We start from the raw sequence: 59,535 nt of genomic DNA, 5'->3' as shown, positions 1-59,535 counted from the left end.
TAAGGTCATTCTTCGAAGAATTCAATAATAGGAGACTGAAGAACATGGCACCAAAATAATAGGGAATCACCCTAGCTCTCTAACCAGAGTTGAAGTCCTAACACAGAATCCCCCACCCCCAAGAAACTGACAATGGCAAATGAATTAGCAGAGAATCGCAAGAACTAAAAGAAAAACTCATAATTTGCACACAAAAATGGAAAATCCCAAAGACCCCTCCCTCATCCCCTGCCTGCAGCGTGGTTAAGCCATGAAAGCACCCGTGGACATTAATGGAATGCAGAACCCAGATACAGAAATCTCCCACAGCACCGCACCCAGACAGCACAGCCAGAGACAGAGACCAGAGGCCAGACACCATGACACCCAGACCCGGAGAGCTCCCACGAGACACTGCTCAGGCCACAACGAATGCTGCAGAGTGAGGCCGGGACACCAGATCCAACCCACAAATGGTAACACACAGATACAGAGACCACCATGCCAGCCCACAACCAGTTCCAGGATCAGAGAGTACCCTGCTGGGGACACACACCCATGACAGACCAGCACTGGCAGTGACCCACAGAACTGGACCCAGACCTCTCCTCCTTCCCAAGAAGCAGCACCACGAAGACAAAGAGGCCAGAGCCCCTCCCCACGCTGCCGCCCCTCCCCACGCTGCCACCCACCTGCTGGCTTCCAGCGGGAGGCCACAGGATATCGGACTTGGCAGGTGACAGTGCTGTGACCCCACAGCACTGGTAATGGGTAGAGTAAAAAGTCCATGCACCTGCAGAGTCTGCATTCCCCCGCACCTTCCATGACAGACAGGTGCAAGCACACAGCTGCTGGCAGAGCATTCCCCTGTGGGGAGCCATGAAATACATGCACCCCTATCGGGAACCTCCTTCTTTGAAAACCTCCCACCTAATGCTACTCTCCCAGCATTGTGCAGCAGATATTTCCAATCATGCAGCTGCTGGTGGATCACATCCCTGGAAATTTGAAACATGCCAAGACCACGCTGCAGCAGGTTAAACGCTGGACACTTGTGGGAATAGTACCAACCAGGGCCTAAGGCACAAACTCCTGTGCCAGAGGTCTGAATCTAACCTTCCCAGCCTCTCCCCCTGCAGAGTGGACTCGGCTCCTTTCAGCTAGCCCTGGCTGAATAATGCACAGGCACTAGCCGGCCTTGGGACCCAGTCAGTGTGAGCTATCCCAGCCCAGGCCAAATAAGGACCACCTGTCGAGGGCAAATAAACCAACAAGCCATGGCCCTGACAATCCCTGACACAAATGCATAAATCACAAAGATTACAAGATCCATAGACAAGACAACAAACCACATCCAAAAGCAAACAGCCCAGGAAAGAACCCCAGTGAAAGTGAAGATAAAATGGAAAACAAAATCTTTTTTTTTTTTTAATGACAGAATTGGCCAAAGAAATAAAAGGGAGATGCAAAAACAATTTCAGTGGTATAAAGAAGAAATGACAAAGGCAATCCAAGAGTTCAAAAGGTGATGCAGATAAAAATAGACAAGGGAGGGGCCTGGAGTTTGGCCTAGTGGTAAGAGTGCTTGCCTAGCATGCACAAAGACCCAGGTTCAATCCCTTGGTACCACATATATAGAAAACAGCTGGAAATGGTTCTGTGGCTCCGGTGGTAGAGCTCTAGCCTTGCAAAAGCTCAAGGACAGTGCTCAGGCCCTGAATTCAAGGCCCACAACTGGAAAAAAAAATAGACATGGGGGGTGGTGGGTGGCTCACACTTGTAATCCTAGCTACTCAGGAGGCTGAGATCTGAGGATTTCGGTTAAAAGCCAGCCATGGCACTAAAGTCCAGGAGACTCTTTATCTCCAATTAACCACTAGAAAACGGGAAGTGGGGCTGTGGCTCCAGGGGTAGGGTGGTAACCTTGAGCTGAAGATCTCAGGGACAGAGCCCAGGCCCAGAGTTGAAGCCCCACAACCAATAAAACAAAGTAACCCTAGCTACTTAGGAGGAGGCTGAGAGCTGAGGATCCTGGTTTGAAGCCATCCTAGTCAGAAAAATCCATGAGACTTATCTCCAATTAGCCAGCAAAAAAGCCAAAAGTAGAGCTGTGGTTCAAGTGGTAGAGCACTAGCCTTGAGCATAAAAGTTCAGGGACAGGGTTGGAAATATGGCTTAGTGGTAGAGTGCTTGCCTAGCATGTATGAAGACTTGGGTTCGATTCCTCAGTACCACAGAAAAAGCCAGAAGTGGCGCTGTGGCTCAATTTGTACAGTACTAGCCTTGAATATGGAGAGGCTTAGGGACAATATCAAGATTCTGAGTCTAAGCGTTATTCTTGAACACATCAACAAACAAAAAGATGACATACACCAGTGGCACAATGACAGGAGTGGTAGGTAATATGTGATGGATTTAATTCTTGAACTTAGGGATTGTTGCTTAGTTTTTCCTACTCAATGCTAGGGCTCTACCGCTTGAGCCACAGCTCTACTTCTGGCTTTTTAGGGTCTAATTGTAAAGAAGAGGCTCAGACTTTTCTGCCTAGGCCGTCTTTAACTTCTGTCCTCAAATCTCAGCATCTTGAGAAGCTAGGATTATAGGCATGAGCCACCAGTGCCTGGCTTCATGAGTGTTTTAGTTTTTTTTTTCTTTTAATGTTAAGTGTAGACTGGATTTTTATATTTGCCTAGCTTTCCATTTATTCATAATTGTTCCTAAAACTCTCAGTGTCTAAATTTTCCCTTCATATATTCAAACCTAGTAAGTTATTACATATAGAGCACAAACCATAAGAAATTTTTAAATTATGTTTACTGAAAGACCTTTTAAAAAATGCAAACAATCCACATGGTAGAAATTACCTGTTACACAGCAACAAAGGGTAAGGACCTCCCAAAATTTTTAAGCCACAAAACAAGGAGAAAAGATAAAATGTACACAATATATGAACAGGAAAAAGCTGATAAACACCAGTTACCACTCTGGGGAACATTGTTTGGATACAACGGAAAATAATATTTTACCCAACACCTATTTTTCCAAGTTTGGTACTGACATTCCCAAAAATACAACAGAACAAGTAAGTCTTGCTTTATCTCTAGACATATATATATATCAAAGTACCCCCTATTCCTATAAGAGCATACATTTCCTAAGATGAAGAAACAACAGAGAATGGACTTTTCCTAGCATATGCTATGGTCTAGAACAGGCTTCAATGCTGCATCTCACAACTTCTCACATACTCTTGTGTTTCTGTTTTGCTTTTGCGCTGGTAATGAGGCTTGAACTCAAAGCCTCGAGCAATAACTTGGCTTTTTTGCTCAAGGCTGGTGCTCTACTACTTGAGACATAGTTTCACTTGTGGCTTTTTGCTGGTTCGTTAAAGGAAGAGTCTCACAGACTTTCCTGCCCAGAGTGACTTTAAATTGTGATCCTCAAATCTCAGCCTCCTGAGTAGCCACTGTGCCTCAAAACACTTACTTGTGCTCAGTTAGAACTAGTGGCCAATAAACACCTGTTGAAATTAATTAGCAATGATATATACTTTATCTTTTCCCCCTTTTAGCCTAGTTGAGTTCTTATTTTTCAGTTTCTCTTTTTTTGTTTATTTTTGTCAGTTGTGAGGCTTGAACTCTGGGCCTGAGCATTATCCCTGAGCTCTTCAGCTCAAGGCTACCGCCCTACCCCTTGAACCTCAGCCCCACTTCCAGTTTTCTAGTGGTTAATCAGAAATAAGAGTCTCACAAACTTTAGTGCCCAGGCTGGCTTTGAACCATGATCTCAGATCGCAGCCTCCTAAGTAGCTAGGAATACAAGCATGAGCCGCCGCACCCGGCTTCTTTTTGTTTTAATTAGTATCAACTAGTTGTAAAATGGGGTTTCATTTAGTATACCCATTTATAGACATTTGTATCACAATCCTCTCTCCATAAGTCTCCCTAGTCTCCCTCCTCTATCCAAACCAGTCTCATCAAACTTGTTTCATTTCCTCCAATGTACAGAAAGTCTTTGGACTACATTCTCTCTTCCCCCTCTGTTCATCTGCACCCTTCCTAAGAGGACCCACACCCAAACAAGATATGTTTGAATTTCTTGAATTTTTTGTTAAATGTGCTTCCGGGTGCAGGTGGCTCACAACTGTAATCCTAGCTACTCGGGAAGCTGAGATCTGAAGAGGACTGAAGTGGAGCTGTGGTTTGAGCAGTAGAGTGCGAGTCTTGAGCAAAGAAGCTCAGGAACAGCACCCAAGCCTAGTTCAAGCCCCACACCTGACCTGATAGTTTTTACATTTTCAAGTACAGCTCTTGCTGGGTGCTAGTGGTTCATGCCTGTAATCCTAGCTACTCAGGAAGCTAAGATCTGAAGATCAAGGTTCAAAACCAGCTCAGGCACGAAAGTCCATGAGACTCATATCTCCCAGAATACCAGAAGTGGGGCTATGGCTTCAGTGGTAGAGTTCTAGCCTTGAGCTGAAGAGCTCAGACAGTGCCCAGGCCCAGAGTTCAACCCCTACCACAGACAAAAAAAAAAAAAAAAGAAAAAAATAGTGCTCTTTTGTTTTGTAGTTCTTTAGTCTTATTGTAGTCATTAATCCTTTGTTGATCTATAATTTTTTTGTTGTTTATAATCTTCTGGTGCCAGTCCTATGTCTTGAACTCTGGACAGCCTGGGTGCTGTTCCTGAGATCCTTTTCCTCAAGGACTACCACTTGAGTCACAGCACCCTTCCAGCTTTTTCTATGATTAATTGAATAGTCTCATGGACTTTCCTGCCTGGACTGGCTTTGAACCTTGATCCTCAGATCTCAGCCCCCAGAGTAGCTAGGATTACAGGTGTACGCCACCAGCACCTGGCCTATAATCTTTTTCTATTAAAGTTGATTAAAATAAACTGAGAGGTCGTGGTGGCACACTCCTATAATCCTAGCTACTCAGGAGGCTGAGATCTGAGGATCAAGGTTCAAAGCCAGCCCAGGCACAAAAGGACCTGAGACTCTTATCTCCAATTAACCTCTAGAAAATGGGAAGTGACACTTGGCTCAAGGGTAGGGCAGTAGCCTTGAGCTAAAGAGCTCAGGAACAGTGCTTAAGCCGAGTTCAAGCCCCATGACCCACAAAAATAAATAAATAAAAATAAAAAATAAAGTGAGAACCAAATATTATATACATTCATTTTAGACATTCATTGCTATGTCAATTATTCCCAATTAGTCACAATAATCTAAATTATTATTAACAAGCCCAATAGTTATCGTAGTTCTTGATCCTTTTTGTAAAGCCAAATTTCAAAATTCACCAAAAACTGGAAATCCATTATTTCTTTCATATTCAATTTGTTCCAACAAAAATTCTTTACTTACTTTATCAATATTGTCTCGAGAGAATAGATTGACCACAGGAATAAAATAATGCTCCAGTTTTTCTGTCCTGAGACACTCGAGAAGAAATATGACACAGTTATCAAAACAGAGTTTCAGGTCCTTAGGGTCCCATTGGCTGTCCAGGGGGTTTCGGGAACATAAGTGAAAGAAAGCAGTTTTCATGTGATAAGAACAGAATTTATTCAGCTCTTTGCGATTCTCAAACTTCTTTTTCAGCTGTTCCAGAAGGTATTTCATTAGTTTTAGGCATTCTTTCCTGTTCAAATAGAAAAACATCTATTTATACATATTTACAATCTACCTCATTTCCTAACAGACTTCAGGCTTCTTATAGGAAAACACATTTAGAAAGAAAACATATATTACTAAATTAAAAGCTGGCCACTGGTGGCTCACACCTGTAATCCCAGCTATTTAGGATGATAAGACCTAAAGGATTGAGGTTTATAGACAACCTAGGCAAAAAAAAAGAAAGAAAAGAAAGCCAGGCAGAGTGGATCACGCCTGTAACCCTAGCTACTCAGGAGACTGAGATCTGAGGATTGCGGTTCAAAGCCATCCCAGACACTAAAGAACGTGCGATTCTTATCTCCAATTAATCACTAGAAAACGGGAAATGGGGTTGAGGATCAAGGGGTAGGGTGGTAGCCTTGAGCTGAAGAGCTCTGAGACAGTGCACAGGCCCATGACCCCCCCCCTCAAAAAAAAAAAAGAAAGAAAAAAGTCTGCAAAACTCCATCTTCAAATAACCAGCAAAATGCTGAATAGGATACACGGGTTATGTGGTAGAATACCAGCTCTGAGCAAACAAGCCAAGTGAGAGCTCCAGTTCAAACCATAGTACCAGCACCAAAAAAGAAATAAAAATATTGTCCCAATATATTCTTTGAAGGTTTTTTTTTTCTCTTTCCCAATCCCAGCTTAAAAGTTTTGCTCTACTACCATTTAATTCAATTATCAATTCGGTCTTTACAAAAATTTTGTTGAAGCCTGGAGCCAGTGGCTCAAGCCCATAATCTAATCTAACTAGAAGGCTGAGATCTGAGGATCTAGGTTTGAAACCAGCCTGAGCAGAAAAGTCTCAGGCTTTTATTAATCACCAAAAAGCCAGAAGGAGAGCTGTAACTCAAGTGGTACAGCGCCAGCCTTCCTTCTGCAAGAAAGCTCAGGGACAAGCCCTAGAACCAGCATTAAAATTAAAAAAAAAAAATCTTTGAGAGGCCAGGAGGATAGCCTAGTGGTAGAGTGCTGACCTAGCATGCATGAAGCCCTGGGTTTGATTCCTTGGTACCACATACACAGAAAACGCCAGATATGGCACAGTAGCTCAAGTGGCAGAGCTCAAGTACTTTGAGCAAAAAGTATCCAAGGACAGTGCCCAGGCCCTGAGTTCAAGCCCTATGACTGGCAGAAAAAAAGAAAAAGAAATCATTGAGGGAGCTGGTATAGTGGCTCAAATGATAAAGCATCCGTTTAGCAACCATAAGATCCTGATTCCAATCCCCAGAAACACCAAAAGTATTTCTTCTAATTTTTATAAACTTCTTTTATTGGACTGCAAAATTTTACATATTCATCTGTTGTTTAGTTGCCCATAAAAGTTAATATTGATAAAATTATTTTGCTCTTTTATAAGTAAATTATTTTACAATTTTTCTTTTAAAAACACCTATGCTGGAAGTGGCACTATGGCTCAAGTGATAGAGCGCAAAACACATGCTTGCCTAGCATGCATAAAGTCCTGGGTTCAATTCCTTGGTACCACATACACAGAAAAAGTCGTAAGTATGGCTCAAATGGTAAAGAGATAGCCTTGAGAAATCTCAAGCACAGGGCCCAAGCCCCAAGACTGGTAAAAAAAAAAAAAATACAAAACACCTATGTTATCTAATTTTATTAGCATTATGTTTTCCTTATTGCTAGGTCAAAACCTATACATAATTTAGAGACTGCACATTGGGCATTCTTGTTTTACGGTGTGTATGTGTATGTGTGCACTTGGGCTTGAATTCAGGACATGAGCACTGCCCCAGCTGTTGAAGGCTAGCAGTCCACAGATCTTCCGCTAGCTAATTGGAGAAAAGAATCTCTTGGACTTTTATACTCAGGCTAGTTTCAACTTGGGATCTAGAAATCTCAGCCTCCTGAGCAGTTATAAGTTCAGATCAGATCAGCTTTATTTTTCCCATGGTATTTGGCTTTGAACTCAGGCCTTGCACTTGGAACTACTCTTACTTGAGTCATAGCATAGCCCTTTGCATTTCTATTTGGTTTGGGGATATTAAGGTCTTGTGCTTTTTCTCAAGCTGGGCTTGACCCTGGATCTCACTACTTTGGCCTCGCAAGTAGCTAGGAACCACTGGCTTGTGCAGCCACATCAGATTTGTTTTAGGGTTAAGGTCTTGCTAACTTTTGTCCAGGCTGGCCTCAAACCAGGATCCTTTTTTCTCCAACCCCCAAGGAATTGAGATTATAGACCTTTATCACCACACGCAACTTGGCGTGGTCAGCCTTGGAAACTCAAACCATAGAGCTCTGAGTTCAAAATTTAGTACCACCAAAAAGAAACTGAAATGAACAATTTATTTTGTGTTATACCAGGCTACCAAGAAAAATTACTGCCACTTAGTGTGGCTTCATGTTTACACAGTCCCTAGACTGCAACCACCCTTTTATGTTTTTGTTGGTGGTGAGGCTTGAAATCAGGGTCTGGGCACTGTCCCTGAGCTTTTCTACTCAAGGCTAGTGCATTAACTATTTGAACCACAGCACCACTGCTGGTTTTCTGGTAGTTAATGGAGATAAGACCCTCATAGTTTCCTGCCTAGGCTGGCTTTGAACCAGGATCCTCAGAGCTCAGCCTCCTGAGTAGCTATGACTATAGGTGTGAACTACCAGTACCCGGCTGAGCACTCTTATCTACTAAGAGTCGCTCATGCCTTGAGCTGAAGAGCTCAGGGATAACATGGAGGCCCAGAGTTCAAGCCCCACGACTGCCAAAAAAAAAAAAAAACAGTGAACCTCAGGATAGGAAGGTAGCTTAGTTGTAGAATACTTGCCTAGCATAAGTGAAGCCCTGGGTTCCATTCCTCAGTACCACATAAATAGAAAAAGCTGGAAGTGGCTCAAGTTGCAGAGTATAGCTGTGAGCAAAAGAAGTTCAGAGACAGTGGCCAGACCCTGAGTTCAAACCCCAGGACTGGCCAAAAAAAAATTAAAATTAAAAAAGTATGGGAGGAGGGAAATGGGGACAAAAACACAAGAAGGAATATCAATATGTGAGAAGTAATGCACTTACTACCCGGCAAAGATAACTGGAACCCCTTTATACATTCTCCAACAATAAAATTTTAAAAAAAAATCCTCGGGCGGGCCTTCAGTGGCTCATATCCATAATTCTAGCTACTGGACAGACTAAAGTCTAAGAACTGAGGTTTGAGGCCAGCCCATGCATGGACATCTGTAAGCGTCTTTACCTTCAATGAAACACCAAAAAGCCAGATGTGGAGCTATAGTTTAAGTGGTGGAGCACCTATCTTGAGTAACAAAGCTAAGAGAGGGGGCCAGGAGTTTAGCCTAGTGGTAGAGTGCCTAGCATCACGACGACCAGGGTTTGATTCCTTGGTACCACATAGAAAAAAAGCTGAAAGTGCTACTGAGGCTCAAGTGGTAGGGTTTTAGCCTTGAGAAAGTCCAAGGACAGTGCTCAGGCCTTGAGCTCAAGCCCAGGACTGGCAAAAAAAAAAAAAAAAAAGAAAGAAAATGAGCTAAGAGAGGACCAGGAGCGTGACCTAGTGGTAGAGTGCCCACCTAGCATGCATAAAGCTCTAGGTTCAATTTCTCAGTATCACATACACAGAAAAAGCCAGAAGTGCTGCTGAGAAATCTCATGGATAGCACCAGGCCCTAGTCCAAGTCCCAGTATGAGCACACACACACAAAAAGTGATCCTCTGGCCTCCACATGACTCTCATTCTCCTCAGGTCATCCCAGCATGTCCCTTAGTGAACACATCCATCAATAATCACCTTTCACACTTGAGCTACAGACTCAACAAAGAATTTCAAAAATCATAGATAATCAGCCACGTAAAAAAAATAATATTCACCTGCAACATTTCACTCCATCAGATTCACAACATGTTTTCGATGTTCCATGGTTGTTTAAAATTTTCTTTTCAATATGAGAGAAAGATATCCTCCATGTCTCTCCTTAATTTCAAAAAGAAAAATAGACAAGCACTTTATCAAAGCAACCATATCTAAACAACACAATACAAAAGGAAATTCTATAGGGAGATCAACCCAAAAAAGGAAACTGGTATGTAATGTAATGAAAAGAAGTGTTTGAGCCAGGGACTTGTGGCTCACGCCTGTAATCCTGCAGAAAAAAATTAAAAGAGTAGCTAGGATTAAAGGAGTGAATCACCAGCACCTAGTTTAAATTAAATTTCAAACTTCAAGCTAAGTACCTGACAGTACTTCTATGACTATATCCTTTTCAATCCCATCTCTCACAAAACTCTCCATCGGTAGCCAAGTTAGCATGATGGCTCTTGAAATGCCAACAGATTGGCTGACTGCTGATCATCTATTACTGTGGAATAAACATTACCAACTCTGCTATGTCTTTTCATCAACCTTTAACTGAACTCACCTTGAAAACCCTGTCTTTTTTTTGCATGCTTGGGTACCAAATAAAATGGCTGTCGTCTTAATTCATTCCTGACTTTTTTTCCAAGCCAATTATGGATAGGCAGGCCTTCCTTGGTGTTAGCAGGCCAACTATTTTTTGCTTCCAAAGCCAGGATTATATCCACAGATATCTCTTCAGGTATTCTAATAAGTAATGTGACAGCAGGGCTCCCAGGCTTTTTCTTCTCCATAATGACATCTTCATCTGTTTAAATATACATAGAAGAGGAGAAAAAGACTTGTTTCAATGTTCTCTCAAACTATAGGCAAAGCAATATAACTATAATCCAAGATCTATATCTGAAGATTGTAGTTCGAAGCCAGCACCAAAAAAGTCCATGTGATTCTTATCTCACCAATTAACCACTAAAGAAACAGAAGTAGAGCTGTGGATTAAGGGGTATAGTGCCAGCATTGAGCAAAAGAGTTAAAGGATGGAGCAAGGCCCTAAGTGTAAGCCCCACTACTAGCATGAGCGCACATGCACACACACACACACACACACACACACACACACACACACATCAAAGATCTACAAAATGCTAAGTCTAAGTTCAACATTAGTTCTAAAATAGAAGGCAAATGTTCTACTCATTTGACCAATGTTAACATACCTATCACTGAGCATGGTCAAGATTCAGTCTAGTAGATATGACAAAGAGCTTCTGAAGGCCCTAGGGATTGACACTGCTCTAATGAAGCTCTAATGCATTCTGAAGGAAAGCCTGCACAAGAGGGCAGTCTGCAGCTGGGAAGGGAGAGACCCACAGGCAGACAACAGCCACTGCCCAGCATATAAGCAGTGGACATCAAAATACAGCTGGACAGGGCAGTGTCTGCCCTGCCAGTGTTCAGGAGGCCAAGGCAGGATGATCCTCAGCTTAAGATCAGACAGGGCTCAGAGAGACAAAGGGTGCATGTTTTCTCTCATACGTGAATGTCACTTGTAAAAAACAAACAAGAACACATGAAACGCCTACAGGAGCCAGGTGCTAATGACTCCTACCTGCAATCCTAGCTACTCAGGAGGCTCAGATCTGAAGGTTCTGATGCAAAGCCATCCTAGAAAGCCACGTCCAAGAAACCCTTATCTCTCAATTAATCAGCAAAAAGACAAAAGGGAAGATGTGGCTTGGGTGGCAAAGTGCCTGCTTTGAGCTAGAAAGCTAAACAAGAGTGTGAGGTTCTGACTTCAATCCCCAGTACCAGCACCAAAACAAATCAAATCAAAACAAAACAAAAAATATATACAAGGCACATATGCACATATAGATATAGATGTGTGTATATATATATATATACATACATATATATGTGTGGGGTATATATATGGGCTTGAAATCAGAAATTTCTGGCTTTTTGGTGGTTAACTGGATGTGAGTCTCATGGGCCAGATGTCAGTGGCTCATGCCTGTAATCCTAGCTACTCAGTAGGCTGAGATCTGAGGATCACAGTTCAAAGCCAGCCCAAACACAAAAGTCCATGAGACTCTTATCTCCAAATAACCACCAGAAAATCAGAAGTGGTGCTGTGGCTCAACATGGTAGCCTTGAGCTGAAGAGCTCAGGAACAGTGCCCAGGCCCAGAGTTCAAGCCCCACTATCAACAACAACAACCAAAAAAAAAAGTCTCATGGATGTTCTTGTCCAAGCTAGATTTGAATCGTGATCCTTAGATCTCAGCCTCTCGAGTAGCCAAGATACATATATGCATATATATATACATATTATATACACACATATTATGAGCCTTGAGCTGAAGAGCTCAGGGACAATGCCTAGGCCAAGGGGTAGGGCAGTAGCCTTGCGCTAAAGTGCTCAGGACAGTGCCTAGATCCAGAGTTCTAGCCCCATGACTGACGAAAAAAAGAAGCAGCTCAGGAACAGTGTCTAGGCCCTGAGTTCAAGCCACAGGACTGGCAAAAAGAAAAAAAAAGTCTATGCCAAATGGACCATCACTTTATACTTCATGAGCTCTAGGTGCCCAAATGGAGACAGCTACTGGTCAGATGGCCGTAGTGGTCAGACATTCAGGTGTCTTTGGGAATTGGGAGTGTGTGAACCGGAAATACTATTCCAAGATCAGGTTTCTGGGAGGGACCACAGTAAGTATAGCACCAAGAAGAAAATGCCGCCAAGATGTTCACAACCCATTGTGTCCTTCCCTTCCTTTCCCAACGTCTTCCACCTGCCAGAGACCATCCCTCTGCACAGACCACGGGTCCCTTCCTATCCTCTTCCCAGGCACCTTGCTCTAGTTACTCCCGGTCCTACAAAAAAAACAAGATCAGATACCGATTAAAGCATCTCTACTTCGAAATATATCTCTCCATGAACATCCTCATATCTAACCATCTTTCCACTTCCTTCTCACCCCAAACTGCCTACACATAAAGCTTCCATTGCAACCCTGACTTTTCATTTTCTTTTACTTCTGTGTGTGTGTGGACATACATATACCATTACTGGGACTTGAACTCAGACACTTGAGTTCTCACTTGGCTTTTTCACTCAAGGCTGAAGTTCTACCACTTGAGCCTGCTCTTTGCTTCCAGCTATTTGCTTGTTACATCTCACAGACTTTTCTGCCCTGGCTAGCTTCAAACTAGCATCTTCAGATTTCAGCCTCCTGAGTAGCTAGGATTACAAGTGCGAACTGCCATCACCCAGAGACTTCATTTTTGATGTCCACGGCTCCACTGACCCAGGTTTGATTCCTCGGTACCACATATATAGGAAAAAGCTGGAAGTGGTGCTGTGGCTCAAGTGGTAGAACACTAGCCTTGAGGAAAAAGCCCAAGGACAGTGCTCAGGCCCTCAGTTCAAGGCCCAGGTCTGGAGAAAAAGGAACCCTACTGCACAGCTGGTGGGATTGTAAACAAGTTCAGCCACTCTGGAAAGCAGTGTGGAGGTTTCTTAAAGAACTGAAAATAGACCTTCCCTACGATCCCGCCATACCATTTCTGGGCATCTATCCTGAACATCATAACCCAAGATTTGATAAGGACACCTGCTCAGCCATGTTCATCTTTGCACTATTCACAATAGCCAGGCAATGGCAACAATCCAGGTGCCCTACTGCAGATGAATGGATACAGAAAATGTGGTATATATACACAATGGAATTCTACATAGCCAACAGACAAGATAAAATAATGGCATTCGCAGGGAAGTGGATGAATCTAGAGCCAATCATGTTGAGTGAAACAAGTCAAGACGAAAGGAACAAAAGGCGCATGGTATCCTTAATATGTGGCTATTAAATCCAAAGAGTACAAGAGCAAGGACTCAATATCTGCATACCCAATGCTATGGACATGGTATTGGAAATATAAACATAATTACATAAACATAAAAACCTGTGACTCTATAGACATAATGTTTTATTTCATAAATTAATATGTATCTATGATATACAAACCCTTAGCCTAATTTTGATTAAGTTCTAAATACTAAGTCCCAGTGACTGTAAATAGAGATTCCCTTCTTGAACACTTGTTTGTTAAGCTTGTCATTTAAAATATGATGTAAAAATCAACGTTAATAAATTCTTTAATAAAAAAATGAAAAAAAAACTCACATGTAGAATTGAAACCCCTTTGTGATACTGAAGAATAATTTTAGAAATAAGCAGGGCACCTGTGGCTCATGCCCATAATCCTAGCTACTCAGGAGGCTAAGATCTAAGGATCACAGTTCAAAGCCAGACCGAGCACAAAAATCTATAAAACTCTTATCTCCAATTAACCAGTAGAAAAAACAGAAGTGACACTGTTACTCAAAGTGGTAGAGCACTAACCTTGAACTGGAGAGCTCAGGGACAGAGCCCAGGCCCAGAGTTCAAGTCCCACAACCAACAAAAATAAATAAAATAAGAATCTTACCTTCTATGTTTTTTATTTCTTCCTTAACGATTTTCCTAAACTTCGCCAGCATCTTAGAAGCAGATAATATTTCCCCTTCTAAAAACTGACACAAAGGATTTCCTTGAGGGTTTCTTTTGAACTTCACCAGATAGTGAGCTCCAGTGTTAAGGTATTCTTCTAGCTGAATTCTGGGGACTTCCAATTTAAACATGACATCAAATTCGTTAGCTGAAGAAATCTAGGGAACAGTTTAAAAAATATAGCATTCAAATATTTGTCTCTATGTTCCAAATTATTGCAATTGTTTTCTTGAAATTTCCACTTGAAATCCACTTTGTTGTGTTTTTTTCCAGTCCTGGGGCATGAACTCAGGGCCTGAGCACTCTCCTTGGGCTTTCTTCAAGGCTCTACCCTTTGGGCCACAGCACCACTTCCGGCTTTTTCTGTGTATGTGGTACTGAGGAATCATCAAACCCAGTATTCATGCATTCTAGGCAGGCACTCGGCCACCCCTAGGCCAAACTCCCAGCCCATCCACCTTCTGTAAAAAGCAAATTTTTGATAATTTGTACCTTTAGGAGTGGGAGCACTGAAGCTGGGGATGAGGGAAAAGGAGGAGTCTTACAACGTTAAACCTTCTATATTTTTCTTATATTATCACAAGCAAGTTTTTTGTGTGCCTGCCAGTCTTGAGGCTTGAATTCAGGGCCTGGGTGCTATCCCTGGGCTTTTTTTGCTCAAGACTAGCTCTCTACCACTTGAGCCACAGCTCCACTGTGGCTTTCTTTTTTCTTTTTTTTCATTCATTGCAATTCTCAGATCACAGCCTCCAGAATAGCTATGACCCACTGGCACCCAGCTGAGCATCATTTCTATAACTAGAATAATTTTGAATGATACATGGAAGCTATTTAAGTTCTTTACCAGTTGCTTTTTCTGTGTATAGTTTCATAAAATTAAAAACCTAGCCAGACCAGGTGCTGGTGCCTATAATCCCAGCTACTCAAGAGGATCAAGAGGATCAAAGCCAGCCCAGGCAGAAAGTCCTGTCTCCAGTAAACTACCAGAGCTCAGAATGGTAGAGCACTCACTAGCCTTGAGCAGGGGAGCTCAGAGACAGCACCCAGGCACAGAATTCAAGCCCAACGACCACCAAAAAGAAAAAACAAAACAAAACAGGGACGGGGGTTTGGCCTAGAAGCAGAGTGCTTGACTAGTATGCACAAAGACCTGGGTTCGATTCCTCAGTACTACATACACAGAAAAGGCCAGAAGTGGTGCTGTGGCCCCAGTGGTAGAGCTCTAGCCTGGAGTTCAAGCCCAGGACTGGCAAAAAGAAAACAAAGACCTAGCCAGAAGCTCGAGGCTTATACCTGTAGTCTTTGCAACTCAGGATGCAGAGATAAGGATTGGTTCCAAGCAAACCTGGGCAGAAAAGTCCACTAAAAAGCCAGAAGCAGAGCTGTGGTTCAAGTGATAGAACACCAGCTTTGAATGAAAAAGCCAAGCCAGGGCTCAAGGCCCTGAGTACCAGGCTCACAGAAAAGGGTGTGTGTGCATGCACACACACACACACACACACACACACACACATTAACCCATAGAATACTATCCTTTATGTCAGGATATATGCATTGCAGCCATGGTCTCAAAACTGTGTATAGTTATGCCCTGGACAACTGAGCAAAGGCATGTACGATCCTTGGTGGCTAAAATAAGAACGAGCTCTGTTATGTATTACATTGCCTATGAAACACAGTGTTTGCAGCTTTAATAATCTTTTTCATCTTCACAATACCTATAGCAATACAAATTAATTTTTTTTATCTGTTGTAGGGCTTGAACTCAGGGCCTGGGCACTGTCCCTGAGCTTTTGTGCTCAAGACTAGTACTCTACTACTTGAACCACAGCTCTTCTTCCCATTTCTAGGTGGTTAATTGGAGATAAGAGTCTCACAGTCATTCCTGCCCAAGCTATTATCCTCAGATCTCAGCCTCTTGAGTAACTAGGATAACAGGAATGAGCCAACAATGCCTGGCAATATTCATTTAAATTTTTTTTTTAATCCCGGACTAGAACCAGTACCAGTACTCAATTCCTCATGCTTTTACTCACTGGCTAGCAGTCTACCAACTGAGCCATATCTCCAATCCTGGGGCTTGAACTCAAGGTCTGAGCACTGTCCTTGGGCTTTCTCCAGGCTAGAGCTTTACCACTTGAGCCACAGCACCACTCTGTCTTTTTCTATGTATGTGGTACCAAGGAATCAAACTCAGTTCTTCGTGCATGCTAGGTAAGCACTCTTCCAGTAGGCCAAACTCCCAGCCCCCTTTTATTTTTTCTATATTAAAAATGCCACAGGGCTGGCAATGTGGCTTAGAAGTAGAGTACTTGTCTAGCATGCATGAAGCCCTGTTTGATTCCTCAGCATCACATAAACAGAAAAGGCTGGAAAGTGGTGTTGTGGTTCAAGTGATAGAGTACTAGCCTTGAGCAAAAAAAGCCCAAGGACCTGAGTTCAAGCCCCAGGTCTGGAAAGAAAAAAAAAGCCACAATTTACTGGAAGCAAATGGTTCACATCTGTAATCCTAGCTACTCAGGAGATTGATATGAGAATCAACCCAAATGGAAAAGTCCATAAGGTTCTTAAGACTCACCCTATAATCTTTATAAAGTTTCTTTAATTTATCTGAATAGGTACTGTACCCTTCCACACCACTGTCAGAACTTAGAATTGTCCTTTAGTTCTGTTAATTCTACAGGAAAGATGAATTAGACTTAATTTATATTTCCTTGATGATTGATAATGTTTAATACCCTTCTTGTTTATTGTTATTGGGTTGCGTATTTAACTTGTTTAATTCTCTGCTCAGTTTTCAACTGGTTTGTTACTTTTTCTTACTGATTTGTACAAACCATTTGAATATGAATATCTTCTGGTAGCAGCTTGTGTTTTCACACAATGATGTTGTGTGTGTGTGTGTGTGTATGTGTGCGTGTGTGTGTGTGTGTGTGTGTGTGTGTTGCATACACAGTAACAGGGCTTAAACTCAGTTTATTTGGTTTTCTTACCTCAGTTTTAAGCTTGTTTGTTCACACCTGGCATTCTACAAATTGAGCCATGCTTCTAATCCAGCTTTTTCCATGGTTAATTGAAGAGAGTTGCGAGGATTTTTCTGTCCACACTTGCTTCATATTCCACTGGATAGCTCAGTCCCCGACATAGCTAGGGTTACAGTTGTGGGCCAGTGATGCTCAGCTCAGTGGTGTCCTTTTGTGTGTGTGTGTGTGTGTGTGTGTGTGTGTGTGTGTGTGTGTGTATGTTGGTCCTAGGGTTTGGACGCCTATGCTATGTCCTTTAGCTTTTTTGCTCAATACTAACAAGAGTAACATTCTAGCATTTAAGCTACAGCTCCACTTGTGGTTTTTTAGTACTTAATTGGAGAGAGTCTCATAGACTTTCCTGCCTAGGCTGTCTTCAAACCCAATTCTCAGATCCAACTGAGTAGCTAGGTTTATGGTATGAGCCTCTAGCACCTAGCTCAGTGGTATCTTTTGATAAAAGAAAATCCTTATTTTTTTATTTTTTATTTTGTTGGTCTGGGCTTGGGCTCTGTCCCTGAGCTCTTCAGCTCAAGGCTACCATCCTACCCCATGAGCCACAGTGCTACTTCCAGTTTTCTAATGGTTAATTGGAGACAAGAGTTTCACAGTCTTTAGTTCTCCTGGCTGGCTTTGAACCATGGTCCTTACATCTCAGCTTCCTGAGTAGCTAGGATTACAGGCGTGAGCCACCGCACCTGTCTAGAAGTCCCTAATTTAATCAATTCCAATATCGCTGATTTGTAGCTAGCAACTTTAGTGTCTTGTCTTGTTTTCATATCCTGAGATTATGAAGGCATTTCTCCATATTTTCTTCTAGAAGCTCTACTATTTGACCTTCTCCTTTTACCCAATGGTACAGCTCAAATTTGTTTTCCTATAGGGTGTACATCCTTAAGAATGAGAGCTCATGATTTTTCCCAACTGACCCAGTACTATTTTCCTTTATTAGTGTACATTAGATGTATAAAATAATGTGCATTACTATGACATTTTCACACCTGTAGCTGATGCTTTGCCCTTATTCACTGTTGCCTCTCTTGTCCCCACTTTCTTTTTTTTAAGATTTTTTTTTTATAAACTTTTTTTTTTTTTTTTTTGCTAGTCCTGGGCTTGGGCTCAGGGCCTGAGCATTGTCCTTAGGTTTTCTCAAGGCTCAGGCTCTACCACTGGAGCCACAGCACCACTTCTGGCTTTTTTCTATGTATGTAGCACTGAGGAATCGAACCTAGGTCTTCATGCATGCTAAGCAAGCACTCTACCACTAGGCCAAACTCCCAGCCCCTCTTGTCCCTACTTTCTATACCCGTTTTTCTTCCCAAAACATGCCCTATCTACCTTCATGTCTGGTTTTTGTTTTCTGTGCCAGTCCTGAGGCTTAAACTTTGGTGCTGCCCTGAGCATTTTTACTTAAGGCTAGTGCTCTATCACTTAAACCAATCTCTTCTTATGGCATTTTTTTTTTTGCTGGTTAATTGGAAGTTAACAGTCTTACAGGCTTTCATGCTTGGACTGGCATTGAACTCGGTAATCCTTAGATCTCAGCCTCCTGAGTAGCTAGGATTACAAGTGTGAGCCACTAGCACCCCACAAATTTGATGAGAACAATTGGGACAAAGGTGAGATGGAATCTCAATCTAATTTCCATCCCAGTGTAATATGTGTGTATGCCAGTACTGGGGCTTGAGCGAAGGACCTTTTGATCTTTCATTCAAGGCTGGTATTCCAACACTGAGCCATAACTCTGGATCTGAGCTCTTCAGCTCAAAGCTATCGCTCTACCCCTTGAGCCACAGCCCCATTTCTCATTTTCTAGAGGTTAATTAAAGATAATACTCTCAGGTCCTTTTGTGCCCAGGCTGGCTTTGAACTGTAATCCTCAGATCTCAGCCTCCTGAGATCTCCTCCTAGGATTACAGGCATGAGCCACTGTACCCGGCTTTTTCTTTTTTTTTTTTTTTTTGCCAGTCCTGGACTTGAGCTCAGGGCCTGAGCACTGTCCTTGGACTTTCTCAAGACTAGAGCTCTACCACTTGAGCTAGAGCTCTACCACTTGAGCCACAGCTTCTAGCTTTTTCTGTTTATGTGGTACTGAGGAATTGTACCCAGAGCTTCGTGCATGCTGGGCAAGCACCCTACCACTAAGCCACAGCTTCAGTCCTACACTTTATTTCTTTACTACCTTTTTCACTAAGTCTAAACTATATACATAGCAAAATGCATTAACACTTATGAAACAAAAATAACATTATATTAGAAAGCTGAGGGTGGAGAGTGTGGCCTAGTGGTGGAGTGTTTGCCTAGCATGCAAGAAGGCCTGGGCTCGATTCCTCAGTACCACATACACAGAAAAAACTACAAGTAGGACTGTAGCTCAAGTGGTAGAGCACTTGCCTTAATAAAAAGTTCAAGGACAATGTCTAGGCCCTGAGCTCAAGTCCCAGGACCAGGAAAGAAAGAAAGGGGGCAGGGAGGAAAGAAAGAAGAAAAAAAGATCATAAGTTTGAGGCAAGGCTGCAATATATATCGAGTCTTCCCCTAATAGACACACATACACATGTTGTGCCAAGATTGTCCCATGTTCTGGGAATGACCTCCTCCCCCCCTTGCTCAGGGCCCATGTACTTGAACCCCAGGTGGCAACAGCTTGATGCTCAGTGGTTAGACACCTGAGCTCTGATTATTCTTAAAGCGACCAGTGATTTGAGTTACCAAACAGCCAGTCCGGTGATTTTAACTATGGAATTCCCCTATATAAAAGCTGTGTAAAATCCTTGTTCAGGGCCTCTTAGTGTTGCTGGCTATGGGTACGAGGAGGTCCAAGTTCAAACTCGTAATAAACGACCCTTGCTTTTTAGCTTTGACTGTGGCCTCTGGTGGTCTTTTTCGGGATTCTAGGAATTTGGGTACAACACACACACAATATACACGCATTCATACACACGGATTATGAAATGACAGTTCTAAACTTGGAGCTTCACATTCTCAGTTAAGATTGTATTTCTCATGGCTGGTGCTCTACCAGTTGAGCCATGCCTCCACTTCCAGTTCTTTGCAGGTTAATTAAAGATAACAGTCTCTCAAATGTGTCTGCTTGGATGGCTCTGAACCTCAGAGCTCAGCTTTCTGAGTAACTAGAACACATAGGAATTATTTCCTATATATTTTGAAAAATTTTACCTAAAATTTGATGTGACAAATATATGAATAAGAACAGTGCCCATATGGAACGACATAAATAAATTATTGAGAAGTGTATTTTATTCTTTTGTTTGTTTTGCCAGTCCTAGGCCTTGAACTCAGGGCCTAGGCACTGTTCTTGGACACTTTTTGCTCAAGGCTAGAGCTCTGCCACTTGAGACACAGTGCTACTTTTGGCTTTTTCTGAGTATGTAGTATCCAGGAATCAAACTCCGGGCTTCATGCATGCTAGGCTACACTCTCAGCCCATTTGTTTGTTTTTACCAGTCCTGGGGCTTGAACTCAGGGCCTGGGCACTGTCACTAAGCTTTTCTTCTTCTTCTTCTTCTTTTTTTGTAGGTCATGGGGCTTGGACTCTCAGCCTGGGTGCTATCCCTGAGCTCTTCAGCTCAGGGCTACCACCGTACCCCAGGGTATGGGCATTGTCCCTGAGCACTTCAGCTCAAGACTACCGCCCTACCCCAGGGTATAGGCATTGTCCCTGAGCACTTCAGCTCAAGACTACCGCCCTACCCCAGGGTATAGGCATTGTCCCTGAGCTCTTCAGCTCAAGACTACCGCCCTACCCCAGGGTATAGGCATTGTCCCTGAGCTCTTCAGCTCAAGACTACCGCCCTACCCCAGGGTATAGGCATTGTCCCTGAGCACTTCAGCTCAAAGCTACCACCCTACCCCAGGGTATGGGCATTGTCCCTGAGCACTTCAGCTCAAGACTACCACCCCTACTCCTTGTGCCACAGACCCACATTTTCTAGAGATTAATTGGAGATAAGAGTCTCACAGACTTTGGTGCCCAGGCTGGCTTTGAACTGAGAATCTCAGATCTCAGCCTCCTGAGTAGGTAGGATTACAGGCGTGAGCCACAGCACTCAGCTTCTGAGCTTCTTTTGCACAGGGTAACACTCTACCACTTGAGTCACAGCACCACTTCCGAATTTTGTTTATGTGGAACTGAGGAATTGAACCCAGGGTTTCATGAATGCCAGGCAAGCACTCTACCACTAAGCCATATTCCCAGTCCTATTTATTATTTATGTTTTTTACCAAAAATAAAACTTAGAACACGATTTTGAAATCAAAGGCTGGGCATGGAGGTGCATATCTATAATCTCAGCACTTGGGAAGTAAAGCCAAGCAAGTCATGAGTCCTAAGGTCAGTTCTGGTTACACGGTTAAGTTTGTGGCTATATATTAAGACTTTGACAAGAAAAAAGAAGCTGGGTGCAGAGTCATGCCTATAATCCTAGCTACTTAAGAGGCTGAGATCTGAGGGTCATGGTTCAAAGACAGCCCAGGCACTAAAGACCATAAGACTTTTATCTCCAATTAAGCACTAGAAAACTGGAAGTGGTGCTGTAGCTCAAGGGGTAGGGTGGTAGCCTTGAACTGAAGAACTCAGGGACAGCACCCAGGCCCAGAGTTCAAGTTCCATGAGCGACCAAAAAAAAAAAAAAGAAAGAAAGAAAGAAAGAGAGAATTAAGACCTTAACAAGAGACAAAGAGAAAGAGATAGGAAGAAGGGAAGGAAGGAAGGAGAAAAGAAGGGAGGGAAGGAGGGAGAAAAGGAGGGAGGGAGGGAGGAAGAGAGGGAGGGAAGGAGAAAAGGGGGAAAGGGAGAAGAGAGAGGAAGAGAGGAAGAAATTTAAAAAGGGAAGGTAGGGAGTCTGGCCCAGCAACAAAGGGAAGTAAATAGGACAATAGTCCAAGGAAGCCCTAGTATAAACCCATCTTAAAAATAACCAACGCGGAGCCGGGAGTTTGGCCTAGTGGTTGAGTGCTTGCCTAGCATGCATGAAGACCTGGGTTCGATTCCTCGGTACCACATACATAGAAAAAAGCCAGAAGTGGTGCTGAGGCTCAAGTGGTTAGAGCTCTAGCCTTGAGAAAGTCCAAGGACAGTGCTCAGGCCCTGAGCTCAAGCCCAGGCCTGGCAAAAAAAAAAAAAAAAAAACACAAGAAGTGGTGCTGTGGCTCAAGTGGTAAAGGAGGACAGTGCCCAGGCCCTGAGTTTGAGCCCCAGGACTGAAAAAAAAAATAACCAATGCAAAGCCAGGCACTAGTGGCTCATACCTATAATCCTAGCTACTCAGGAGTCTGATATCTGAGGATCATGGTTCAAAGCCAGCTAGGCACGAAAAGTCCAAGAGACTGACTCATCTCCAATTAACCACCAGAAAACTGGAAGTGGTACTGTGGCTCCAGTGGTAGAGTGCTAGCCTTGAGCTGAAGAGCTCAGGGACAGTGCCCAGGTCCAGAGTGCAAGCCCCATGACGTACAAAAAAAAAAAGGGATACATTTTAGTATCTGAAGAATTAATTTATTTTTTTATTTTTTTATTTTTTGTCAGTCCTGGACTTGAGCTCAGGGCCTGAGCACTGTCCTTGGACTTTCTCAAGGCTAGAGCTCTACCACTTGAGCCTCAGCACCACTTCCAGCTTTTTTCTATGTATGTGAACCCAGGTCTTCATGCATGTTAGGCAAGCACTCTACCACTAGGCCAAACTCTCAGCCCAGGATTACTTTCTTCTTTTTCAAACCCCCTACTGAGAACTTTCCAAGATAATTGTATTAAATTTACCAAAGAGAGGTTGGGGGTAGCTCTGGGGTAGAGTACATTGTGTGCAGGAGGTCCTGAGATCAATTCCCAGAACCATGACAAAATAAAGAAAACTGGAGAAAGGGGCCAGGGGGGGGTGGAGTTGTGAAGGAGAGAAGATTAAGGCTATACTTCCTGTAGAGTAGAGATATCCTCCTCATAGGAAAACGTTTCTTAACTATATTAATTTGTGGGTGTGTGTCAATACTGAGGTTGAACTCAGCCAACTTCCTCATTCAAGGCTGACACTGTACCACTGGAGCCATACTGCACATCTGGCTATTAACTGGAGATTAAGAGTCATATGGATGGGTTGGGAGTTTGGCCTAGTGGTAGAGTGCTTGCCTAGCATGCACGAAGACCCAGGTTCGATTCCTCCTAACCACATACGTAGCAAAAATCCGGAAGTGGTGCTGTGGCTCAAGTGGTAGAGCCCTAGCCTTAAGAAAAATCCAGGGACAGTGCTCAGGCCCTGAGCCCAAGCCCAGGACTGGCAAAAAAAAAAAAAAAAGAGTCTTATGGACTGTCTGGCCCAGGCCAGCTTCAAACTACAGTTCTTAGATCATAATCTCCTGAGTTACCTGAACTATTACTGGTGTGAGTCACTGGGGCCCAGAAGCTTGGTGGAATTTTTGTAGTCTACTTCAAGGAATTCCAATTAGAACTGACTTGGTTAACCGGGTTAAAGGGACAGAGCTTGAGTGCATTCAGAAATAACTTTTGGCTCGCAGGCCTAGTAAGGCCCATGAGAACAAATATGCTTCTCATAGACTGTCGCTAGCTAGCTGGCTGTCTGGCTGTCCTGATCATTTTGTGTGGCATGAAAAATAATCAAATGGCCCTTGATAGAAAAACAAAGTTTCCCCACAAAATGTCTATGCATTGAAACTAGCTTAAGAGGCTGAGATCCAAGAATCACCGTTTCAAGCCAGGCCAGGGCCTGGAGTTTGGCCTTGTGGTAGAGTGCCTGCCTAGCATGCACGAAGATTGGGGTTCAATTCCTGGGTACCACATACATAGAAAAAGCCAGAAATGGTGATGTGGCTAAAGTGGTAGAGCTCTAGCCTTGAGAAAGCTCAAGGACACGGCTCTGGCCCTGAGCTCAAGCTCCATGACTGGCAAAAAAAAAAAAAAGCAAGAAGCCGAAGTGCGGCTCAAGGGACAGAGTGCTAGCCTTGAGCGAAAAACGTAAGTGGCAGTGCTCAGGCCCTGAGTTCAAGCCCCAGTACTGGCACACAGAACATAAGAATGATTTCTGGTCATTTGCATCCCTCCAAGGCAGCGTCTTGAGAGTAGCTGGCCTTTGACGTGGGTTGGGTTTTTACCACGAATCTGTAGAAAAATAAACCAACAATCGCTTTCCTACTTCTGGTTGGCCCTGAGTTTGATTATGATTAGAGTCTGAGTTACTTCCAAAGAGAAGCCAGCAGGGGATGTGAGGGATGCCCTGCAGGTTGGGGTGGGAACGGTGAGGAAAGGGGGTGCAGCACCACAGGTCGGGGTGCACTTGCGCCTGGCCCGCTCACCTTCACGTGCTCGTAGTAGCTGCCGGTGCGTAGCAGGGCGACGCCTTTAAACTCGGAATCCCGGTTCTGCAGCCTCCGAAGGAGGCGATCCACTACCTTGTTCACGACCTCCGCGGCCGCCGAGATTTGCTGGCGGTTCAGGCGCAGCCGGTCCAGCACTGGCCGGGTTGTCCAGCCACCTGGCGGCGCCTCGGTCCGGCGGGAACGCGGGGCCTGGACGCGCGCGCCGGGGCCGGGCTCCTCCGGGAACCCCGGCGGGGAGCTCGGCTCCCGCGCGGGGCGCGCACCTCCGGGTCTCCGAGAGCACGCCCTGGCCGCGGGCAGGCCAGGGGCGGCGCGGGGCTGCGGGCGCTCCACGCTGGGGACGCGCGGCGGCGGAGCCCCGTCCGCTCTCCGAGGCGCCTTCGCCCGGCGCGCTGGCGGGGCGCAGGGCGGCCGCGGCTCCTGAGCGGTCCGGGGAGGTCGCGACGCCGCGGCGCGGATGCTGCGGTCCGAAGCGGGCCGGGCCGCCCGGCGGACGGGCACAGGCTCCTGGGGCTCCCTCCAGGCGCCCGCCAAATCCTGGGCGGTGGCAGGTCCAGCCTTGGAAGCCTTCCCGGTGACCTTTCCGCATCTGGGGTCCATGGCAGGCCTTGTCTGCTCCCAAACGAAGCGTCGACCGCAGGGAAGGGACTCTCCGCGGCCGCTGGAAGTGAAACTTAAGAACAAGATGGGGGGAGAGGGGGAAGGAAATGGGGACAAAAAATGAGGAGTATCCGTGTTTGTGAAGTAATGCACCTTCTAGCTGGAGAATATGATGTAATCCTTCTATTAATTATGATTAAAGCATCTTTTTTTTTATTTTGGAAAAAAAAAGTGATGCAAAGGGGGAGTGAGACCAAAGGAACAAAAGGCGCATGGTATCCTTAATATATGGCTATTAGAGCCAAACAGTACAAGAGTGAGGACTCAGTATTTGCATACCCAATGCTATGGACGTGGTATTGGAAATATAAACATAGACATAAAAGTCTATGACTCTAGAGATATAATGTTTTATTTCTTAAATTAATATGTATCTATGCTATACAGACCCTTAGCCTAATTTTGATTATGTTCTAAAAACTAAGTGCCAGTGATTGTATATAGAGACTCCTTTCTTGAATACTTGTTTGTTAAACATGCCATGTGAAATATGATGTAAAATCAGTGTTAATAAATTATTTAATAAAAAAAACTAAGTACCAGTGATTGTATATAGAGATTCCCTTCTTGAATACTTGTTTGTTAAACATGCCATTTGAAATATGATGTAAAAATCAATGTTAATAAATTCTTTAATAAAAATAAAAAATTTTAAAAAGATGAGGGCTTACAGTTTAAATTACACCAACTACTTTAGCTAGTGGATTTTGGAGCCTATCAATACTGACTTTCAAAGCCCAGCTTTTCTAACACTTCCTACTCTATTAGGAATTGTCTTTAGTAGAGTTATTTTACATCCCCTTCCATTCTCTGGCATATTAAATCCTAAAGAATAGTCACACCTGTATAATTATAAAATAAAATTTCTTTAGAGTTGGAACATGGAACAGAACCCTGTAACCTTTAGCTAACTTGAAGGTAGATATAGGAAATTTCCAGCCAGTGACAGCATAACCTATATTGTATATGTACTATCTGGCCCATGATTGATGTTTTAAATATACAAGTGATTCTTGGCACACACAAAAAGTTCCCCCAGCCCAGAATATGCAACTTCTCTCCTTGTTCCTTCTGTATGTAACTGGGTGAAATATTAACTTGCAGAAAAGTGCATAATGGTTAGCTGGGCCCTGGTGGCTCACATCTCTAATCCCAGTTGTGGATAGTGGTTCAAAGCCAGCCCAGGCAGAAAGTGCATAAGACTTATAGTACCAATTAATCACCACAAGACCATACTAGCCTTGAGGAAAAAAAAAAAAAAAAACCCTCAGGGATCATGTCCAAGCCCTGAGTTCAAGACCCAGGGTCATAACAAACTGTTTATTATCAAGTAGTTGAATGAAGGGGTTTCAATTTAACACATCAGTTTATGAGTACAGGGCGTCTTGCTCGTTGACACCGACACCGATTCTGTCACAACAACTCTTATGATCAAATTCCTTGGTTCCATCTTCACAAATGTACTGCTTTTCACACATGACTGCATTTGTCCACCCTTCTCTCCATTCTTCTCTCTGCCCTACCTTTTCCTTGATCTCCTCCCCTGACAAAACATGCTTCCATTTCCTGGTATTCATTTTGTTAAGCCTCCCCTCAGTATACCATACTTTAGTCAATCCGTTTATGTATCCTTATAATTTATATTGAACTTCTACACATGAATCTTTTATCTTTCAGAGCCTGACTTACTTTACTTAACATAATTTTTCCAGGTTCATCCATTTTCCTACATCCATTTTATTGACATAAAATCCTGGTGGATTGGCAAAATTCTACTATGTTTGTAACATATTAATGCAATATATTAACATATATCATATTGTGGATATCCTATAATACTAATAAATTACATATAATATATTGTTATATGTATTGAGCTATTCCTTATTTTTATTCTATTAATACATATATTGATGTGTTAAGTACACTAATGCATATTATCTTAATATAAACAGACATGGATGTATGAGTGCATGCATGTATATGTGTATATCACCTTTTATTATAGTTTTATTATCTATAAGTATTTGTACAAATGAGTTACCATTTGACAAAGCAGTTTATGAATACAAGGAATCTTGAGGTCACCCCTTAAATCACTCTCCCCATTCTCCCAACCCAGCCCCTCCTCTCAATTTTCTTCATTTCATATTTCACTGACTATTGTGGCTGCATTCTCCCCTATCCTTCTCTCTTCATTTGTCTAACCTCGCCCTCCCCTATCCCAATCCCTAGCTTTCAAGTACTCATTTACTGGCACTCATTTTGTTGGACTATGAGCTTTTCTAGGGAAATACACCATGTGACTTCTTCCCTGCATATGTAATATTTCAGTTACTACATTTATGTACATTCACATGGAATCCCTATGTGTTGGGCCAACAATTTGGCCTAGTGGTAGAGTGCTTGCCTAGCATGCACGAAGACCCGGCTTCAAATCCTTGGTACCACATTCATAGAAAAAAGCCAGAAGTGGTGCTGTGGCTCCAGTGGTAGAGCCTGAGCCTTGAGAAAACCTAAGGACAATGCTCAGGCCCTGAGCCCAAGCCCAGGACTAGCAAAAAAAGAAAAAAGAAAACAATGAATCCATATGTATGTACTTATACATTTCTAAATTAGCTCCAGCACACCCATATGGAGAGGAAACATATATTCTTTGTCTCTTTGGGCATGATTTACTCCAGTTTAACTTATTCCAGGTTTATTTCTTTGCAAATGATCTAATATTCTTCCTAATGGATGGGTAAAATTCTATTGCATATATATGTATGTATCATATTTTCTTGATCCATCTGTCTATTGAGGGGCATCCAAGCTATTTCTATAAATTGGCTATGGTGAATAGTACAGTAATGAACATAGTTGTGCAAGTGGCTTTCAATATTATGGATAGAGATCCAAGAGTGCCTGGGTCATAAGGTAATTCTGTTTCAGTTTTTGAGGAATCTTCAAACTGCCTTCCATATGGTTGTACCACTTTACATTCCCACCAACAGTGTTTGTGGTTTTCTTTTTCCCCAAACTTGCACCGGCACCTGCTGCTGTTTGTATTCTTCATGATGGCCATCTGTACTGGGTGATATGGAATCCAATGTTGTTTCCATTTGCAACTTCCCAGTCACTATGGCCAGGGATGTTGAACATTTCTTTATGTATTTATTGGCCGTTTTTATTTCCTGAGAAGTCTTTAGCTTCTTTACCCATTAAGAGAGTCATTTATTCTGCGAGGAAGTCATTTTCTTTAGTATGTTGTATAGTCTGAATATTACCTTCCCAGAGCTTACAATCTATCTGGAAGAGGCAATTCAAAACATACAGCAGACCCTCTGTGCTCATGTAGTAGATGATAAGCTCTGCTTGAAAAGGAAAAACTAGGACGGGGAGCATGGCCTAGTGGTAGAGGGCTTGCCTAGCATGTACAGAGGCCTGGGTTTGATTCCTCAGTACTACATACATGGAAAAACCTAGAAGTGGTGCTGTGGCTCAAGTGATAGAGCTCCAGCCTTGAGAAAGCCCAAGGACAGTGCTCAGGCCCTGAGCTCAAACCCAGGACTGGCAAAGAAAAAAAAAGAGAGAGAGAGAGAGAGAGAGAGAGAAAGAAAAGCAGTGGCCTAGTGGTAGAGTGCTTGCCTAATATGCATGAAGCCCAGATTTGATTCTTCCATACCACATACATAGAAAATGCCAGAAGTGGTGCTGTGGCTCAAGTAGTAGAGTGATAGCCTTGAGAAAGCCTAAGGACTGAGGCTAGGAGTTTGACCTGGTGGCAGACTGCTTGCCTAGCTTGCACGAAGATCCTGGCTTGATTTCTTGGTACCACATATAGTGGAGCTGTGGCTCAAGTGGTAGAGCTCTAGCCTTGAAAAGGCCCAAGGACAGTGCTCAGACCTTGAGTTCAAGCCTCAGGACTGGCCAAAAAAAAAAAAAAAAAAAAAGCGAAGGAGAGCTGTGGCAAAACTTGCAGAGCACTAACCTCCAGCACAAACATTTCAGGGAAAGTGTCAAAAAGACATTGTGAAGTGAAGCCATGTACTCACAGTGTTGTCCTGTACAGAACAGTAACATCGGTTTACGCATAAAAAAAAATTCATAGCCACAGTAACCAAGTATTGACCATGGCTGTGGGGAGGGTTAGGGGAAGATGTATGTTCTGAATCTCTCCAAGTGCTGTAATTCCGCAAGGCTTGTGCAAATGAATATTTACTTAAAAGACAATATTACGGTTTTGATCATTTTAATAATCAGAACAAAACTGTTGAACAGTTGAACTTCCTCGAGGAGGGGAAAGGAGGGGACAGAGGGGCAGGCGAGAGAGCCGGATATAGGAGGGAAGGGAATGGCAGGGGAGGGAGGAGAGGAGAAAGGGGAGGGAGGAAGAAGGGAGAGAAGAGTAAGGAAGGGAGGAGAGTGAGGAAGGAGAAGAGGAGGGCAAGGAAGGGGGTAGGGGTAGGGAAGCCGCGTAAGGAGAAAGGGAGAGATAAGAAGGAGAGGTAGCCAGGAACTCACCACGCAGGCCCTAAAAACTTCTGCGGCGCGCAGGAAAGGAAGAGCGCGCGTGGCGGCCGCCGAGCGCGGAGACGGACAGGCGCTCTAGCTCGCCAATCAGCGGCCACGCTGGACGTCGACGTGCTGCGCCGTGACGTCAGAGCAAGATGGCCGCGCCCTGCGGCTCTTCTCTCCGCCCGGCTTCCTGAGGCTCGGGCGCTAGGCTGGGAGGCGGCCGCCTTCGGCACGCATGATCTCCCTCCGAGGTAGCGGCCGCCGGCTCGCGGCTTCGCTGCGCAAACGATGCCTGTCGTTGGGCCAACCCTGCAGCGACAGCGCGGCGCCCGGGCCCCCGCACTTCGATGTGGTGGTCATAGGCGGGGGCCATGCGGGGACCGAGGCAGCCGCCGCCGCCGCGCGATGCGGCTCCCGCACGCTGCTCGTCACGCACCGCGTGGACACCATCGGTGAGGAGCGCGGCGGCGACGCGGGCGCCCTCGTCCCGCCCGCGAGGCCGAGGAGACGCCGCCCCGCTGCCCGGGGTTTCACCCCGCCGGCGTCCGACCGGCTGGCGTCCGTCAGTCCGTCCTCTGGGGCTCGGGTTCCTGGATGCGGAACGGGGGAGGGCGGAGCCCGACGAAGTGTGAAAGCACGCGGTGCCAGCTCGTTGGCTCTTGGGTTTACCCTGCTGCTTCTGTTACAAAACGGGTTAAGCTGGACGCCGTGGCGCCTGCAGTCCTCGCTACCCAGGAGGTCGAGGTCAGCGTCTGAAGCCAGCTCGGAAGGAAAGTCAGTGAAAAAAAATCTTATCTCCAATCAACCACCCGAATTTGCAAATGGAGCTGTGGGCCAAGTGGTAGAGCGCTTGCTCTGACTCAAAAAAACCTGAGCGCCCAGGCTCTAGTTAAATCCCCAGAACCCGCACACGCATACACACACACACACACACACACACACACACACACGCGCACACACACACGCACACACACACACACACACACACACACACACACACACACACACACACACACCAAGCCAGAAGTGGTGCTGTGGCTCAAGTCCTAGAATTCTAGCCTTGACAGTGCTCAGGCAAGCCCAAGACTGGCAAAAAAATTTAAAAAATAGAAAATGAATAAAAACAAAGAGCAACCTGGGCTGGGAGTTTGGCCTAGTGGTAGAGTGCTTGCCTAACATGCGTGAAGACCTGGGTTTGATCCCTTGGTACCACATACACAGAAAAAGCTGGAAGTGTGCTGTGACTCTGGTGGTAGAGCTCTAGCCTTGAGAAAGCCCAAGGACAGCCCTCAGGCTCTGAGTTCAAGCCCCAAGAATGGCAAAAAAACAACAACAAAAAAAACCCCACAAAGGGCAACCTACTAAAACAATTAAAATGTGCACCAAAAGAAAGATAAACAAGGAAATTCAAGTATTTTCTTTTTTTCTTTTTGATCTGGGGCTTGAACTCAGGGCCTGGACACTGTCCTTGAGCTGTCTAGCGCTGTACTACTTGAGTCATAGCAACATTTTTTCTGTGTATGTGGTACTAAGGAATTGAACCCAGGTCTTCATGCGTACTAGGCAAGCACTCTACCACTAGGCCGCACTCCCAGCCCCTCAAATACTGTCTTATAGGATGCCCTGGACAGCTTACTCCATGGACTGTGGGATTTTCCTTATAGTATGTTTCAAGTTCTCTGGGGGTTTTTTTTGGTGTGTTTGTTTCAAGCAAACTAATTCTAGTCCCTATTAAGCACTATTAAGTAAGGTGGCCACAACATTTATTTGACATTGATTCTCTTTAGGTCAGATGTCCTGTAATCCTTCCTTTGGTGGCATCGGGAAGGGACATTTAATGAGGGAAGTAGATGCCCTGGATGGCCTATGTTCTCGAATCTGTGACCAGTCTGGTATACATTACAAAGTACTAAACCGGCGGAAGGGTCCAGCAGTCTGGGGACTGAGAGCTCAAATTGATAGGAAACTCTACAAACAAAACATGCAGGTAAGAATAAGGCATGGGAGCCCGGCCTGGTGGCTCACACCTGTAATCCTAGCTACTCAGGAGGCTGAGATCTGAGGATTGCAATTCAAAGCCAGCCTGGGCACTACAAAGCCAAGAGACTCTTAGCTCCAACTAACCACCAGAAAACCAGAAGTGGGGCTGTTCCTCAAGGGGTAGGGTGATAGCTTTGATCTGAAGAGCTAAGGGACAGCACCCAGGCCCAGAGTTCAAGCCCAGGACCTCCTCCACCCCCCCCCCCCAAAAAGAATAAGGCATGGGAATGGTCAAGATGGTGGTGATTATTTAATGCATGGTTTCAGTGGCAGTCTCTTTTGATAGAAAGAAATCCTGAATACACCACTGCTTGCTGTCTGGGAAGGAGCTGTAGAAGACCTCATTCTCTCAGAGCCAGAGCCAGAACATGCTGGGAAATGCTGTGTCAGTGGTGTTGTTTTGGGTATGTATTACTTAAGAGTGTCATTGACATCATGCCAAAATTGGTGTGAGAAATTATTTTAGAAAAAGGGAGATTTTTTTTTTTCTCCAGTCCCAGGGCTTAAACCAGGGCCTGAGCACTATCCTTGGGCTTTCTCAAGGCTAAAGCTCTACCACTCAAGCCACAACACCACTTCCTGCTTTTCTATGTATGTGGTACTGAGGAATCGAACCCAGGTCTTTATGCATGCTAGGCAAGCACTCTACCACTAGGCCAAACTCCCGGGACCCCCCTTTTTTTATTTCAAGGAATTATATTTTGTCCCCCAAGATAAGGAATTCTAAATACTCATGTTTTTCTTTTCATTTTTCCTGTCATGAAGCTCTGTCATGTTCTGTGCTTGTCAGTACTGTCTTAGTATAGGTCTTTGTAGCCTGCAAATGTGTCTTTTGCTCTTAGCACTTCTATTGTTATTTCTATTTTTTGTAGCTGTACTGGATTTTTTGTGGGGGGAGGGGTAAGGAGGGTAGGTTGCCATTACTAGGTCTTGAATTCAGGCCTGGGCGCTGCCTCTTAGATTTTTTTGCTCAAGCCTAACACTCTAGTACACTTGAGCCACAGCTCTGCTTCCAGATATTTGCTGGTTAATTGGAGATAAGAGTCTCATGCAGGGCTGGTAGTTTGGCCTAGTGGTAGAGTGCTTGCCTAGCATGCATGAAGACCTGGGTTAGATTTCTCAGTACCACATACATAGAAAAAAAGAAAGCCAGAAATGGTGCTATGGCTCAAGTGGTAGAGATCTAGTCTTGAGAAAGCCCAAGAACAGTGCCCAGGTCCTGAGTTCAGGGCTCAGGACTGGCAAAAAAAAAAAAAAAAAAAAAAGTCTCATGGACTTTTCCTGCCCAGGCTGGCTTCAAACTGGGATCCTCAGATCTCAGCCGCCGCAGTACCTAGGATTATAGTCATGAGCCACTGGTGCCCAACTTAGTTAAAAAACTAACAACTTACAACTTAGTGTGTATGTTTTTATGTAAAGTTGTATATTTAAGGATTTGGGGACATGGCTTCTCTGGTAGAGCCCCTGCTCTGACCCAGTACCACTAGAAAAAGGAGGGACCCCATTGGCCCAAACCACTGTGATCCTCCAGGTCTTGGATTCCTAAATGACTAGGACTACATTTTAATCAATTTTAAGTATGCAGTTCCATGTCATTAGGTAGATTCACCATTTCTTAACTTTTTTTTTTTTTTTTGCCAGTCCTGGGGTTTGAACTCAGGGCCTGAGCACTGTCCTTGGATTTTCTCAAGGCTGAAGCTCTACCACTTGAGCCCCAGCACCAGTTTTCTATGTATGTGGTACTGAGAAACCGAACCCAGGGCTTTGTGCATGCTAAGTAAGCACTCTTACCACTAGGCCTTGCTCCTGCCCTATGAAGTAGTCATTCTGTAGTAATAATAAGAAAAAAACTTGTTCTTTTTTTTTTTTCTTTTTTTCCCCCTGTCATTTAGTGGATGGAAGCACAATTTCTGCAAAGAGTGTGATTCTGACTACTGGGACATTTCTCAGAGGCATGATTGTAATTGGTTTGGACAAGTATCCTGCTGGACGTTTAGGGGATCAACCTTCTATAGGCTTGGCTGAGACTCTGGAGAAGTTGGGGTTTGTTGTTGGAAGATTGAAGACTGGCACTCCACCCCGAATTGCCAAACAGTCCATTAATTTCAGCATTCTGAACAAGCAGGCACCAGATAACCCATCCATACCATTCAGCTTTGTCAATGAAACTGTGTGGATTAAGGTAAGATAATTCATGGAAACCTGGCTTTGCAGGGACACAGTTTATAGCACAGGTAACTGAACCATTTCTTTCCTTTTCCTTTTAATACCAATTTACGTTGCTGTCACTTAGAATACAATTTACAATTAGCAAATTTGGCTTTCTGTAAATTCTTGAATTTCATAGCTTGCATTGCTTTACCTGTTTTGTAAATTAAAGTTTTTTAATTAAATTTTTGAAACAATTTTGGATCTCCAGAAAAATTTTAGGACCTCTAAAACAAACTTTTATAAATTACTGAAAGTCATCAATTGTCAGTGTTGTGCCATGTTTATCTCCCTATAAATACTTACATAAATAAAAAAAGTAAAAACTAAAAACAAACAAAACTTACGTAGATATGTGTATTTGGTGGTAAGATGCAAATTCTGTTCTTAGTATTTATACTCTCTTAGGGTTTTTTTTGGGGGGGGGGTGTTATTTGATTCAGCATTTTGACATGAAGCTGAGGCTCTGAACTCTCAATCTTTCTGATTAAGATAAAATACTTTTACACTTTATTGTTTTCCAGTTGAGAGACTAATGGCATGTGGATGCAATCCCAGCACCACTCTGAGTTTGATGAGGAGCATGTTGTTTGTTTTGTTTTTTTAATAATTTATTAACATTGATATTTATATCATATTTCAAATGGCATGTTTAACGAACAAGTATTCAGGAAGGGAATCTCTACATACAGTCACTGGCACTTTGAGGAGCATGTTTTAAAATTCAAGGCCAGGCTTGCAGTTTGGCCTAGTGGTAGAGTGCTTGCCTAGCATGCATGAAGACCCAGATTCAATTCCTCGGTGTCACATACACAGAAAAAGCCAGAAGTGGTGCTGTGGCTCAAATGGTAGAGCGCTACCCTTGAGAAAGCCCAAGAACAGTGCTCAGGCCCTGAGTTCAAGCCCCAGGACTGGCAAAAATAAAATTAAAATTCAAGGACAACTTGCAATATATAGTGAAACGATAGGTGGGGGGGTGACGATAAACTTTCAAATTTATATAAAGTGAATAAATAGTATAATGAAACCACTGAAATCATCACTCGGCTTCAGCATGTAACTTATTTTTGTTTTCATTAGTGCCAATCCTGAGACTTGAACTCAGGGCTTGGGCACTGTCCTTGAGATTCTTTTCCTTGAGGCTAGCACTCTTTAACACTTAAGCTACAGCACTACTTCAGGCTTTTTCTGTGTATGTGGTACTGAGGAATCAAACCCAGGGCTTCCTACATGGAAGGCAAGCACTCTACCACTAAGTCATATTCCCGCCCTAAGGCCTTTTGCTCAAGGCCAGCACTCTCTACCACTAGGAGCCACGGTGCCACTTCTGGTTTTCTGGTGGTTAAGAGTGTAATGGCCTATTCTTCTTGGGCTGACTTTGAACTGCAGTCCTTAGATCTCAGCCTTCTGAGTCACTAGGATTACAGATGTGAGCCACCAGTGCCTGGATAGCTGATTTTCTTCCTCCTTCCCTCCCTCCCTTTTTAAGAAAAAATATTTATTTGGGCCGGGAGTTTGGCCTAGTGGTAGAGTGCTTGCCTAGCATGCACGAAGACCCGGGTTTGATTCCACATACGCAGCAAAAAGCCAGAAGTGGTGCTGTGGCCCAAGTGGTAGAGCCCTAGCCTTGAGAAAATCCAGGGACAGTGCTCAGGCCCTGAGCCCAAGCCCAGGACTGGCAAAAAAAAAAATTATTTTTTGTTGTTGTTTTTGTTTGGGGGACTTGAACTCTGAGCTTAGTCACTGTCCCTAAGTTCTTCAGCTCAAAGCTAGCACTCTACCACTTCAAGCCACAGTGCCACTTCCAGATTTTCTGAGTATGTGGTACTGAGGACTCGAACCCAGGGCTTTGTGCATGCTAGGCAAACACTTTACCATTAGGCCACACTCCCAGCCCCCCTCCTTTCCTTCTTAACTTCTTTTCTACAGGCTTGCTTAGATTTAAGTTTATCTTTTGAGTTGTTTATTTTGGATAAGAGTTTTTTGTAAGTTCTAGGCATTATGTTTACATCGAATGTTAAGGAAGGTAGATATTGTGTGGGCTTTATTTGGATCAGACACAAACAAACCCTATATCTGGTTACTGTGTTAACAGCCAGAAGATCAGCTGCCTTGTTACTTGACCCACACTAACCCCAACGTGGATAGCATTGTCCGTGAGAACCTTCATCTTAACAGTCATGTTAAGGAAACCACAAGAGGGCCCCGGTAAGGACAAAATATCAGTACTCAGTTATTTTGGGGAATAATGTCAATCTTTTTTGTTGTTGTTAATGTTACCATTCATTTAATTTTTTTTTTTTTGCCAGTCCTAGGGCTCAAGCACTGTCCTTGGACTTTTCTCAAGGCTAGAGCTCTATCACTTGAACCACAGCACCACTACCAGCTTTTTTACTGAGACATTGAACCTGGGCCTTTGTGCATGCTAGGCAAGCACTCTACCACTAGGCCAAACTCCCGCCCCCCTCCCCTTTTTTTGTGTGTGTCTTCAGGCTTGAACTCTGGGCCTGGACACTGTCCCTGAACTCTTCAGCTCAAGGCTTCTGCCCTACTTCTTGAGCCACAGCCCTACTTCCCCTTTTCTAATGATTAATTGGAGATAAAAGGAGTCTCAGGATCATTAGTGCCCCCTGCTTCCCCCCCCCCCACTGGCTTTGAATGAGATCCACAGATCTCAGCCTTCCAAGTAACTAGGATTACAGGCGTGAGCCACCAAGCCGGCTTAATTTTTTTTTTTTTTTTTTTTTTTTTTTTTTGCCTGTCCTGAGGACTGAACCCAGGGCCTGCACGCTGTCCTTGGGCTTTCCTCAAGGCTAGAGCGCTATCACTTGAGCCACAGCACCAGTTCTGGCTTTTCTCTATATATGGTACCAAGGAATCGAACCCTGGTCTTCATGCATGCTAGGCAAGAACTATACCACTAGGCCAAACTTCCGGCTCCGGCCCCCAATTTTTTTTTTTTTTTTTTTTTTTTTTGGTGGGCTTGAATTTGGCTTGGGTGCTGTCCCTGAACTCTTCAGTTCTGTCCTTGAACCAGGCCCCACTTCCTGTTTTCTAGAGGTTAATTGGAGATAAGAGTCTCAGGTCCTTTCGTGCCTGGGCTGGCTTTGAACCTTGATCCTAAGATTTTAGCCTCCTAAGTAGCTAGGATTACAGGTGTGAGCTACCTCGCCTGACCTGGCTTAATTTTTTTTTTTTTTTTGCCAGTCCTGGGGCTTGTACTTAGGGCCTGAGCACTGTCCTTGGGTATTCCTCAAGGCTAGAGCTCTGCCACTTGAGCCAAAGCACCACTTCTGGCTTTTTCTATCTATGTGGTACCAAGGAATCAAGCCCAGGGCTTCATGCATGCTAGGCCACACTCCCAGCCCCTCGTTTAAATTTCTTTTATTCCAATATTCTCTTCTAGATACTGTCCCTCTATTGAATCAAAGGTGTTACGCTTTCCAAACCGTGTCCATCAGATTTGGCTGGAACCTGAAGGAATAGATTCAGACCTGATCTACCCCCAAGGCTTGTCTGTGACCCTGCCAGCTGAGCTGCAAGAAAAGATGATCACAAGTATCAGAGGCTTGGAGAAAGCGAAAATGATTCAGCCAGGTAAAGAGGGTCACCGCCATCTTCAGAGTGCTAGGCATTATGTTAGTGTGAAGCTCGTAAATTAGAGCCTCAGGAGATAAAGCTCAATGTTTATACATTTAAAATAGTCTTTCTTTTTTCAGGATATTCATTGAATGGATATTTATTTGCATTCCTACCTTAAGGAAGATCCAACTCTGCTTTTACTTACTTAATGTGCTTTTCTTTATCAGGTTATGGTGTTCAGTATGACTACTTAGACCCCCGTCAGATCACACCTTCTCTTGAGACTCAGTTGGTTCAACGACTCTTCTTTGCTGGGCAGATAAATGGCACCACGGGTTATGAGGAAGCTGCAGCTCAAGTAAGGGCTTAATCACATGTTATAATACATCAGAAGGGGAGCCAGGCACTAGTGTGTCATGTCTATGATCCTTGCCACTCAGGAGGCTAAGGTCTGAGGATTCATGGTTCACAATTAGCCCATTCAGAAAAGTCTGTGAGTTTCTTATGTCCAATTAACATAAGCCAGAAGTGGAACTGTGGTAGAGTGCTAGCCTTGAACAAAAAAGACTTAGCCCTGTCCACGCCCTGTTTTCAAGCCCCAGGACACACAAACACACACACACACACACACACACACACACACACACACACAGCTCCAAGGAGTTGTCATAGCATGTCATCATAGCACATTCCTATTATACTGAATGTCTCTATCTCTGGTAGATTCCTCATGACCTGCTTTCCCTGCTAACAGTTATTTCTAGATGGTGTGCTAGGCGAGATAGTTGTACTCAGTTCATAATAGCCTTGTAAACATTGCAGTCCTCTCATAGGGTGTGATAGCTGGAATCAATGCCAGTCTGCGAGCCAGTGGCAAGCCACCCTTCATCGTGAGTCGGACAGAAGGCTACATTGGAGTGCTCATTGATGACCTCACCACACAAGGCACAAGTGAGCCATACCGAATGTTCACCAGCCGTGTGGAATTCCGCTTGTCATTGCGTCCTGATAACGCAGACAGCCGGCTCACATTCCGAGGTAACTCCACTGAATCCTGTGACCTGATTTACTATTCTTTAAACTTCTCTCATCAGGGTCTGGGATTATAACTTAGTGGTAGAGTGCTTGCTTAGCATGCATGAGGCCCTGGGTTTGATTCCTTAGCACCACATAAAAACAATGAAAAAGTCATTAAACATCATAAAAATAGGACCTGGAGTTTCGCCTAGTGGTAGAATGCTCTCCTGGTATGCTCGAAGTCCCAGATTTGATTCCTCCATCCCACATAAAAAACTGGAAGTGGTGCTGTGGCTCAAGGGATAGAAGTCTAGCCTTGAGAAAGCCCATGCACAGGCACTGAGTTCAAGCCCCAGGACTGGCCAAAAAAAAAAAAAAGTCATAAAAATAAGTAGAACCGGGTGCTGGTGGCTGACGCCTGTAATCCTAGCTGCTCAGGAGGCTGAGATCTGAGGATCAAGGTTCAAAGCCAGCCCAGGTACAAAAGGACCTGAGACTCTTATCTCCAGTTAACCTCTAGAAAACAGGAAGTAAGGCTTGGCTCAAGGGTAGGGCAGTAACCTTGAGCTGAAGAGTTCAGGGACAGTGGCCAGGCTGAGTTCAAGCCCATGGCCCACAAAAAAAAATAAATAAAGGGCGGGGAGTTTGGCCTAGTGGTAGACTGCTTGCTTAGCATGCACAAAGACCCAGGTTTGTTTCCTCAGTACCACTTTCGTAGAAAAAAGCCGGAAGTGGTGCTGAAGTCAAGTGGTAAAGCTCTAGCCTTGAGAAAGTCCAAGGATAGTGCTCAGGCCCTAAGCTTAAGCCCAGGACTGGCCAACTAACTAACTAAATAAATAGAATGTTTGAAAAACAAAAAACTTCTCTCATCATATGCTTTTCCATAGGGTTCAGAGAAGCTGGCTGTGTGTCCCCACAACGATATGAAAGAGCTGCTTGGATGAAATCTTCCTTAAAAGAAGGTATTTCTGAACTGAAATCCATTGAGTTTTCCAGTTCCAAATGGAAGACAATAATCCCACAGGCTTCTATAAGCGCTAATAAAAGTCTGCATATCAGGTACGCATGTTTTTTCCTAGTGATACTGGAGTTTGAATTCAGGGTCTTGTTCTCATTTGGCTTGCTTGCTCTGCTTGCCTTCTACCATTTGAGCTAAAGCTGTACTCCTAAACAATGCATGCACTGGTCCTGAGTCTTGAACTCAGGGCTTAGGTGCTGTTCTTCAACTTTTGTGCTCATGGCTAGCACTCTGCCACTTGAGCCACAGCTCTGTTTCCTGTGTTTTGGTGGTTAATTGGAGATAAGACTCTTACAAACTTTCCTGCCTGGGCTAGGTTCAAACCACAGTTCTTAGATTACAGTTCTTGGGATTATAGTTAAGAGCTACTGGTACACAGTTCAGATTTTGGATAATAATAATAAATAATGCCATTATTGCTAATAGTAGTAATAAGTAGAAAGTTATTGTTATAAGTATTAAGTTCACACTATAGGGGTGAATGAATACCTGACTCAGTGAAGGACAGGTCACTAAAAAGATGGTGGATGTTGCTGGGCTTGGTGGCTCACACCTGTAACCCTAGCAACTCAGGAGGCTGAGATCTGAGGATCAAGGTTCAAAGCCAGCTCGGGTACAAAAGGACCTGAAACTTTTATCTCCAATTAACATCTAGAAAACGGGAAGTGGGGCCTGGTTCAAGGAGCAGCCTTGAGCTGAAGAACTCAGTGACAATGCCCAGGCCGAGTTCAAGCCCCATGACCCCCCCCCAAAAAAAAAAAAAACGATAGTAGATATCAGATGTCTTGGTCTATTTAGACTATTAATAGCAGAAATACATTAGGGCTAATAATGTTGCTATTGCTTGTTTAGTGTGCTTGACATCCCAGCACAATCCATCATCAATCAACAAGTAAAAAGTACTAATCACAGTTCTGGAGTCTGAGAAGTCCAAGATCTGGTATCAACAGATTGTCTGGCGAAGCTTGCACCTCCAACATGGCACCTACTTCTTAGACCCTCTCATGGCAAATCAATCAAACAGACTCCCTCACACCATTTCTGCAGCCACAAATCAATTCCTTAGGGCAGATTCTACCTCTTAGTATTAGCAGCAGGCTTTAGGATTCCAGCATACGGAAAACACCCAGCATGCACACCATAGCAGTGAACATATTTTGCTGACACCTATTTTAGTTGATTTTACATTATAATAAAGTACCTGAAGCTGCATACTTTTACTTTTAAAAAGTGATTTATCTAACTCACCAGTTTGGAGAGATATACTCCCGAGATTGGTATAGGTGGCATCACAGTGGTAGAAGTCATAGTGGAGGTCATGAGGTGAGGTCAAAAGCTAGAGGTTCAGAGGCCACAGTTGTTCTTCTTACAGCAGCTCACTAGTGAAGACTAATTTCTTGAGACCAATATTAATCGTCCCTCCCCACCCATTTTTTTTTTCTCTTGTGGAACTGGGATTAAAGTCAGGGCCTTATACTTGTTAGGCAAGTGTTCTACATCTTGAACTATGCCCCTAGTTCTTTTGTTTTTAGGTTGCCTTTCACATAGTGTTTCTGGTTGATTTTGTCCAAGCCAGACCCAATGTAGTCCTCCAGTTTACACCTCTGAATGCTATACTGGGTATGCACTATGGTACCCTGAATAGCATCCATCTTTCCAAAAGACAACACTTCCAGTAATCTAATTACCGTCTATCGTTTTCTTCATGAAGGTTCACACCTACTCATACTGGGAACCAGGTGCCAGGAACATGAACCTTTGGGGAACACATAAACTATATCCAAACCACAGTGTCTCAGACAGGAGTGATACCCTTGGTCTCAGAGTCAGACACAGGAAGTTAAGCATATTGATCAAAGTGGAAATGAAAGTAAGCCCATGGGATATGGAGGAGGCTAGTTCAACCACATACTCAGTCACAAATGCTGAATCTTTATTTCAAAAACAACAAAAATCTGTGTTTCCATTTCCTGGAATTTGTTTTAGTAGGTGATATTTTTCTTCTTCCCCTCAGTGTATCCTACTTTTCGTCTGTTTGTAAGTAAATAGAGTGCTTTATAAGCTATCATGTCTGGTTGTATTTTAGATCTAGCTTTTTCACATATGAGAGAAAATGTGTGCCATTTGTTTCTCTGAGCTTGGCTTACCTCACTTAACATGATTTATTCTAGCTACATCCATTTCCCTACAGATAATGCAATTTATTTATTTATGTATGTATGTATTTGCCAGTCCTGGGGCTTGAACTCAGGGACTGGGCAGTTTGCTTAGACACATTTTGCTCAAGGTTAGTGCTCTGCCACTTGAGCCACAGCGCCCTTCCAGCTTTTTCTGTGTATGTGGTACCAAGGAATCTAACCCAGGGCTTCGTACATGCAAGGCAAGCACTCTACCACTAGGCTACACTTCCAGCCCCAATCTTATTCTTTCTAGTGGATGAGTAAAATTCTATTGTGTATATGTACCTCATTACAAATGCAACTCTTCTCTTTATAGCTAGAATTTACAGGGTTTTTTTTTTTGTTTAGTTTTTGTTTTTGTGGGTCATAGGGCTGGAATTCTGCCTGGACACTGTCCCTGAGCTCTACAGCTTAAGATTACCACCCTACCCTAGAGCCAAGCCCCACTTCCTATTTTCTGGAGGTTAATTGGAGATAAGTTTGGCCTAGTGGTAGAGTGCTTGCCTAGCATGCACGAAGACCCGGGTTCAATTCCTCGGTACCACATACATAGAAAAAAGTCAGAAGTGGTGCTGAGGCTCAAGTGGTAGAGCTCTAGCCTTGAGAAAGTCCAAGGACAGTGCTCAGGCCCTGAGTTCAAGCCCAGGGCTGGCAAAAAAAAAAAAAAAGAGCACCAGTACTAGCATGTGATCTACCTGCAGCAGCACTAATGCTTTGGCATATTTTTCTGTTGACCTGTGTAAATGGCCTGGAAATGGGTAATTTTTTTCAGTTAATTGTATGCATCATAATCTGCTCCCCTTGCTTTTGGCCCAGCAGGCATTAGATCACCCACAGTAGGCAGTCCAAACTGAACTGAGAACTGTCCAAAATACCATGTGGTAAAAATTCACATGGAGGGGGACTAGGAATGTGGTATAGTGGTAGAGTGCTTGCCTGGTGTGCATGAAGCCCTGGTTTCAATTCCTCAGTATCACATAAACAGAAAAAAACAGAAGTGATGCTGTGGCTGAAGTGGTAGAATGCTAACCTTGAAAATGAAGCTCAGGGACAATGCCCAGCCCCTGAGTTGAAACCCTGGGACTGGCAAAAATAAATAAATTACAATAATTTACATGAAGCTACCCAAAAAGAGGTGTCAGACTGAGGTCTCCATATGAACTTCCTAGGTCATTTTAACTAGTTTGTTTTTCAGAGACTTGAAATGACCTTTTTCCTTAATAAGTTCTGTAAAAATAAAAACCTCTGACATGGTTCCCAGCATACAAAAGGACAGCTAGGATATAGATTGGCCTAAATACAAAATGTGTTCCTCATAATTTGACAGTATGATGAAACCCTTGTTAGCAGAGTTCTCTAGAAGTCTATGCAACAAGGAGGGTGAATGAATTGTAACCATACTTCCCTCATTAGCTGCCAACTTCTAACAATAAGAAATTGGGTAGAATCAGTTATTAACACTTACTGAGCCAGGCACAGGTGGCTTACTTCTATAACTCTAGCTACTCAGGAGGCTGAGATCTGAGAATCACAGTTCAAAGCCAGCTAGGGAATCAAGTCCATGATCCTCTTATTTACAAATAACCACCAAAATGCCAAAGGTGAAGCTGGAGCTCACTTAGTAGAACACCAGACTTGAACAATAAATCTAAGGGACAGTTCAAGCTTTAGTCCATTACTGATTCACAAAAAAAGAAGTTTACTGATGTCCTAATGTCCTACAGATACTGCTATATTTGGAAAGAATAATTTGGTTATTCTAAAGGCTTTGTTTGAAATGTCCTTTATAGCCGCAGTTGTACAGAACTTTCTTGTTTTTGCAGCTGTTGGGATGTTCTGAAGTATGAGGACGTTGACATGGAGTTGTTAGCCAACGCGATGCCAGAGCCCTTAAGGAAGTACACTGAATGTCGAGAGCTAGCTGAAAGACTGAAGATAGAAGGTACAGGGTCAATTTTCTACTTTAAGCTGGGTGCTGATGGCTTCTGCCTGTAATTCTAGCTACTCAGGAGGCCGAGATCTGAGGATGGAAGTTGAAAGCCAGCCCAGAGAGAAAAGTCTGTGAGAGTCTTTATCTTGGATAAACTACTCAGAAAAAGCCAGAAGTGGTGCTGTGGCTCAAGTGGTAGGACTCTGGCCTTGAGAAAGCTCAAGGACAGTGCTCAGGCCCTGAGGTTAAGCCCCAGAACTGGCCAAAAAAAAAAAAAAAAGGCAACAAATTGGGGTGCTGATGGCTTCCTCTCTAATCCTAACTTCTCAATGGGGGTTGTGGCTCACTGGTAGTACACTAACGTGGACCAAATATCAGGAGACTATGCCCAGGTCCTGCATTCAAGCCAGGTCCCAGTGACTTATACTCAGGAGGATGAGAGCTGAGGATTGCGGTTCAAAGCAAGCCTGAGCAGGAAAGTTCATGAGATTCTTCTCTCCAATTAATCTTCAGAATGCCATATGGGTGGTGGTGTTGAAATGATTAAACACCAGCTATGAGCAAGAAAGCTGGGAGTAAGCCTTGACTTCAAGTCTGATTACCTGTACAAACAATCAACAATGAAATTTATTTTACTTTTTTTTTCTATTTTCTCCATCTAAAATTCGAATAATAACAGTCTAGTAAATAACTTTATAGTATCCTAAATTTTAGCACTGATAATACTTTGTAGCAGATAAAGAAGTACAGAGGCATCCCAATCATTGTAACACGTGATGGGCTCTCATAATCTTGATCAGTCTGTTGACCATCTTTTCACAGAAGTCTGGGTTCCTTAAGTTGTTTGATTCAAGGCTGACACTGTACCTCTTTTTTTTTAATGGGTCATGGGGCTTGAACTCGGTCTGGGCGCTGTCCCTGAGCTCTTTAGCTCAAGGTTACCGCCCTCCCCCTTGAGCCACAGCCCCACTTCCCATTTTCTAGTGATTAATTGGAGATAAGAGTCTCACAGACTTTAGTGTCCAGGCTGGCTTTGAATCTCTACCCTCAGTAGTTAGGATTACAGGCAAGAGCCACCACACCTGGCTTGCATTATACCTCCTGAGCCACAATTCCACTCCTAGCTTTGTGCTGGTTCATTGATGATAAGAAAGAAAGAAGCCCAGGGATTTGTTTGCTAAGCTGACTTTGAACATAGATCTTCAGATTTTAGCCTTCTGAGATTTTTGAAACAGGCATGAAAAACTAGAACCTGGCTTTCGTTTTTGCTCTTTTCTTTCTTTCTTTCTTTTTTTCTCTTTCCTTTCTTTTTTTTTTTTTTTTTTTGCCAGTCCTGGGCTTGGGCTCAGGGCCTAACCACTGTCCCTGGATTTTCTCAGGACTTGAGCTCTACCACTTGAACCACAGCACCACTTCTGGGTTTTTGCTATGTATGTGTTACCGAGGAATCAAACCCGGGTCTTCGTGCATGCTAGGCAAGCACTCTACCACTAGGCCGAACTCCCGGCCCTCTTTCCTTTCTTTCTTTCTCTCTTGGTCCTGTGGCCTAAACTCACAGCCTGGACACTGTCTTGAGCTTTCTCAAGGCTAGCTAACCACTTGAGCCATAGCACCACTTCTGACTTTGACTTTCTGTGTATGTGGTACTGAAGAATCGAACCCAGGGTTTCATACATGTTAGGCAGGTACTCTACCACTACTCAACACTCCCAGCCCCTGGAATCTATAATTCTATTATAATTTTATGCTAATGCATCATATTACATTATTACTGTATACCTTTTATACACATTATTTCATCTGATACTTAGAACTGCTCGGTTTCAGAGAAGTAGTAGCATCATTGCCCAAATTTTATAGATAAGTAGTAACTTGCCAGAGATTATTTACGGTGAGGTACAGAGCTGAAACTTGAACATACTTTGTCTTCCTGCAAAGTCTGTTTTCTTTTGTTGCTACAGAGACCCACAGAAGTGAGCTGAGTGCATTTTTGCACAGTTCAGCAAAGGATCTCAGGCCCTCATTAGATGGAGAGCCTTGCTGGGGTAAATCATTGGTAGACCTAGATTCAGAGATTTTCTGTTTGAGTCAAGAGATGGAAACAAATCTTTCCAAAGCCTCAGAGAATAAGAGAATAGTAGAACAGAAGGATTACAGTTTACGAGATAGGGTTTTTTTGTATGCATGTATCAGTACTAGAGCTTCAACTCAGGTCCTAGGTGCTATCCCTTAGCTTTATTGCTCGATTGGTACTTTACCACTTGAGCCATAGTTCTGCTCTGGTTTTGTGCTTGTTATTGGAAGATACAGAGTCTCATGGATTTTCCTGCCCAGGCTGGTTTTGAACCATAATCCTCAGATCTCAGCCTTTGGGGAACTAGAATTATAGCATGACCCACTAGCACCTGGAATAATTAGGGTTTGTTTTTTTTTCTTTTTTCTTTTTTTTTTCTTTTTGGCCAGTCCTGGGCTTGAACTCAGGGCCTGAGCACTATCCTTGGACTTTATCAAGGCTAGAGCTCTAACTACTTGAGCCTCAGCACAACTTCCGGCTTTTTTCTATGTATGTGGTACCGAGGAATCGAACCTGGGTCTTTGTGCATGCTAGGCAAGCATTCTATCAGTAGGCCAAACTCACGGCCCCCCCTTTTTGTTGTTTTTTTTGCCAGTCCTGGCGCTTGGACTCAGGGCTAAGCCCTGTTCTAAGGCTTTCCTCAAGGCTAGTGCTCTACCACTAGCACCATTTCTGGCTTTTTCTATATATGTGGTACTGAGAAATCGAACCCAGGCTTTATGCATGTTAGGCAAGCATTCTACCACTAGGTTATACTCCTGGCCCCATAATTAGGTGTTTGGGTTTTTTTTTTTAAGGTTTTATTAACATTGATTTTTATGTCATATTTCAAATGTCATGTTTAACAAACAAGTATTCAAGAAGGGATTCTCTATATACAGTCACTGGCAGGTATTTTGTTTTGTTTTGCCAGTTTTGGGCTTGAGCTCAGGGCCTAGAACACTGTCCTTGGGCTTTCTCAAGGCTAGAGCTCTACCACTTGAGCCACAGCACCACTTTCGGCTTTTTTTATGTATGTGCCTAGCATGCACTCAGATCTCAGCTTCCTGAGTAACTAGGATTACAGGCTTGAGCCACCATGCTCGACTCAGACCCTGAGACTCTTATCCTTAATTAACCACTATAATTAACCACCAGAAAACTGAAAGTGGGCACTGTGGCTCCAGGGATAAGGCCGTCCATTACCTTGAGCTGAAGAGCTCAGGGACAATGCCCAGGCCCAGAGTTCTAGCCTCACAAAAAATAAAAATAATAATTACCAATTTTCTTCCTAATTCTACTTCTAAATAAAACCTTTCATCCTAGCGAGGGTTAGATATGTGAGCCCCTGGTACTTGGCAAATTATTGTTGTATTGTTGTCAACTAAGAAGCTTCCCTAATTAGGGAAGATGAGGGCTTTTCTTGCATACTCAAGGCTGTAGATTCCATCCTCCATCCCCAATACCACATTCAAATAGTTATATATGGAGCTGAGAGTTTGGCTTAATGGTAGAATGCTTGCCTAGCATGCACAAAGACCTGGGTTCTATTCCTCAGTACCACATACACTGAAAAAGCCAGAAGCGGTGCTGTGGCTCAAGTGGCAGAGTGCTGGCTTTGAGGAAAAAGCCCAAGGACAGTACTCAGGCCTTGAGTTCAAGCTTCAGGACTGGCACCAAAATAAATAAATAAGTAAATAAATATGTATGTACATACACGTATACATATATTCATGTGTATATGTCTGTCTTTTCTGTGTGTGTGTGCATGAGTGTGCATGTGTGTGCATGCACGTGCGCACATCTGTATATCTTATCTCCAACTAACCACCAAAAAAGCCCAAAGTGGAGTTGTGGCTCAAGTAGTTAAGCTCTAGCCTTGAACAAAAACATTCGGGGACAGTGTTCAGACCCTGAGTTCAAGCCCCATGACAATCCCCCCCTCCAAAAAAAACAAAAAAAAAAGATTCACACTGACCACACTGACATGAAAAACAAATTCAATTCTCTTTAGTTTTCTAGTCACTGCAAATGAAAAGAACATACATTCAACTACCAGACAGAATGTTTTAGTTCTCCCTTTATCATGGCCTCAGTTTCCTTATCCACCTGGTGCCAAACGAGTATTAAATAAGTTGGGGCATACAAAAGCTCTTTTTTTTTTTTTTTGCCAGTCATGGGGCTTGAACTCAGGGCCTGGGCACTGTCCTTAGACATTTTTTTTTTGCTCAAGACTATTGCCCTGCCACTTGAGCCACAGAGACACTTCTGGCTTTTTCCATGTATGTGATACCAAGGAATCAAACAAGGGCTTCGTGCATGCTAGGTGAGCACTCTACCACTAGGCCAAACTCCCATCCCAGAAGCTCTTTGTAACTACTTCAGAGTTATACAAATGTGGGTTGTTGACATAGCCTGGATATAACATGATTTAAATTTTGTTCACCAGCAACTTATGAATCAGCACTGGTCTATCAGCTGCAAGAAATGAAGGAAGTTGAAAGAGATGAAGCTCTCCGACTCCCAGAAGACATAGATTATTTGACTATCAGAGATATATCCTTGTCTGACGAAGTTCGAGAGAAGCTTCACTTCAGTCGTCCACAGACAGTAAGAAAACAGACAGTGGATAAGAATAAGTTATAAATGAAGAGCTAGGGCTTTATTTATTCATTTTTTTGTTGATCATGGGGCTTGAGCTCTGAGCCTGGGCACTGTCCTTGAGCTTTTCAGCTCAAGGCTGCTGCCCTACCCTTGATTCACAGCCCCATTTTCCAATTTCTAGTGATTAATTGGAGATAAGAGTCTCACTGCCTTTAGTGCCTAGACAGGCTTTGAACTGTGATCCTCAGATCTCAGCCTCCTGAATAGTTAGGATTATAGGCCTGAGCCCCCGCCCCCCACTGGGCCTGGGCACTGTCCCTGAGCTCTTCAGCTAAGGCTACTGCCATACCCCTGGAGCCACAGTGCCATTTCCTGTTTTCTAGTGGTTAAATGGAGTCTCATAGTTTTTAGTACCCGGGTTGGCTTTGAACCACAATCCTCAGATCTCAGCCTTCTGAGTAGCTAGAATTACAGGCATGAGCCACCAAGCCCAGCAGAGCCAGTGTTTTATGACTCATGTTTCACTTAACCATAAGAAATTTGATGGCTAGACATGTTGTACACAACTATAATCCTAGCTATTTGAGAGGAAGAATTACGGAGATTTTGAGTTCAAGGCCAGGCTAAGCAAGATCTCATATCCAAAACAACAGTATCAACAACAACAACAAAAAAAATGCCTGGAAATTTTTTTAATTAATTTATTTATTTGTTTATTTATTTTTTTGTGAGTCGTGAGGAACACTGGGCCTGGGTACTGTTCCTGAACTCTTCAGCTCAGGGGTACCCCCTACCCCTTGTGCTACAATGCCATTTCTGGTTTTCTAGTGGTTAATTGAAAATAAGAGTCTCAAGTTCTTTAGTGCCCACTGCCTTTGAATTTTGATCCTCAGATCTCAGCCTCCTGAGTAGCTAGAATTACAGGTGTGAGCCACCACACCCAGCTATATTTCTTTTATGTGTAGTAGATGTTATGTGTCTATAAGCAGTGTTAGGGCTGAGAGAAAATAAGTACCTCCTACTCCCAGCTATGTGTTAACTAATGTAGATGTGGGTGTGACGTGAACCACTCTAGATGGAAACAAAACATCCTAGTTGATAAGCCACCACTTGGACCCCTGCTAGCTTCTATACTATTGACTTGGGAGTTAAGTGGGCCAAGGGAACTTGAGCTCTTGGCCCTGTGCTTAGACCTCACTGTGTATGTGGTAGCATATGTAAGAAAATTCTGATGTATGTGTAATGTGATTGGATCTTGAACTTGAGGCCTAGATGCCCTCCTTTAGCTTTTTTGCCTAAAGCTGGAGCTCTTCCACAGGAGCCACACCTCCACTTCCAGCTTTTTGCTGGTTAATTGTAGATAAGGATTTCAGAGAGCACTTGGAGTGTGCCTTAGTGGTGTGATAGAGTACTCGCCTATTATGCACAAAGCCCTAGGTTCGATTCCTCAGTACCACATACAAAGAAAAAGCCAGAAGTGGTGCTGTGGCTCAAGTGGTATAGCACTAGCTTTGAGCAACAAAAATTCAAAGACAGTGCTCAGGTCCTGAGTTTAAGCCCAAAGACTGGGGGAAAAATGTTTCAGAGAGTTTCCTTTCTGTGCTGGCTTCAAACTGTGATCCTCAGATCTCAGCCTCTTGAGTAATTAGAATTTCAAGCATGGGCCATTGGCCCAGCTACAGTTTGTTTGTTTTTTTTTTTAAATTTTAACTATACTATATAGTACCAAGTTTTTTGTTTTTTGGGTTTTTTTTGCCAGTCCTGGGCTTGAGCTCAGGGCCTGAGCACTGTCCTTGGACTTCCTCAAGGCTAGAGCTCTACCACTTGAGCCTCAGCACCACTTCTGGCTTTTTTCTATATGTGGTACCAAGGAATGGAACCTGGGTCTTCATTCATGCTAGGCAAGCACTTTAACCACTAGGCCAAACTCCAGGCCCAGTATCAAGTTTTTATAAAAGGTTTAAAGATAGTCTTTGTTGTTTCTGAGATGTATATTTTCCCACATCTTAACATGTTTAAAATTGGTATGTCAGCTGGTAGCTGAAGGTTCTTGCTTGGAGATACTCCAGGGAGAGCCTCAGTTCAAGTCCAGTACCAAAAATAACTTAATTATATACATTGATGCATGTATATGTATCAACACATATGCATAAGATACACATATATGCACACATGTGTGTATACATGCATGTGTATACATATGTGCATGTATATGTGTGTGTCTAGTATACACATATGCATGTCTGCTACTGAAATACTACAGAGACTAAAACAGTGTGTACTGTGACCCATCATCACTAGGGGTATTACATTATTATGATAAGGTGCAATATGGCCAGCTCTCCCTACCCTGGGTGTGTGAGCAGGCACCAAACACACATGCCAAGGTGAGTGGTCCTCTCAGGAGGCTTCGTGTCATCTCATGACATGACCCTGCGGCCTGTTCCATGTGATTTGGAACCTGCTTTTTCTTAGCTTCCCATGCCTCCATTCTTTCTTCCCTTCCATCCTGACACCAAGTTTGTCATAGAAATCCTCTTGGTTTTTTGTTTGTATGAAAACAATGAAAAGGAAAAACATTACAAATATGCATGTAAAAAAAATGTGCAGGGGCCAGGAGTTTGGCCTAGTGGTAGCATGCTTGCCTAGCATGCATGAAGACCCAGGTTCAATTCCCTGGTACCACATCCATTGAAAAAGCTGGAAGTAGTACAGTGGCTCATGTGAAAGCCTTGAGAAAGCCCAAGGCCAGTGCTCAGGCCTGAGTTCAAGTCCCAGGACTGGCAAAAAAAAAAAAAAGAAAAATCAATATTAGGGGCCGGGAGTTTGGCCTAGTGGTAGAGTGCTTGCCTAGCATGCACGAAGACCCAGGTTCGATTCCTTGGTACCACATACATAGAAAAAAACTGGAAGTGGTGGGGCTCAAGTGGTAGAGCTCTAGCCTTGAGAAAGTCCAAGGACAGTGCTCAGGCCCTGAGTTCAAGCCCAGGACTGACAAAAAAAAAAAAAAAAAGCAATATTATACTATTACACCTTTTTTTTTTTGTCCATCATAGCGCTTAAACTCTGAGCCTGGGTATTGTCCCTGAGCTTTTCAGCTCAAGACTACTGCCCTACCCTTGATCCACAGCCCCATTTCCCAATTTCTAGTGATTAATTGGAGATAAGAGTGTCAATGCCTTTAGTGTCTGGACTGGCTTTTAACTGTGATCCTCAGATCTCAGCCTCCTGAGTAGTTAGGATTACAGACATGAGCCACTGCGCCTGGATAGTATTACACCATATTACAAAATGCATACCTCCAAATGTGGAGACAAACACACACATACACTTTTGCAGGGTGATACTGGACACTGACTGAACTCAGAGTCTTGTGCTTACTAAAGTACTTCACCATTTGAACCACATGTCCAGTCCTTGTGCATGTTTTTATAAGTTAGGTTTCAATATATATATATCCCAGATTGGCCTCAAACTCATCCTCCTGCCTTAGCATACTAAATACTGAGATTATAGGCATGTACCACCATTCCTGGCTTAGTTATATAATTTTTCAGACACTATTTTCATTTCTCTGAGCATGAGGTGTAAGTAATAATTACATTTTCTTTATCTGCTTGCAAGATATTTTGAAGTAAAATTAATTATGATTTAAATGTCTATGGTAACCCAAACTTGTAAACCCAGCCCTGGAGAGGTAAAAACAGAGGAGGATTTCCAATTCAGTGCCATTCTTGGCTATCTAGTGAGTTCAAGGCCATCCAGAACTACATAATGACATCCTGTTTCAAAAACAGGCTGGGCACCAGTGACCAAGCAAGCACTCTACCACTAGACCACACTCCCAGCCCCTGTGAGAGTTTTTATCTGCAGTAAGCTACCCAAAAAGCCAGAAGTGAAGCTTTGTAGTTCAAGTGGTAGAACATTAGCCTTGACCAAAAGAAGCTCAGACAGTTCCCAATCCCTGAGTTCAAGCCTCAGGACCAGCATGGGCGTTTGTATACACACACACACACACACACACACACACACACACACACAAGTGGCCAGCCATGAATGAAAAAGTTAAGGGACAGCATCCAGGCTCTGAGTTCATGCTCCAGCACACAAAAATGAGAGAAGGGAAAAGATAATGATTTTAAAATATGTACTCTTGGTATATGTCTATATTCCCAGCTACTCGAGGGAGTGATTCCAGGCCAGAAGACCAGACTCCATTTCCAAACCCTAAATATTTTAACACAGGGTTAATTTATAAGCTACACAATACAGTTGCTGTGAGTTGGAGAACGGAAATGATTTGACATGGCTGGCTCCTGTTCTCTTGTGCTTTACTCCCTTAGATTGGAGCTGCCAGTCGTATACCTGGAGTGACGCCTGCTGCCATCGTCAACCTGCTCAGATTCGTAAAGATGGCTCAGCAGAGAAAGCCAGCTGAGCCTGAGCTGCCGGCAGCTGGGCTGTGCCAGCCTGCTACACACAGGCTTCAAGAACTCTAGCTTTCTCTTACTATAAGACCTTAAGAAAAGAGTGTTAAAAGGAGATAAGATCCATTTAACATCTATGGAAATAAGTGGATGAGGTTATCAGGACTTTGTCATTCATTTGTAAGATAAAGAATATGATTGTGGTGGGGGCTGTGGCTCATGCCTATAATACTAGCTGCACAGAAGGCTGAGATCTGAGGATTGTGGTTCAAAACCAGCCCAGCACTAAAAACCAGGAGACTCTTACACCCAATTAATTACTAGAAAGGTAGAAGTGGGGCCGTGGCTCTGGGTAGGGTGGTAACCTTGAGCTGAAAAGCCTAGAGACAATGCCCAGGCTCGGGGGTATGCTGGTAGCCTTAAGCTGAAGAGCTCAGGGATAGCACCCAGGCCCAGAGTTCAAGCCCCACAACCAACAAAAAGAAAAAAGAAGAAGAAAGAAAGAAAGAAAGAAAGAAAGAAAGAAAGAAAGAAAGAAAGAAAGAAAGAAAGAAATGGGGGCCAGGAGTTTAAGTTTGACCTAGTGGTAGAGTGCTTGCCTACCATGCTCAAAGACCTGGGTTCGATTCCTTGGTACCACATACATAGAAAAAAAAGCTGGAAGTGGTGCTGTGGCTCAAGTGGTAGAAGCAGTAGAGTACTAACCTTGAGGAAAGCCCTGAGTTCAAGCCCCAGGATTGATTGGCACAAAAAAAAAAAAATCAGAGCCAGGAGTTTGGCCTGGTAGTTGAGTGCTTGCCTAGCATATACGAAGACCCGGGTTCAATTTCTCAGTACTACGTATATAGAAAAGCTCAAATACAGTACTCAGGGCCTGAGTTCAAGTCCCAGGACTGGCCAAAAAAGAAGAAGAAGAAGCAGAAGAAGATGAAGAATATAATTGTGCTTGTTAGTTTGGCTGAGAAAATAGCTATAAATTATTTTTACTCTTAGGCTGGAAGTTTAACCTAGTGATAGAGCACTTACCTAGCACGCACAAAGACCCGGGTTCTATTCCTTGGTACCACATACATAGAAAAAAGCTGAAAGTGGTGCTGAGGGTCAAGAGGTAGAGCTCTAGCCTTGAGCAAGTCCAAGGACAGTGCCCAGGCCCTGAATTCAAGCTCCAGGACTGGCAAAAAAAAAAAAACATTTTTTTTTTTACTCTTTTCCTTGGGAACTCTATTGTAGTGACCCTACTGTATACCTTTATACAGCATTCATCAAAGAAAGGTAATAGTGACACCAAAACTTAACCTAAAGCCAGCTATGTTCATGCATATACCTGTAATCTAGCACACAGGAAGGAAGCTGAAGCAGAATAATCATGAGTTCATTGTCGACTTACCCAGCCAGACCCTGCCTGTTTCAAGAAAATGGAAAGAAGGCTGGGAACATGACCGAGTAGCAGAGTGCTTAAAAACTAGTGTTGTTGCTAACATCCACAATGTAGAAACTTGATACCCTCCATAAGAGAGAATAAAGGTAGCTATTCTGACATACAATAAAGATATTTTCTTCTGAAGGCGTCTTGGCCGTGATTTACGCTGAAGGCTGGATCTGAGGCCTGGTGAATAGTGTGCCCTGGTTTTGAGGTGGGAGTTGAGGCACTGGGTAGCATATGGGTGGGCAGCTGGACACTTTGTTGGTTCTTCTCGTAGCACCTTTCTGGGTAGACAGGGAGATAATGCAGCCACTTGAGCCAACAAACCCTGCCTGCCCTGGATCGGCAGTCTCCATCTGTCAGCCCGGGGAGACTGGGCCAAACAGGTGTTTAGGAGAGTTTCAAGGGCTCCAGAATTGCTCTGGCTGCAGACTGCTATGTAAAGCCTGGTCATAAGAGACTCCAAGTATCTTGTTATAGTTGCATGTGGACAGTTGGATGTAGTTTTCTCTTTCTTTATTTTACGTTATTTTATTCTTTTGGTTTTGAGGCTTGAATTCAGGGTCAAGAGGCTGTCCCTTAGCTTTTTCTACTTAAGGCTAGTTACTCTACCACTTGTGCCATAACTCTACTTTAAGCTTTCTGTTTGTTAATTGCAAGTGAAATGGAGTGTGGCCTAGTGGTAGAGTGCTTGCCTAGCATGCATGAAGCATCCCTTAGTATCACATACACAGGAAGAAGCCAGAAATGGTTCTGTGGCTCAAGTGGTAGAGCACTAGCCTTGAGAAGGTCCAAGGACAGTGCTCAGGCCCTGAGTTCAAGGCCCAGGAATGGCAAGAAAAAGGAATAGAAGCAGTGAATAGGGGTGGACATCAAGTGGAACTTGCTGGGCACTGGTGCTCACACCTGTAATCCTAACTACTCTGGAGGCTCAGATCTGAGGATCCTGGTTTGAAGCCAAGCCTGGGTAAGAAACTCCATGAAATGTTTTATTTCCAATTGCAAATCTCCAGCAAAAGGCCGAAAGTGGAGCTGTGGCTTAAGTGGTAGAGCACCAGTTTTGAGTGAAGAAAAAAAAAAAAGTAAGATCCTTGGGGCTGGGAGTTTGGCCTTGTGGTAGAGTGCTTGCCTAGCATGCACGAAGACCCGGGATCGATTCCTCGGTACCACATACAAAGAAAAAAGCCGGAAGTGGTGCTGAGGCTCAAGTGGTAGAGCTCTAGCCTTGAGAAAGTCCAAGGACAGTGCGCAGGCCCTGAGCTCAAGCCCAGGACTGGCCAAAAAAAAAAAAAAAAAAAAGTAAGGGGGGGAGGGAAATGGGTACCAAGACATGTGAAAGGGTATCAATGTATGTGGATTAAGGCACCTTCTATCTGGCAAATATCATGTAACCCTTTTACTAATTACAATAAAAATAAATAAATAAATAAAAATTAAAAAAAAGTAAGACCCTGAGTTCAAGTCCTATCTATACTGGCCAAAAAAAGGAACAAAAAGTGTTGAAAGGTTTTGAGAGTCTTGGACAACTTCAGTTTGAGCCTAATGACACTAACCTTAAGAGACAACTGAAAGCGATACACTGACTGAACCATGTTGAGTGGAAATCACTGAAGTTCTGCCCAGAGTTCAAGTCCCATTACCAACCCCCCAAAAAAGAAAAACCAGAAATCTAAGGTTTTGTTTTGGTTTGGTTTGGGTTTTTTGGTGGCTCATGGGGATTGAACTCGGCCTGGGCCCTGTCCCAGAGCTCTTTAACTCAAGGGTAGGGTGGCAGCCTTGAGCTAAGCCCCACTTCTGGTTTTCTAGAGGTTAAGTGGAGAAAAGAGTCTCACCCTTGTTTTGAATCTTGATCCTCAGATCTCAGCCTCCTGAGTAGCTAGGATTACAGGTGTGAGCCACCGGCCCTGCTAAATCTGAGGGTCTTGGTTCAGGCCAGTCCAAGCAGGAAAGTTCATCTCTAATTAAGAAAAAAGCAAGTGCAAATGCGCCTCAAGTGGTAGAGCTTCAGCCTTGAGCAGAAAAACTTAGGGATAGCACCCAGGTCCTGTGTTCAAACCCCTTTATTGGCACAAAAGGGAAAAAAAAGTGTGACTTTTCTAATCCCACAATTTAAAATGTTGACTTATACAAAATGCCATCACTTAAAATACATCTAAACAGCTGACTTTCTGTCACAGCTAGCCTACCATGCTATTACAAAAAAGAAAAGAAAAAATCAGTTCAAGCCATCTTGCTCAATCTAGTCACAAAAAAAAAAGCAAATTCCTGGCATATGTCAGCTTCTAGTGGAGTTTGCCACACTTGTGATTTCCTCTCCACAGGCCTCACTGCGTGCAGTAAAAATAGCCATTTAAAATAAAATTTAAAAAAAGAGGAAGTAGCTAATGCTACATCTGCAAAACCACTGAAGCAGGGAGGGTCTTGGGGCTGCTGTGGCCAGGCTGAATTAAGCCACCCTGCCTGTTCCTTCCTGGACAAGAGCTTGAATTTTATTACTGATTGGGTTGTGGGGGGGTTGTCTTTTTTTCTTTTTCTTTTTCTAGATATTTTGCTATTTTTGAACTTCAGAATATATGGAAATAACCATAGCTTTTCTTTTTCTTTTTTTTGTGGGTCATGGAGCTTGAACTCAGCCTGGGCACGGTCCCTGAGTTCTTCAGCTCAAGGCTACCACCCAACCTGTTTTCTAGAGGTTAATTGGAGATAAGAGTCTCAGGTCCTTTTGTGCCTGGGCTGGCTTTGAACCTTGATCCTCAGATCTCAGCCTCCTGACTAGGTAGGATTACAGGCACGAACCATCATGCCCCACTAACCATAGCTTTTCTATGTCAGAATTTTAATTCTGGGCCAGGAGTGTGGCCTAGTGGTAGAATGCTTGCCTAGCATGCACAGAATCCTGGGTTTGATTCCTTGGTTGGTATCACATACACAGAAAAAGCCAAGACATGAAGCTGTGGCTCAAATGGTAGAGCACTAGCTTTGAGAAAGCCCAAAGACTGCGCCCAGGCCCTGAGTTCAAGCCCCAGGACTGGCCAAGAAAAGGAAAAGAAAAATTCCCACCTAGCTGGAATCGTGGCTCAGTTAATAGAGTGTCTATATACCAAACATGAAATGCTCAATTCACATCCCAGCACCACTAAACCTTAGTACATTTTTTGAATAATTATTTGCATATGCAAAAATAGAATAATTAAACTTGTTGAAATTGTTGCAAAGATCTGGGCACAGGTGGCTCTCATTAGTAGTCCTAGCTACTCAAGAAGCTGAGATCTGAGGATTGTGGTTCAAGGCTGGCCTAGGCAGAAAAGCCCCATACGACTTTTAATTCCAATTTACCACTCAAAAACTGGAAGTGGAACTGTGGGTCAAAGTGGTAGAGCACAAGCCTTGAACACAAAACCTCAGGGACAACACTCAGGCCCTCCTTGAATTCAAGACCCTAAACTGACAAAAGGATGGGGGATGGAGAGTGAGGTAAGGAATGAGTGAGGAATGACACAAAAGCACACTGGTGGCTCAGGACTGTAATCCTTCCTTTTCTGGAGGTTGAGATCTGAGGACTGTGGTTTGAAACCAGACAGGCCAGTATAGTCCATGAGACTCATCACAGAAAAAGCCAGATGAGGTGCTGTGGCTCATTATGGTAGAGCATTAGCCTTGAACAAAAAAAGCTCAGGTGGGTTGGGAGTTTAGCTTAGTGGTAGAGTGCTTGCCTAGCATGCATGAAGACCCAAGTTTGATTCCTCGGTACCACATGCGCAGAAAAACCCCAAAGTGGTGCAGTAGTTCAAGTGGTAGTGCTCTATCTTGGAGAAGGCCCAACGACAGTTCTTGGGCTCTGAGTTCAAGCCCCAGGATTGGCAAAAAAAAAAAAAAAAAAAAAGAACTCAGGGACAGAGTCCTGGCCCTAAGTTCAAGGACCACAACTAACCAAAAAGAAAAAGTCTGGCTGGGAATTTGACTTATTGGTAGAATGCTTGCTTGCCTAGCATGCATGAAGCAAGCCCTGAGTTCAATTCCTCAGTACTACACACATAAAAAAAGCCAAAAGTAATGCTGTGGCTCAAGTGGTAGCATACTAGCCTTGAGAAAGCCCAAAGACAGTACCCAGGCCCTCCTTGAGTTCAATCCCTAGAACTGGTAAAAAAATAATAATAATAATAAATGTGTACACTCACCATACAACCCACCAGTCCCAATAACGTAAAATGAAAAGTACAGAACACACAGTCCTATCACAAACTTAGACAGCAGGGTTCTTTTTGTCCTAATTTTTGTTGTAAAGATGATGTACAGGGGGGCTACCATTACATAAGTTAGGGGTTGAGTCCATTTCTCTTTGGACAGCATCACCTTTTCTCTCATTTTCTTCCATTGTTTTCTCTCACCCCCCCCTAAGGTGTACAGTTCATTTCCAACAGTGTTTGAATTAGTTCACCCTGTCCCACCACTTCCCTTCCCTTCCCCAAATAAGATAAACACATTCAAGACAAAAGGCAAAGAAATAAAAGATAATGACAAAATGGCCCCTACAAAAAGTAAAATAAAAATTTTTATTTCTTGGAGTTCATTTCGATAAGCATCATTTTATATGCTCATATACACATAGCTCTTGAGTCTCTGTGATCCTCTCCTAAGAATATGCTTTGTTTTCACTTAAAGAGTAGTTTTACTCATATGTCCCAAACTAAGAGTAAATGCGTCTAGCTGGGAATAGAGATACAAACAACATTTTCCCGGCATTTCTGAGAATGTGGGTTCAATCTCCAGCAGAGGGCGCAATAGGAACGGAGATGCAATTTTAGCCAGGCGTGGTAATACCTGTCTAATATTCTCAGCACTTGGGAAGTTGATACAGGATGGAAAATTTGAGGCCAATTTGGTTCTCATAGGAAGATTAGATAGAGCAGTATATGAGGTTAATCTAGCTAAAATTATATGTACGTATATCATGGTGGAAGCTCTTTGTTTATCATACAGTGATGAAAATGAATCATAGGGGACTGGGAATGTGGGTTAGTAGCAAGAGTGCTTGCCTAGCATGCCTGAAGCCCTGGGTTCCATTCTTCAGTACCACATAAATAGAAAAAGCTGGAAGTGGCACTGTGACTCAACTGGTAGAGTGCTAGTCTTGAACAAAAAGACGCTCAGAGACAGGGACTGGCCAAAAATAAATAGAACAGAGACTTCTTCAGGAAAACTGGCATCATGGGCTAGAGCTTTCTTGAGCCACCTCAAGTCCAATTTTTGCTAGTTAACTGAGAGATGGAATCAGACTTTCAGCCTATAAGTTTGTACACATGTGTACATGTATCTTTTCACTTGAACTCAGGACCTAGTTGCTACCTCTAGCTTTTTTGCTTAAAACTAGTGCTCGGGCCAGAAATTTGGCCTAGTGGTAGCATGCATGAAGCTTGCCTAGCATGCACGAAGACAGGGGTTCCATTCCTCAGTATCACATACATAGAATAAAGAGCTGAAAGGGTGGGGGGAGGGAAATGGGGACAAAAACATGAGA

The 59,535-nt window shown here is 43.5% G+C and overlaps 2 protein-coding genes across 2 annotated transcripts; one reads left to right on the top strand and one right to left on the bottom strand.

Moving 5' to 3' along the window:
• Positions 1-5,191: 5,191 nt before the first annotated feature.
• Cgas (cyclic GMP-AMP synthase) lies at positions 5,192-24,975 on the bottom strand. The gene is made up of 5 exons (XM_090338603.1): positions 24,352-24,975; positions 13,944-14,163; positions 10,022-10,264; positions 9,474-9,576; positions 5,192-5,621 (listed from the first exon to the last, which is right to left on the bottom strand). Exons 1-5 carry the CDS (start codon positions 24,973-24,975, stop codon positions 5,270-5,272), a joined length of 1,542 nt encoding a protein of 513 aa, XP_090194729.1. The 3' UTR covers positions 5,192-5,269.
• Positions 24,976-29,497: 4,522 nt separating this feature from the next.
• On the top strand, positions 29,498-53,122 carry Mto1 (mitochondrial tRNA translation optimization 1). The gene is made up of 12 exons (XM_090338549.1): positions 29,498-29,987; positions 31,323-31,522; positions 31,862-31,979; positions 33,468-33,757; positions 35,879-35,991; positions 37,190-37,380; positions 37,593-37,723; positions 38,199-38,403; positions 39,270-39,441; positions 43,404-43,522; positions 48,013-48,173; positions 52,511-53,122. Exons 1-12 carry the CDS (start codon positions 29,771-29,773, stop codon positions 52,664-52,666), a joined length of 2,073 nt encoding a protein of 690 aa, XP_090194675.1. The 5' UTR covers positions 29,498-29,770; the 3' UTR covers positions 52,667-53,122.
• Positions 53,123-59,535: the final 6,413 nt, after the last annotated feature.

The sequence above is a fragment of the Megascapheus bottae genome, chromosome 8 (assembly GCF_031878675.1).
Source record: "Megascapheus bottae isolate mThoBot1 chromosome 8, mThoBot2.hap1, whole genome shotgun sequence".
In the NCBI taxonomy this organism is placed as follows: domain Eukaryota; kingdom Metazoa; phylum Chordata; class Mammalia; order Rodentia; family Geomyidae; genus Megascapheus; species Megascapheus bottae.
Note: the sequence above shows the minus strand (reverse complement) of the source record. Positions and strands in the feature narration are given on the sequence as shown.

Excerpts from the sequence above, each read along its gene's own strand:
- Cgas (XM_090338603.1), bottom strand. The coding sequence starts at position 24,975 with ATGGACCCCAGATGCGGAAAGGTCACCGGGAAGGCTTCCAAGGCTGGA. Across the intron at positions 14,164-24,351 it reads GCTACTACGAGCACGTGAAG|ATTTCTTCAGCTAACGAATT; the intron begins GTGAGCGGGCCA and ends ACTGTTCCCTAG. Across the intron at positions 9,577-10,021 it reads AAAAAGACAGGGTTTTCAAG|GAGAGACATGGAGGATATCT; the intron begins GTGAGTTCAGTT and ends TTTGAAATTAAG.
- Mto1 (XM_090338549.1), top strand. The coding sequence starts at position 29,771 with ATGATCTCCCTCCGAGGTAGCGGCCGCCGGCTCGCGGCTTCGCTGCGC. Across the intron at positions 33,758-35,878 it reads ATGAAACTGTGTGGATTAAG|CCAGAAGATCAGCTGCCTTG; the intron begins GTAAGATAATTC and ends CTGTGTTAACAG. Across the intron at positions 48,174-52,510 it reads ACTTCAGTCGTCCACAGACA|ATTGGAGCTGCCAGTCGTAT; the intron begins GTAAGAAAACAG and ends TTACTCCCTTAG.